This window comes from Parasteatoda tepidariorum, chromosome 8, assembly GCF_043381705.1.
Source record: "Parasteatoda tepidariorum isolate YZ-2023 chromosome 8, CAS_Ptep_4.0, whole genome shotgun sequence".
Taxonomy (NCBI): Eukaryota; Metazoa; Arthropoda; class Arachnida; order Araneae; family Theridiidae; genus Parasteatoda; species Parasteatoda tepidariorum.
The window spans coordinates 22214237-22275508 of NC_092211.1; the positions used below are offsets into that span (position 1 = coordinate 22214237).

Below are 61272 nucleotides of genomic sequence, written 5' to 3' on the forward strand. Positions count from 1 at the left end.
ACAAAAAAACACTGCACGTATTTATAAACTAAGCCATTCAAAAAATTTTTGTAATGTAAACTTAGTATGTGGCATGTAAACTTTTGCTCGCGTTTCAAGATCAATATCAAATTAAGACGAAAAACTTCTAGCTATTCGCTAGTAAGTAAATTAAATGTAAAAACAGAGTCAATATTTGGATAGAATAAAGTTCTATATATAATATTCAATAAATGTTTATTTCATCTTCAATACATAAAAATCATTTGTGTTTGATAAGTTTTCATACAAAGTGTTAGAAAATTTTTCTTGCTCAATTTTTTAGTTAAAAAAGTAATAAACGATTACCTTCAAGGAAACGGAACACCAATAATCTGACTCTCCATCACCTTAGCAGTAAATTCTCAAAATCAATTTACTGCTTCTACGATAAAAAAAAAGAAACGAAAAATCAATTTATAGTGCTCAAGAATCTGATAATAAAACTCCTGTTTCCCAAGAGCTTTAATGATAAAAAATTCCTCTGTTTAGGTCGTGAATTAGAAAAAAAGCATCCACGGGACGTTAGCTTCTAAAATGGGCTTTTAATTTCGGCCACCAGGGAGTAAATGAGGAAATATATTTTCCAAGCTTTAATTTTATTTTTTTCTTCACTTTTTCCTGTCAAGTTGATTCAATACTTTTCTTCATCATATTTTTATCATATCTTAATTTCTTTTAAAATATCGCCTACAATATTGCTCTCAGCATATTTTAATATTTGACTTTTAGATGAGAGAAGATGCAAGATAAAATCAGATATGTGAAGCGAGTAAGAAATTCTTAAAAATTTCAAATAATAGTGTTTTTAAATGTAGTCTCTTCACTAATATTGATTTTTGCAGTAAGATAGACAGAACAAATCGACTTTGCTAAGTTTACAAAAAAAAATGCCATATAGCGTCATCCACCTCCATTATGGTTTAAATTGACCAGTTTTACCTAGTTATTCCAATTTTAGACAAGTTACTTCAGTTTTAATTTAGCTACTTTGATTTTATCAAAGTAGTTTCAATTTTAAACTTTCGTTCGGATTTTAAAAAGGGCACATGAATTTTGACCTTATTTAAACTAAGTTTTATTAATTTTTAACCTAGTTAAACAAATCAAGGTGTCCCGTAGTTGACTAATCGTAAAGATATGGTTTCCAGTAGAACACTAAAATTAAGCCTCACAGGATGCAGTAAACGGGTGGGTGACCACTTTGATTAGCCTTCGTAGGGATCGGGGGTGCGGTTTCAGTCCTCATTCATCTGTTTTACCGTAAAGTGTTTGACTTGATATGCAAGATGTCACGCTACCAAAGCGGAGGAGCCATCCCCTCTGAGGCGGATCGAAATTGTGATGACATGTATTCGGATCATCCTCAGGGATGTTTCCCAGACTGTCGTCAATAGCCCGTGGTGCAAATCTAGTGCGACGTAAATAAAGTACATCTACCTACTGAATCACGGCTCTTGCCTCAAAAATGTCTTTCAGTTACTTTTCTCTACCATGAAGTCATGACCAATTTTAAAGATACTTTATCTAATTTTAAAATTGGTAATTGCATTAGGAAGAATGATTGATAAATTATAAATACTTTTGCAATTTCACAGTAAATTTTGAATTTATAGTAAAATGTACCAATAGTCTTATTTTAGGGCACATTTTATTTTAATATCTAGGAATTTATTTTACAATGTAAAAAATTATGAATTTTTGCCACACAGTGCTAGATTGCTATGGGTCGCATGTTAGGTAATTAATTCAATTGTAGTTTCAGCCATTATATTTTTAAGTATCAACTTCTTCAGATAACTTATAATATCAATCAAAAAAGTATCATTTTCATGTCTTTTAGTTAAAATACTCAGTTGTGCAAGGTCAAATCTTTTTCGCCAAAAATTATCACAGAATGCATTTTTTTGTATATAAATCAATATTAAATCAAACAGCAAAAACACTAATTGAAATCAACAAATTTATTATTTTATCTAAGCAATGGAGTTTAAATCTGTTTAAAATATACGAAATTACAAGCTTCAATAAAAATATCATAATAACCAATTAATATTTAGAGGTAAAATCATTGCGGCTTTAGTAATACAATTTAGCACCTGCGAAGCATTAAGTCAAAATGAAGAAAATATGGATTTTATTCTATACTTCCTTAAGTTGGAGAAATTTTGAGTTGGGTAATTGTTAACAAGATGACACTCCAGCTCAGCCAATAACCTCTCGATATTAATTCTGAGGACTGGCTAAGCCAATTAAAGAAGATGAAACTAGTGATGACGAAGATCGGAGATCGAAGTGAAGTTTTTGATTAGTATTTTGTTGGAAAATGAAACCATGAACAAGAGAAGTGAATACTTCAAACGCATGGTGTATGATGCTTTAATATTGAAGCGCATCCATGATTCTCCGAATCTATTCGGTTATGCTGTTTTAGTATTTGAATATGTGATTTCACGTAGAAAACATCTATTTCTTGACTTTACATTCATCCAGTTCCCTTAAGTTTAAGTCTGTTAGTAAGCACGAAAATAAATTGGTTAAGCTCAAAATGCCTTCTTACAAGGTGAGCATCCCTCCGAGGGTGATAAACACGGGAAAAGCATGTGACACTCCCATCGAAAAGATAAGTACCCGGACGTCTGAAACTATGAACCTGCGTCATTATCGTTAACCTCCACAAAAACTTTGATTCGCTACTTCTCACTACCTCGTCTCGATCTATTCAGATGCTTCCTATCAATTTACAATTGCTTCCTGTTACTGACGGGAACTTCGATTAAGCAGAAATTTCTTTTGATTTAGCAGAAAGTTCATTCGTTAAATAATATCCTTAAATAACAATAATATAAGATGAAAAATAACTTTATTCCAAATTAATTAAATTTCAAATTTAAATTATTTTTAGTTTTATATTGCATTTTTTAATCATTACTGCAATTATCTTCAATAAGATTCTTATAAAAACACAAAATATTCAATGAAATTTATCTTAGAAACACTGAAAAACGAAAATATCTTAAAACAATACAAATTAAACAGTTTTTGAGAGGTTACTTTAAATACGTAATAACATTTGTTTTCGGTCTGTATATTCTTACCACTAAGCCATTAAGTCACTAAGCCAAGTTTCCGCCATTAAGCCAGCTCACCAAGCAATTGGTGAACTTCTGTTCAGATATTCTTGTTATTAATTATTTTTCACTTTTTTTGTCTAATATAAGTTCGATAGGTTTGATATTGTATAAGTATGTTCGATGTAGTATGATGTATGTTTGTATATCTTTCAACATATTTATTCACACTCAAACTTATTTATATTTAATTTTTTCATTTGTAAAATCTTAGACATTCAATACTTACTGATTTACATGAGGTATGATTCAGTTTAGTAAATATAACTAAAAACTTTTGCATTGACAGCATTTTAAATAATCGTATAAATAATTAATAGCACTATAAATTATTTCAAAATTTTTAATTTTTATTTAAACTTTGTTGTCAAAATAGTGCATACACCATTTAAAATTTAAAATTACGTGACTTTTCCTGTCAAATAGAATGTTTCCTTTCGAAATCTAAAGATTTATTTATCGTGCTCAACCGCATCATCCTCTACCTTTCAGGTTTTCAACGACAGTTACACGATTTGGGCATGACCAAATTCCAAGTAAACGTCACCTAAACTATGTGAAGAAGTATTTGTTCTGCATTTATCAGCAAAGATCAATGATTACATATTGATTGATTGAAAGAGCTCAGCTGCGGTAAAATTAATTGTCAGTTAAAATTGGTTTCTAAACAAGACTGATAGAATATACTGATTAAACAATCACTTTTAAATGAACTTTTGGAAATACTTAATCAGGTAGTTGCAAACTGATTTTGTATTATTTTCTTAGAAATATTCAAATTATAATGCCTAATGATCCCTCCTTGCACCATTAAATAAGAATATTGCTTACATTTTATTAATTATTAAATATTGTATTATATAAAAATATTGTTTATTTCTAATAATAAGTAATGTAACTTTGTAGTCTTACACGATAAGGGTATACCAGGACATTAAAACCGTTCCTTGAGAGTTCCTTTGTGAGCAACACTATTGGCCTGAGGGAGAAAGCAACATAATTTAATCAAATTTTGCACAGATATTTTTTTGTTGTATATACATTATTTACACTATGCGTTGCTCAGATATTATATTATTAAATAAGGTAAGATACTATAAGCTCTAATTAAATGGAATGTTTGATTTAAGGGAACTTTCATAAATGCGTTGTTATGAGGATTTGAATACACACTATTTCCTCATAATAAGAAAATATATATTTGTCTTATCTATGATGTCATTCTTTTGCAGAAATGCATTATCTTTCGCATTTATACAGTCTGAGTCTTTGTAAAAGAATTCATTTATTCTAAATCGAAGTTTACATAAGTTTAATGTATGTTCAACACATGAAGAAATAAATTCTGGAATATTTACCACATTGTACGGTAAATATATTTAGGGTAAGAAAATGCTTCTGGTAATGAAGCCAAAATATGAGATATTTAAACTATTCATTTGGTAATTTTCCGTTCATATGGTTTACCAGAAATTCTGGTTTCCAAAATTTTAGTTCTTATTAACACACATTTGAAAAATATACATAACTGAAACTTAAAAATAACAAAATAAAAAGGTTTTACGCAATGCCTTATGGTTTTATATTGAAATTACCACATTACAAACCTTAATAAAGCGTAATCGTATTCGTATTACTGACAAAATTATTACCAAAGCGCTTCCTTACGAATTACCGTGCTTTTTGATGTTCCTACAGAGACTGAAACTTCTAACGGTAAATTCTGTCATATTTGGTAATTTTGAGCATATATTTTTCCTCTGTGTAACTTATTTAAGAAGTGCTTGAATATTTAGTCAAATATTTTTCTAGAAGAATAAGGATCTATACTATTTAGGATCTATACCATTACTTCTTAAACTTAAAAAATTTATTAATTTATTTAGCTAATGACTCATACAATTACATTTATTCTAGACTTTTAAAAGATAAAAAATAGTTAATTGAAATTGGGTTCTTAAAACAAGAAACGTAAAAATCGTTTCAAACAAATTACTTATTTCAAATTTATTTGTTTATGTTTTTATGTAAAATGTAGTAATTTTTAAAATAATGATAATAATTTAAAACGTGCTATTATTTGAATTTAACTTTAGTTATTTTTGAATTTCTGCAAAGCGTAATACATTTCAATTTTTAGCAGTTTTTTGCATATTTTAGCATACATCTATAGAGTGCTTCATACTTTTCCTCTTTCTTACTGTAGTTAATAACTCCTACCAATGGGCGTACAGGAAATTTAATTTTTACCATAGCAATTGCTCTGTAGAAACATACAAAGAGAAAGCATAATATTAAAATAAATAGTGATAAAATTGTTTCAAATGTGGCCAAATATATTTGACACTAGATTTTCTGAGGGTATAGGAAATTTATACATAAAATTCTATATCAAATACTGTAGAATGTTTGGCAGAAAGCTTAAATAAAACATGAGTATCACAATATATTTGCCATTTTTAGTGGAATTAATAATCTTTAAAAGCAGAGCTATATTAATTTATTAATTTTCCCATTAATTTATTAATTTTCCCATTAATTTGCATATTAACATCTTTATGTGCATTATTTTTCTTTCCACAATGCAAAATTTAAATTTCTGGTCTTAAAGCATTAGAATACTTTTAACAGATATAAAAATACATACTGCATCGCTCTATTTGCTTTATATAAATCAAGTATTATTGGAGGCACATAAAAGTGTTGCTAGGATACCAGGATAAGAGCATTCTCTGTAATCTCGTCAGCATAACACGACGTATTTAATCTTCTTAAGTGTTATTTCCGTCGTAGTACTTATCTTATAAACAAGGAATCTATTTTAGATTATTGGGGGTATAAATTTCTCTAATAATATTAAAGTAATATTAATACTTCTTCAAGGATAATTTTTAATTGATTATTTCAAATCATTGGAATCAATATATATATATATANAAAGGACATAGTGCGGAAAGATGTTTCCTGAAGAAGAAAACCACGAAACGGAATTCTAAAACTCAAGATTCCAAGGAAACTTTTTACAGTGATTTGACTACGATAAGAGATGCTGAAATTCGCCAAAGGAAAGACAAGCAGTTTGTTGAATTCCTGATTGACACTGCCAGCACAGCTCACTTCTGTACACAAAGAGACTACTTTAGTAACTTCAAGACTTTGAATCCTAGTCAAGTACTTGTTGGAGATAAAAATAGTAAGTCTGATATTTTTGGTATTGGTGATATACATTTTAATGTTAAAGATAGAGATAAATTTGTTCCCATAAAATTAGAAAATGTATATTTTGCACCCAATATGCGTAGAAATTTAATAAGCGGTTCGAATATGGATTTAGCAGGGATTACTGTAAAATGGGGTAACAACAAAATGACTGTATTTGGTAAAAACCATAATTATTTATTTACTGTACCTAGAATTGATAAGTTGTATATACTTAAAGGCTATGTTGAAAAAGTGGTAGTAACTAAAGAATTAGCATTTAGTACAGGTCTAGATAGGGAATTGGTTCATAGACGATTTTGCCACTTAAATATTGGAATGTTAAATCATATGAGTCAAAACAATGTTGTGAATGGTTTAGATAATTTGTGTGGTAAATTTGATACTTGTAATACTTGTAAAATAACTAAATCGACTAGAACTAGTTTTAAAGTAAATCATGGTATAATGACTAAAAGTGTATTAGAGAAAGTACATATGGATGTTTGGGGTAAAAGTCCAGTAAATTCAGTTGGCGGAGCTGAATATTTCGTATCTGTAATAGATGATTTTTCTCGTTATGTTGAAATTTTTACTACTTATTTTTACAAAGAGAAAGATGCAAAGATATATATATATATATATATATATATATATATATATCAATTATATATGTCAATGTCAATGTAAAATATCACTTTATTGATATTCATTAACATTATTGATTTTTCTAAAATTTTCAGTGAAAAATGCAACTGATTGAATTTAATATAGTTTTAACTTTTTACACTCTGCATAAACTATATTATCTTTACAAAATTATGCCACTTTGCTCAACACTAAATTACTTCAGACTTCTCTTTAAGTTGAAACAGAAATCATCTAACAAAATTACATGATACTTTCTATGGGACTTCATATGTAATATCCGTTTGCTAAAGCGTGTGTGAAGAAGTTCACGGGTTATTATTCAAATGTTCAAGCTTTGATGATTCTTGTTAAGAGTCATTTATCTTTAAAGAAGGTGTAGGTAGTAACATGACTCTTAGTTTGGTACATAAATCTAAAGATTCCCTCATTAGTATTTCCATTGGAATAAATTTTGGAATTTGCTGTGCTCATTCTAACTGCTTTGAAAAGTAACACGTAGTTTTCCGTGACTGAAAAACATTTATAAAGTGTTACGTTGTGTAGCGATATTATGAAACTTTGCATTCCGATATAATTTTCTAAAATACAACAACCCACGTCAAAGTTGACAAGCATGCCGTTATCTTAAGTTTTATTAATTCTTACATCTTTGCATCTTGCATGCTATTTGTTTTTGTAACTGTATGTAACTGTTCTTACCTCATTGATTATTGTTTTTACCTCAGTTATTTCTTTTCGATTTTCATGTCTTACATATAACATTACATTTGTCTTACATCTATGTTATGTATCGTTTAACGAGTTCATATATTTTAGTAAGACAAATTTGAACATATTTAAAGAAGATGTAAATTGCAACATGACTCGTAGTTTTGCACATGAATCTCAAGATTTCCTCATTAGAATTTTTATTTTAATGTAATTTAGATTTTGACATTCACTTTCCAACTACTTTCAAAAGTAACACGTAGTTTTCCGTGATTAAAATACATTGACAAAATGCTACGTTGCTTAAAGATATTATGAAACTTTGCATTCTGACATAATTTTTTAAAATACAATAACCTACTTCAAAGCTAACAAGCATGCCGTTCTCTTTAAACATTATTTTACTATGATTGCAATTTACATGCTATTGGTAGCTTTTATATAACTGTTTTTCCTAAGTTCATTCACTTAGTATTTTATTACACTTTTGCACTTTTATCTGATTTTATTCACTTTCGATTGAATTTTGTGCTATGTATCGTTTTGAAATATTAGATATATTAGTGAGATAGGTTTGAAATGTGTATCTTAACTTCTGATTTGGTTTAAAAACCGTTTGTTTGATTCAGCATGTCCTCTATTGGATGTTATTGTGTCATTAAGCCCTATATTCGTTGGAATATGATTTTTGAATTTAGAACTAATGAATTTTAAATTTTTTTTAAATAAACACACATTTTTCAACTTTGAGACACTTAAATGATCTTTCACCTTTTTGCTTATTTTTTCGTAATACTTATTAAAATAAATAAAACCACACATCATCTTGTTACATTGAGAATGTAATAACGTTTAGATTAGCTGCGTTATAACTATTTAAGGCACTTGTGACGTTACTAAAAAAAATTCCAAAAACACAGATCTCTTTGTTGCATTGGAAATGTAATAACGTTTAAATTAGCTGCGTTAATACTACTTCGAGCACTTGTGACATTATTAAAAAAAATATATAAAAAAAAAACACATATCGTTTTGTTGAATTGTGAAAGTAATAACATTTAGATTCGCTGCTCTGTTTCTACCTCCACGCATGGTGAAAAATTCTGGTAAAGTAACCGAACTGTATAGTAATAACATTTATAAAAAAAAATAATTCGCATTAATAAAACCAAACAATGCGGTAATTAAACCATTCATATTTAAACCGTTAATTTGGTAATTTTTTCATTCATATTTTAACGGTTTTTAAAAATTTTGGTTTTCAGAGTTATAGTTCTTATTTCCACACATTAAGTGAAAAATATTAAACTGAAAAGCAAATTTGAAATGAAGAATTTCGATTCCGTGACTTAAGGTAAATTATATATGATAGAAAATTACCAAAATTTAACAGATTTATGAAGTTTTATCACATATTATAAAAACATATTGAATTGCTAATTTTAACAAAATTATTAGTAAAGAGCTCCGCTTCAAATTACCGTGATTTTTAATACTATCATTGAGCCAGAAACACAGTGAATTTTACCATTTGTTGGTGGTTTTGACCATACTTTCTTCCCCAGTGTGCTTTATTACTTAATATATCGTGTTGATTAGCAAGTATAACTAATCATGTTTTCTATTTATCGAAGAAAAGTCATGCAATGGTGAATACCAAACATTTCGTGCGAAATATTTTCTACACTTTTAAAAATTACTTCTCAAAATATCAATCATTATTCTTTAAAGATTACAAAATATTTACGCAAACACATATTTTTGTATTTTTCAAAGAAATAAAACTACACAATGCTTTATATCATTCACGTTGTTTTTTTTTTCCTTTTTTTAATATTTATAACAAACGTTAAAGGTTATGTTTGAGCTTAAAACTCAGATACCATTTTAAAAAGGTTTCGAACATTAAAATTATCTTTAGAAACTATTTAAGTCAATGAGTGTATATAATGAAATGTTTAAAGCAAAAGATGTGCATTCATTTTTCCTAGAAGCAATGTTTTTGCTGCGTTCCAGATTGAAAAATTTAACATAATTAGAAAGAGATTGATTTTCCCCACGGTTGCTGCCCACGCAAAGAGCTTTCCTTGAGCAATTTTCCAGGAAATGCCGCATATTTTGTAAACAACTTGTTAAATAATTACAGAGGAATTTTATACTTTTTTCTTAAAACATGACTATAACATTTTTTTAAGAAATTCAAAAATGTTTTTTTAAATGTTTTTGACTTTGGAATCTATATTTTTTTCACGAAAACAAGAGAGAATAATCAAACCTTAAATAGTTTAATTAAAAAAGACAGCATATTTTTGCAAGTTAGATAAAAAATTATTTGAAAGAAAAATATTCTTTAAATAACTTGGAATTTTGTTGTTTAACTCATCTGAACTTACGTATGATTTAACTTTACAAAAAATCTAAGATATTTATCTAGTATATGATAAATAAAATTCATTTAGTTAAATTATTATTAAAATTAAATTAATTTATTTTAATTAATTAATTTATGTATAATTAGATAATTAATGTATTTATAAATTAATTTATTAAAATAAAAATGAAATAATAATTAGATTCTAAACAGTTATTTCCTTTGAATACTGTTATTACAATCTTTAAAAACATATTTGAAACAAATAAGATGCTCTTGTAAACCATAGTTCCTTATCTGATTAAAAAAGTATCCCGTAAACAGTGAAAATTTTCCTCAAATAACATTAAAGAAATCATATAAAAGCACAATCATGGCAACACAACAGCTCAGTTAACAATAATTCGACTCACTGGACATTAAATCTTGGTAAATCAAATATGATGTATACTAGATGATAAGTCAAAAATTTTACATTACATGGCACCACCAGATTGACTGACTGAACCACATTTTAGAGCTCTAGATTAGCGGTCGACAGGCGTCAACTATTACATAGAAAATAACTCCCAAAATATCAAGTCATAGTCGCTAAAAAGGCTAATAATGTTACAGGCCTGATATCTTTATAAATAAAGCTAAGGATGGGATAGCCTGGTTGGTAGGGCACTGGGCCCATTTACAGGAGTCCTTTAGCTGACCGAAAACTCCTCGTGTAGTAAATGGTGAGTGACACACGTTAAATCTGTCTAGTAGCAAAGTCCTCTATGTTCCCATAACAAATCAATACCTCTGAGAGTTCCCCTCCACAGAGGATCAAAATTGTGATGGCATGTCTTCGGATCATCTTCAGGGATGTTTCCCAGACCGTCGCCAATAGCCCATTGTGCAGCTCTAGTGCGACGTAAATGAACAACAAAAGCAACAACAACAACCTCTGTGAGTACTGATCCAGGAGTTTCCTTGCCTTATGAATTGGTTTAAAATTGCAAGGCTTCGGAGATGAACATTAGTAGGCGTGAACCCAAAAATTGATTCGCCTGTCCAGCGACGGATACAAAATAAAAAGAGCAGAATGCTTATTGTAATGCTTGTGAGTATGTATCAAATATAAATCTACATTTCTAAACCAATTTGCACCAAAATCGTTGTACAGTGGTAAAGAGTAAACCGATCACTCTCAATAACTTTTGATCTAGCGTTTATTCAGAGTTACGAATGTTACGAGAGAAATGTTATACGTTTCTCCCTTTTTTGACATTGATCATTTTTTTGGTCATTTTTTTCCACATTGTACTTATATTCGAAAAAAACAGCGAGCCTAACTATCTGCATTCAAACTTCTTTTTACGACTTGTACACGTCGGTTTAAACAGGAAGTGCGACAAATAATAATAAAAACTAAAACTAAACTTAGTGGCACAACATATAACAACATTGACCCATAGAGGGCCAAGGTTTACTGTGCCCATCTCAGTTTTCTTGATCTCGGGCTCTGGAGTGCAGGGGCAGATGTTCCGGTTAGGTGGTCAGCAAAACACGAAATCCCCAGTGTTTAGTTCCCAAGCATGCTTGGTACTCATTTATCGATCCACTGAAGGGATGAAAGGCTGAGTCAACCTTTCCCGGCCGAGGATCGAACCCAGGACCTTTGGCACGGGAGCACGAAGAGCTACCACTTAGTCATCGAGCGTTACCAAATAATAATAAATATTTTAAATTTTATGAGTTGTACTGTTGCAAATCTTTCAGTTTTATGCATGTTTCTGATTACTGATCAATCGCGAATGATTTCCAGATCTAAATCCAGAAAATAATTTCAAGGTTAATTTTAAGAAGCGCCCCGAATTTTAATAAGAAGTTTTCTGAATTTTTATAGAGGTTTCCTGAATTTTCAAAGAGGTATTGCTAGCTTAAGGCAAGCATAAAAGCAGTCCATTCTTTTACATCCCTGATTTTTTTAAGGTATAGCACGACATTAAGGTTACCGAACGAAACTATGCTTACATTGTTCTAAAAGCGTAAATTAAATATGTTTTTACTACACTGCTGGCCACTCGAATTGCAATACCAAGAAAGATAAGAGATATCACAACAAAACTTATTTTGTAGATTACATGTTGACCAAGTATCAAATGATTAAATTTATAGACTAATGTGAAGTGTGGTTCCTGCCGAAATCAGTAGCCAGAGTTGCCGCCATTGTTGGAGATCACCGGTGCCACACGCCTCGGCATTGATTCAGAGAGACTTTGGATGTATTCTTGGGGTACAGCAAAACAAATAGCTTCCACACGTTGCCAAAGTTGATCTGGTGTGGCAGCTGGAGATGTAATCTGGGTCAATCGTTGAGCAATCATGGATGACATGTTTTCTATCGGCGAAAGATCCATAGAGCGAGCTGGCCAGGGAAGCAATTCAATCTGGCGATTGACGAAGAACCCTTGAAAAATGCGTGGCACGTGTGGTCGTGCATTATCCTGTTGAAATACAGCTGTAGGCGAGCTCTGAAGGTAAGGAAGGACAACTGGCTCCAGCATCTCGGAGATGTAGCGCTGGTTGTTCAAAGTACCGGCAATGCGTACTGGAGGAGTGCGAGAGTGATATCCAATACCGCCCCATGCCATAATACCCGGTGCAGAACCAGTGTGGAGGTACATAACACAGCTGCTCAGCATCCTCTCTCCACGGTGTCTCCAGACTCAAATGCGACCATCGTAGTGTTGCAGACAGAATCGTGACTCGTCAGTAAAGACAATTTCATTCCATTCTGTCGTCCACATCCTTCTTTCATTGCACCATTGGCAACGGAGACGTCTATGGTTCTGAGTCAAGGGTAGACGAAGAAATGGTCAAGCCGGTCTGCTGTAAACGGCGTCGAATGGTACACGCAGACACTGGATGATGCGTTACAGACTGAATGTGCTGTGCTATGGTTTGTAATGTGACTGAGCGATCAGTCACTGCCATGCTCACAATTCGCCTGTCATCAAGTAAAGTGGTGCACTGAGATGGATGTTATCGAACACGTCAGTCCGTCTTACCCTTCTGCATCCAACGATCACATGTCTGCATTATAGTTGTTTGGTTTCGTCCAACACGACTACTGATTTCTCTGAAAGATCATCCACAATCTCGGTAGGCCACTATCCTCCCTCTGCCGAACTCGGATACTTGTTCAAAAGATGATCGCTGTTTTCTACGAGGCATAATAAATCGTTTTTTGAGGAAAAAAAACACAAGAAAAACACAATTGCCGAACTTGAAATCGTCGAAATCTCAAAGCCTTATATAGCGCTTTGAAGTGGCGCCATAGGCGCGAGTAATGTGTGTCTGCGCTGAAATTCGGATCATTTGCTTACCTCACCTCCGCTAATGCATGTTGTAAATTTCATGTTACTTGCATGCTTACATCCGGGTGTTGCATTTTCGGTGACCAGCAGTGTATTTACAAATTTTTCGTGACATCTCTGTATAAAAAATGCACCAGTAATTATATTAAACACAGTTTAGAAAATTTAAGATGATTACTTGAAAATATATTCTAGTTATACCTGACAAAAAAATTGTTTTTTATTAAGACTAATAAAATTAACTCAAGATTTTTATATTGTTATATCAGTTATTTTAAATTTTTCAGCAACTCTTTTATAGGGAATATTTTCAAACATAACTAAGATATTTACTGAAAATTTCTTCAGATTTAAAATTTTTTCTGATAAAATTTAAATTTCAGCATATTTTTCAATGTTTCTAAAAATTTAATTTTTCTAGATATCTTTCGCAACTAACATGTTCAAGATATGTTTAAGAAAATCTCCTCTTATTTCTCTTTTTTTGGGAGAGGGGGTTAATTTTATTATATATATATATATTTTTTTAATGAAAGTCGTACTAATAACTTTCAAAGTAATATCAGATACCTTTTGAAAAAAAACTATTATAAACTAGTTCTAAAAACTTAGATGTTTTTAAAGTTATAGCTATATAAATATTAGTAAAGTGTTGTCAGAATTCATGGCTCCTGATATTTAACTATTAATCACGATAAGTCTAGGTAACTACTATTATCTAGAACTTGAGAAGTTCATTTACAATGTGATTCAATCTTACTTGAACTGCAAGAAAATGAGTAAAACAAAAAATATATAATTTTAGCACCTATTTAAAAAAATTTGACTTCAGTTTTGTGACTAATATATTATTAAAAAAAGCATATTACAATGGTATATACCTTAAAAATGAAACAAACTCTTAAGTTAATTCAGCGTCTCAAAACTTAAATCAGTTAATTTCTTCTAAAACTTAGATTTTCGTTTTAAACGACAAAATAAAAATTTTCTTTCTTATTTCAACAACAAAAACAAAGAAATGAGGAATTTCTTCGTTCTCTGAAATCCCAAAACAATTTAGTTTCCTCGAAAAAGCTTAAATTCTTTTCACGAGTCTGCAGTAAAACACCTGGAGCACTCCAGTTTTATAAAGGCAACCACTGCTCAAACAAGCTTTATGATATGAGGTAGTAAATGATGTAATAAGTGTCTAAAAAAATAAAAGGAAATTAACAAAAGTTCTAAACAAAAATGACGTTTTCATTACTCACGCGGTTACAAAAACAATCCAAACATTTTAAAGTGCTTCTTTACTAATCTTTATGCATTCTGGTTACTTTTAACACACTTTGTAATTATTGTTTTCGTTTTTTACATGTTTTCTTTAATGTTCTTTTTTAAATGTTATTTTTTAATTTATAAGAAAACTTAAAAGTATTTTAATTTGACATGTATATGGAGTTAAACGTTTTTTTTCTCTCTTTAATTATAAAATCAGAAATAGCTCACGTGATTGCAAAATGAATGCTAACATCTTAAAGACTATTTTTATTCAGTGACCAAAAAATTAATATTTCAATCAAATGGAAATATTTTGTGGATATGTAAATGTGCATATTTTTATTGTTATAAAATATTTGTATAAAACCATCTAATACAATACAAAATAGAAACACATAACAGATAAGAATAAACACGTAAGATCAATTAAAAGAAACACCTTTGAGTCTCTAAGTCCATGACTACAGAAATGAACTTGTATTTTAGGATAAATAATAATAAAAAATGAATAAATATAACTCACTCATGAAGGGAAAAGATTTAAGAAAGAAGATTGAAGATTTAAGAAACTGCAAAAAATGAAATTTGAAGTTTGAGGAGTGGCAAGCAGGATTATCTGGTTTAAAGCAAGTAAAATCTGTCATAAAACCTCAAAAATAAAACCATGGAGAAATATATACATAAACTCGAGAAAGAGTGTATAAAATTACCATAGTAAAATATCTTCACCATTAAGTAGATTTTAATATTATTTGGTTCATTTGCATTTTGAATTTAAGTTAGTGAGTGAAAAAAAGTAAGTAAACTAAAACATTTTCCCAATAAATACTGACAACTTGCTAGACTTGAAAAATGTTCTTGTTAGACTTGAGTATGAAATAAATTCGGCTAGGTTTTCTAATGTTAATTGTACTTTTTTTCTTTCTTAAAGGCGTTTGAGGTTTTGAAAAGACGTAGAGACGTAGAAATAATTTATAAAAAAATATAAATTACGAACTGGTAATACGTTGAAGTCACCGGTTATTAGTTTGGGTTAATTCGTTGATTTTATATAGTTGGAACTTAATGAATTCGTCTAGTCTATTAAGTAACCTAATGCTATAAATAGTTATATAATCTCTAGCCTAAACTAATAAACCAATTTAGATATACGAATCCGTCTACGCTTAATATAAAGTTAGAAAACATTTGTTGTTTACATTTTATTTTAAATACTAAAATCTGCTTAAGATAAATCTTAAGTTTTTACTATGTAATTTACATGCGTTTTCCATATTTAAGTTAAAATGTAACACCCAAGTATTTTATCTTGGACAACGGCGNTTTTGATTTAGCCACACCACAATATTTAAGTAAAAATGTAACACCCAAGTATTTTATCTTGGACAACGGCGCCTAATTCTTCGTATGTGTAGCTTAATTATTTTACAAAAATATTTGACTGATATGTTATATTGAGAACTATATCATTGTTGTTTGTGCATTGAAAACCCACAAATTTAGTTCTTTTTTTAATTTTTTTTCTTCTTCTTTTTCCTTTTTTTCCTTTTTTTTATAACCGTCGTTGAACAGCCGACCCAACTTTATGGGTTTACGACTACAAATGTTCAACTCCGTAGCTTGTTCCGTTCAACTTGTAATTTTGAACCCAATCCAGATGACAAGGGAACTCCTGGGTCAAGTATTGGGAGAAATTTGCTTTCGCGGAGGACTTTTTGATGGAGCTAACCCGCAATTGCGTTACATGGCGCGGAAGATCACGAGAACCTCCCACGGTTAGTCTGACGGCAAGGGAACTCTAACCAATGATGCGTCTACACTTAGGATATTTTTTGACGGCATTGTGGTTGGTACGAGTCGGGTGCAGAATTCGAATCTCAGTCATCACTGANGCTCTATCCCCTGAGCCATCACGGCCAAGCCGGACAGACTGTCGAGCAGTTAACGTGTTTGACTGCGAGGCCAATGGCCGCTGGTTCAAATCCCGCTCAGGGCATGGATGTTTCTCTCTGCGCGTTGTTCTCTATAGTGTGATGTATGAATGTGGCCCACCCTATAAACGGGTATCTGTGGCAGTGTGGCGTGGGTGATATTGCTCGCCTCCGTGAGTTATGTTCACAGGTGCCTACTGGGTACCGTTAAATGAACAATACTTCCGGCATCTTCCTAAGCGAAGGATGTAAACGTTCAATGACTGCCATTAGAAAAAATTTTAAGTTCAAAGAATTATCAATAAGCAAATCTTGTATTTTGTGAAAATTGTTTTTTAATTTAACCTTCTAGATTTTAGTTCTTTTAAAAAGTTAAGATGCTGATTTAGAAGTTTCACTTGTTGTTGACGTATACCTGTTTTAGGCTGAGGGGTTGCGATTGTTCTTGTTTTCCAGTGGCGCCATCTGTGGTCAAGAATTCGATTTCTGCCACACCATTAGTCGCATCCGCCTATAGGACGGATCCATTTATGCATCAATTCATTCATCCCCAGATCGTAATTTTGACCTCAATCAGTGAACGATCGATCTCCAATCCAGTGCCCCCAGAGGTATTGATTTTTTATGTTAGGTTTCAGTTTCACTTAAAACTTAAATATCAATTTTGTCTAAAGTGTGATATAACATGGTATAGTATCTAAGTCTGCAGGTAAGAAAATTTAAAAAAAAATCACTTATAGTGTATTATGTTTGACGGTAATGAAAGTAATTTTGAGGTGACGTATGTACTTGTCACACATATTTTGTTTCAGATGAACATCGTTACTTGTTGTTCACGTAATTCTAAATATAGGTATTAATTCCGTCTTTAATCTTCCATAGTAAATTGTTTAGCGAAGATATTTCTAAGATTATTAATAGATTTATCTAATTCTCAAAATAACTTATTCGGCTTGATATCATTATATTAATCCGGATTACAGACTCATCGGCACCTTAGTAAGTCTCAATACTTTTACTTAATTTGTTTTCTCCTCTTTATAAGGGATTATAGTTTTACATTTAGGTACTTATAGTATAAATTTAATAGTAATGCCGTTTGAATGCATTTCACTTACGGTATCGATATTACCGAACCGTATCCGGAATCTATATAATAAATCATACAACAAACTGTCAGATATATTTAAAAAAAAGAATGCATTTAAAGTATTTGCCGAAATTACTTTTCTTATATTACTTCAACGAGTTTTTCTTTTTTTAAATCTTGTTTGTTTTTCAATATACCATCTTGCCTAATTTGATGGTGTGAAAAATGATTGCAAGTACTTAGAATTTAGCATATTGAAATATATTTATTTTTTCAATAAATTGAAAACTAAAGTTAATTAAAAAATATAATAGTCTCAAAAAAAAACCTTTTAAATTATATCTTTACATTGAAAAATTTTTTTTACTCATGTAATTATGAAATTATTTAAGTATTTTGCATTCGATCAGTTTCAATTAAATATTTTTTCACACAGGAAAATATAATTGAAATTATCTAAGAGTAAAAATTTTGTAAGAGATACATTATTATTTGTTTATGAAGATATTTAAGAATGAATTTTGTGACACATTTCAGAAGTTTATTTATTTATTTTAAGTAAGGAAAGTTGAGCAATGGTACCTACTGTCTTTTTTGTGTTGAATGGTAGTATGGATATATTTAACCTTGAAAAATATTCATTTTGAGTTCTTTGCTTGTCAGTGTAAGTCTTTAAACTTGAGGTATCATCCAGAAAATAACTTATTCGAATGTTTTAAGAAATTAATATGTTTTTAAAAATATTTTTTTGCATATTGAGAATGGCAAAGTCTACATTCATTATTTCATTGTTTTAAAGAACTGTTGCGGGTACCTTGTTCTGGTCGAAGATAAATTATAATGGTTGATTCAAACTACAGCAAGCACAATATTTTTTTATTTTATTAGGCCTAATAAGCATTTTCTTTTGTTTATTTTAAAAAGAAATTGGTATCTAATTCCAGTAATAATTTTTTTCAATATGCTTGAAAATTTGATATATAGCGTTTATTTTGATAAAGTTGATTCAAAAAATTGATAGAACGCTATCGGGGAGAATTCTCTACTTTTAATTTTATTAGGCCTAACGAATATTTGTCTTGTTTTTTTTTTTAAAGTTAAGTACTGTCGGGCTCTATTTCCGAATAAAATTGAATGAAAAATCTTCTAGAATCTGAAGAATCTATCGTATGTCTAGAAAAACTGATTTTTTCACAAGCACAGCTGCTCTAACTTAAAGGTCTTAACCAGATATATTAAAAGCAAAATTCCTGTATTGGGTGCTTCATATATTTACACTGTTCCGAGACAGAGTATTCTCTCCTACAGCAGTTTATCAAAAATTTATTTGCATATCAGAAATTAATACTTTTATACATTGCGGAAAACTTGATTTTGTCCCAAACACAGCAGAGAAATCTCATTTATACAGGTCTTAACTATAGATTTACTAAGCACAAAATTCCTGTACTGGGTGGTGTTAATATTTGTAAGTAGGCTTGGTATTCTCTCTTACAGAAATTTATCAAACGCTCATTTATTTTAACAGAAAAAATAAGTACTTTTAAATATTGTGCAAATATTTAATTCAAAAACAAATTGCAATATAGAACTATCTTCACTGTAAAATTTGGCAATGACTGAGTTGTAAGAAAAAGGGTTAGAATTCGTAATTCTTACAAATGATGATTTCAGAGTAATCATTTAGAAGTAAGATTCTAAAATAGCTTCAACTTGTTTTACATAGTGTAACAAAAAGAGATTTTTTTGCAATATTTTCCTGAAAGCTTTTATTTTTATTTAGTTATTCATGCATTCCAATGTTAATTCATGCATAATGCTTTTCGAAAAATACTTTTGCTGTAAGGAAATCTTTTGTCTTATTTTGTGATAGAATTTAAAGAATTCCATGTTTTTTTCCCAGTTATCACTTGACTGATTCTTTTTAGGTAGTTAAGAGTTGGATAACACAAAAAATATAAACTATTATGTCTAGTCTATTCCAAGCACTTGATTTCCTGAATGTCACCTTCATTCTAGAATATTCTCAGAAAAAAAGTTTCTTTTATTCAAATATTACACGCATTTCAAGACCATGCATAGTTTTGTCAAGTTATTTTTCTGTTGAAACCTTTCATATTTAACTAAAGTTGAAATTTCAAAAATATTTTTTTTCAAGAGTAAAATAAAATGAATAGTTATGAACTTGAAAAATTGGAAACAAAGACAACAATAGTTTAAATAATGAATCGTAAATTCAATGATTCGTTGACTATTTAGATAACTTTTGTAAACTGTTCAATAAAAAACTAAAATTTCTGCGAAGTTACAAGGCAATTCATTTTTGCCAGAATACTATGTCACTATGTCTATATTTTAAAGTCAAGAACTAAGATTATTTTTTATATAAATAAAGCAAAAATTACTACAGCAAAATATTTTTTTCTCTATTTATATTACTTTTTATATTACGGCTCATGCATTTATGGTGTCGAGTTTAACCATATTGCTGGACAATTTATTCTTTTCCTAACGACACGGTGTAGTACGAGAAGAAATGTGGTTTTAATTTAACACCTTTCTATACCATTGAGGAAACGATCTAAGGAAAGGTGTTAAAAAAATTTCTAAAAAAAAATAACTAAATAATAAACTGTTTATCTTACTATATAATAATATAATATTTTAAATTACCCTAAATTATCGAAATATCTGATGCAATAAACAACATACTTGTATAGAGTTATACTCTGAGGTGACAAACACACAGATGGCAGTAGTGTCACGTATAAAATGTATAAATGGGATGTGCACAGGCAGGACTTTTATTTGCGTTCAAGTCATTTATCAAAGAGTGTTCTTTTTATCGCATGATGTAAAGATGGCAGCAAGACTTGAATCAGCAGACCTTTAACGTAGAATGATTGAATTAGAGTTAGGCTCATGAAAATATTCTATTTCAGAAATTTTGAGAGATTTCAACATTTTATTGACTTGGCTGAGTGTACCTAATTTTAGGCATGATTTCAAGCCAGGGACAACGTAGTGGCTAACTGTTTGCACTGAGTGACCGAGATCGCCGACGCTTGCGTAAAATTTATAGTGTATACAGACAAGTAAGATCGCATGAAATAATTGCAAGCATCTATCTTGGACGTGAAATAGAAGCATCAGTTAGGACAGCGCGATGAATTTCGGCTGCTAAGGCATATGGAAGCAGAACACCAACTCTAGTGCCTTTACTAAAACCCCCATTATGAGTCGAGTGTTTTTACTAATAGACTTCATGCCATCAAATAAAGATATATTTCAATGAAAATGTGAAATGCCACGGGGATGAAAATTTTCCCCTTACCTTAATTGTTCTCACGGACCTTAATTGTTCGCGACCAGTTTGAATAAGATTCTGGGCAATGCCAGTAAATGATTTCCCTTCCTAGATCACACGATACGGACCCCATCGAACATTTATGGGTTATAATCAAGAGGACAGTTTGTACACAAAATATTACATCCACAATTTCGCAATTATGAGCATCTATTGAGGCAGTCTGGCTGAATATACGTGCAAGGACTTCCAACTACTTATTAAGTACCTGCCATGTCGAGTTGCTGCACTTCGTAAAGCGAGAAAAATTCCAATACAATGTTAAGAGTTATTCCATGACTTTTGTCATCTCGGTATACATTATAATGGTCAGTTTAAAGTTCCACTTCACTGAAATGCATAAAAAAATAATATTTTTAACACACAGTTACTTTATATGTGCATTTAAAATGACGTCATACATGTGGCTCTCCAACTATATTCTAACAAAAATGGCACTTGAATCTTAAAATCTTTTTGAGGGAGAAAATGACTGAATATGCAATGTTAAAAGTCACAAATTTAGACATCAATTTAATTAATGTGTAGGCCTAAATTGTGTCTCCGTGTGTCGTTTTTTTCATACGGTGTCACATTAAGAGCAATTTTTCAAAAATAACTGTTAAATATATATCTATTTTCATCAAAATATATCTTGTCTTTTAATATCAGTAGGATATTTTATACATTTTATCCAGAAAGTATAGCAAATAAGGGTGTTTCTTAAGAAAAATACTTACCAACGGATTTTTTTTTTTGACCAAAAAAGTATAGTTATACCTGGAAACGCCCCTAATCTCCTCTGTATAGTTCTCCCCCCGTTTTTAAGGATATAGTAAAAATTTTAGGGGTACGATTACATTTCTTCTAAACAGGAAAATGAGAATTCAATTCAACCCCATTTCTCTGAAAAATGGAGGGGGAAGCTTACAAAGGAGAGTAAAAGATTTTTTTAAATTTTACATATAATAACATACAAGAGCTTTCTGTAAAAACAACAAGTTTTGGTTATTAAATTTTCCGAAGAGAAAGTTTAATTTTTTTGGACAGTATAGTAAAATCTAGGAAATTTCATAGAAAGAAAGCAATTTGTTTGTATTGTGAACTGATCTGATTTAAATGAGTTGGAGCATGCAGAATATTCATTTTTTAAATTTTGAAAAGAGCTTTCTTAAATTTTTTTAAAAAAGATTTAAAGTTCTATATAGTTTATTATCAAAATTTGGAGTTAATTACTAAATGATTTTGCTATTAATAATATGTAAGGTAAAATTTTTAGAGGAGACACTTGTTAAAAAAGTCATGCCAGTTTTCCAAATTGCCTGACCATTACCAGAATATATAAAAGCCGCCACTTTAACAAAAATCCAGAAACTTTAATTTTGAATGATTAAGGCTAATAAGTCAAAAATTTCATATTTCTGGATGAATAAATAAACATTATTGCTTTGTAACATTATAAATAAACATTATTGTAACCGATGAGGCATAAGTTTGCGGACTGAGTTAAAATAGATGAAACCTTTAAAGGCTTATATCCTTAAATTGTTCACAATTTTTTCATAACAAGGATGTAAATTTGAGGATTATATATTAAGTAATTGACAATTATATTTACCTCAAGTATAAAATATTCTAATATCATGAAAGTATTTCTTTTCACATGAAAATTTTAAGTTACATAAAGCATTACATGAAGCAGATAAATAATAAAACATTATTTTTGTTTTTTTATTTTTATTTTTTTTCCATTTTTGTTTTAGGAATCAGTTACAACTTATTGAACCTATGGATTTCAAGTTCAAAAACAGAGTCTACCCTTTTCGGGGCCCATATCACACAATAGTTAATAGTCGTTCACATAGTTTCTTTTTACAAAAATATTCTGAGTTTTCAGATACAAATTTTTTTGAAGGCACATTTCTCACAATAGTCTTTTGCAATTTTTGAGATTTTATTAAAATCTCGAAGGAGTTTACAGGTTCAAATTCAGAGTCCATCTTTCTAGAGGCTCATCACACGAACGTCATGAGTTGCTCAAAATTTTTAAGTTTTTATGTTTCGGGGAGTTTTCAAGTTCAACAACAAAGTTCACCCTTCTGGGGCTCATACCACACAACAATTAATAGTCATTCCCATTATTTTTATTTTTAAGAAAATATCGCTGATAAATCAGAGTTCGCCCTTTTCAAGGCACATTTCTCGCAATAATTAATAGTCTTTCACAATTTTTGAGATTTTATTAAATCTCGGGACAATTTTCAGGTTCAAATTCAGAGGCCACCTTTCTAGGGGCTCACATCTCACAAAAGTCACAAATCGTTCAAAATCGTTAAAAGAGTTTACAGGCTCAAAAGTAATAAAGTCCACTCTTTTCAGACTTGATATCTCGCAATAGTCAAACAGTCTTTGAAATGTTACGAAAATGTTGCTCAAGTCTTTGGTTCAATAACAAAGTCCACCTATTTATGGGGTAATACCACACAGTAGTCTTATCATCAGTTGTTCAAAATCTTTGAATATTTACGTAAATGTCTGGATTTTTTTTTATTTTCAAAAATAGAGCCCAGCCGTCAAGGGGCTAATATCACACACATATTACACACCAAATTCTTCTCATTTATCTTGGAAATGTAGAGAAAGTATTGAAGTTCAAAGAAAGGATTATTTAATCCTGACAATCAATTAGATCATTTTTGATCTCAGAATCACCTGTGTCCCTAGGATCACCGGAACATGATGCATCAGGAAATTCTGGCTATAAGAGAACAATGGAAAGTCAATAATACAATAAATTAGCTGAACATATGTTCAGAAATCATATATTAATCATATTATAAAAAAATCGTTTAAATCAAAAGTAAATATTTAAGAAGGTTTAAAAAACAGAACATATCACATATCAATAGCATATCGCAGTTTCGTATTGTCTGAAAACATTGAAAACTTTTTACAATCATTTGAAAAATTTAATATTCAGTATGCAGATCTTTGAATTGAAAAAAAAACTAAATATAGTGAAATTCCAAAATGCTTTCGAAATGATATCAATAGTTTTCGTATTAAGAAATTCAATATATTCCCTTTACTTTTTCTTCGATTTATGGAATGGAAATAGGCACTTATTGCTTTAAAAACTTTATTTCTAATAATATGGAAATTTTAAACAAATAAAACAATCCAACTTATTTTTCTAAAAACAATGTTTGCTAGTAAAAACTACAAACGATTTTTGTGGTAATCACCTTAGACAAAGTTAACATTTATGCTATATTCCGTAAAAAAAGTCTGAGCTAAACTTTTAAATGAGAAATTAATAAAAAAGTAAGCATGTCAAATGTAGCAATTTTAATAATAATATCGTTACATTTTTCTTAGACTTCTGTAAAAGTTAAGACATTTGAATCAACGCTGCATAATTTCCATGCTTAATATTAAGTCCAAAATTTCATAAAATGTCTATTAAGTTTAAAACAATCACTTGTTAGTCTAATACTTACTCAATGAATATTATGAAATTATACCTATGCGGTTTCGGTTTTAAAAACTCTAAAAATCCATCATTATTTCAAGTTAATACCAAATCGAATGTTCAGACAAAATTTAACCCACTGAAGGTTCTTTGCATAAAAAGTTGTATTTTAACATGCAATCATCTCCGCATATCAAACCAGTTATTCCATGTTTTTTTTTGGGGGGGGGGGAAATAGTCTCGGAGAGAAAGATTATCCCAATTCTGCCCATTTTCTAAAGAGCCAGTGGGCTAAAGGGTAGAGTTAAATCTGAACACCAAAAATCTTATACGGAGTCAAGTGTTTTTTTCCATTTATGGTTTGAAAAAAGCCGGATATTCTGTTGGCATTTTTGAATGCTCTGTAAATTTTGGAAAATAAAAGTAAATTGTTCAACTTAAAAAAGTTTAAAAATAAAGACCAACCATATATCCATAGTTGCCCCAATTTTTCTCGTATTCGCAAGAAAAGCTGGATTGGAATATAAATTTATTTAAAACAGTGTTTAAGAGATGAGTAAAAAAGTTATGAAAGTTAAAAAAAAGGTAATAACATAATTATAATAAAAAAGTTATGCTACATGAGAAAGAAAGAAGAAGTCCACCTTCACACTTAAAATTCGAAACTTTAACAGATGTCCAAGATGTTTTTTTTTCTCATTTACAACTTGAATGGTGCTAATGAAAATTCTATATAAGATTTCAGCTTTCCTAAGTATGGTTGGTTACATGCATGCTTATAAGTTAAGTAACAAAAGAATATATTTTTCTCCGTTTGTTTGTATTCATAAAAATAGAATTGTGAAACGAAATTAAATTTAAAATAAAATGAACACTAATCATGCAAGTAAGCGAAATAATTACCTTAGCCAAATTCAGATCTAGATATTCTGAGCCAATTCTTCCTACAAATGGCTTAATCACATCATAGTTGTCCAAAACAACATCTTTGAAATACGATTTATGGTTGAAAGGTTTACCCTTATTTTTCTCAACCACTCCTTCGTCCACCAAATAGCCATACTTTTTCACGCCAGATCTTTTGACGTTGACTCTAAAAGGAAAATTAAAATAATAAAACATGGCCTTATACCTTCATTTTACAACCTCAAAATATGATTTCCCTTTTTGCTATTTTAAATAAATATCTTTCAAAACGTAAAAAAAATAATCATAAAGAAAAACATTTAAGTTGTGAGCCTATAGTGCCACAAAAATAGTGACTGAGTATGGAAAATTACCCAACTCAACTTTTTAGAGCACTTTTTCTGTAGCATTTTTAAATTTCAGTTTAAAGCGTTTTAGCTTCTTTTTTTGGCGCACTTTACGTACCTCCATTTCATTCACTACTCAATGTGATTCTATACATATAAATATGATAATGATAAATGGTGTTAGAGTGATTTGCTATTTAAGTTTTGAATTAATAAAAGCCATCAATTATTCCTTGAATTAATTGGAGCCTCAAAATAATTGGTTTCAAATTTATGTGAACAATATTGTTTCGTATAGTAAGAACGGAATTAAAGCCGTCGTCCTTTTGCACCCGACATTCTTTCCGAGTGCTAAATGCATCAAAAAGATGCCAATTAAAATGCAACAAACATTTTATTTTTATTTAAATTTTACACTATAGTTAATTTCATTCAATACTATGGCAGAAATCAAATGGCATATACTTCCATACTAATTCTGAATTCAATATTATAGACTGATACTTTTACCAAATCTAATAACCTTTTGCACACCAAGTAATGCTTTGCTGAATGGTGAGAATTCAGTAGGCCCTTGCCTTGGCGATAATTTTACGTTAAGTTTTGCTGAAAATCCGTTTCTGGTTACCATAGTATACTTTGCTTTTAATAAGTCATATTCGACTAACCGCAACTATTGTTTACCGTTATGTGATTGGTTCTTGTTTTTTTTTACTTCATATATCTTGGTTTATTCCAAAATTGCGATATCTAAGAAGGGTCTCTCATTGCAAACTGTTGAATTTAAAACATTTTACTGAATATATGTATTGTTATAAATTCTATGGTGGCTAATATTTATTTATAAAAATTCATAGTCTTCATTTCATTGGCTATATTTTTTAAAATAGACTACTCTAAATAAGAATAAGTTTCATTAATATAATTGTACATTGAGTATCTTATTAGAGTTAATTAGACAATCTTCAAGAATGATTTTACAAAAAAAAAAACATAAGTGAATTCCACCAATTTTTATACTTTAGTTTTAGTTGCAAAGTAAAGGTAAGCGTGTATTCAAATCATAGAAATTATAATATAGAACAAATATTGTGAACTATAATCTTTACTTAATACTTGTAAGACTTGTAGAGTTAGAAAAGTAACAGTATTTATGCGGCAATAGTTCAAATTAATATACCAATAATGATTATGGATGCAATAAATTAACTTACATTTGCTTTCTAATCCACTTTTTTACACCAAAAGGCATTTTGAAATATCTCAAGAGCTTAATTAAACCTCTTTTCAAACAGTTTTTCAAGAATGACGCTTTTTTTGGAATATTGCTATTTTAACAATTGATTTTTTTGTTAAATAGAGCAATATTTGAAAAAACCATTACCATTGTTAACAGTTCCATATAGTTATAACCAATGTGTATCATTGTTGATAATTTTTATAATTAATTATTGCGATTGAAATGACTTAGTTTAAGATAAGTATAAATTTTTAGCGGAAAAAAATGATCACTTTAACAGCCGTAGTAGAATAAATAAATTTGTTATATTCATATAAATTAAGCATTGTCTTAAGAGTTTTGAAAATTTTGAAATTAGAATTGCAAATTCAAGAATTAATACAAAATGTTTTTCTTTTCTTTCTACTTTTTTTTTAAGATCATGCTTGCAAATAAACCTTTCAGTAAAGCTGTTGATTAAATCAGGAAAAAAAATATTTGAAATATTTTATTCATTTTAATTGATGTAGTTTAAAATGTCAAATAAGTTAAGAAAAAAGTAGAGAGGACCGCAAATAATTGGAGTTTGCCGACAAACAATTTTTCCATAAAAAGAGAAAAAATTCTGGCCGGTGAAGGTACTGGGAACTAGATGACTTTTCGAGTAGCTAGAATACTGAAAAGCTGGCTGGAGTTTTTAAATTATAGTACTTTAAGATTCTATTTTCCAATGAAAATGAATTGAAGAAACTACTCAGAAACCAAAAATCCAAAGTTCTTTATCAAATGTCTAGAAAACATGAATATCTCGTTAAAACAGCAGATAGAGGTCTTTTTTACAGGTCTCTACTAGATTTACTAAACTCAAAATTCCTCTACTGAGTGGTGTAAATATTCACACTGAGGCACGGCACTCTCCCCTACAGCAGTTTATTAAATGCTTATTTATTTAGACATTAAAAATAAACACATTTCACTACTGTGCAAATATATTTTTCAAAGACGAATAGCTATAGAACTATCTTCAGAGTAAAATTAGGCAATGACTCAGTTTTAAGAAAGATTGTTAGAATTCATAATTTGCAATTCTTAAAAATGATGATTTCTGAGTAACTAAGAACTAAGATTCTGAAAAAAAAGTTTCAACTTGTTTTACATAATGCAACCAAAAGATATTTTTTCTTACCATATTTTCCTGAAAAAATTTCTTTTTATTCTTATTTATGCTAATTCAAGCATAATAATTTCAAAAATACTTCTACTGTTAGGAAATATTTTGTCTTTTTTCGTGTTTTCGTGGTAGAATGTATAGCTTCTTTTCGAAGTTAAATCATAGCTGATTCTTTTTAGATAGTTAAGAGCTAGATAACACAATAAATATAAACTATTATGTCTAGTCTATTCCAAGCGCTTGATTTCATGAGCGTCACTTCATTCTAGAAAATTCTCAGAAATTTCATTTAGTTAAAAAAATTATGCATTTTTAGGCAATATACAGTTTTAGCCAGCTATTTTTTTATTGAAACATTTCACAATTGCCAAAAGTTTTGATTTTTAAAATATTTTTTAAGAGTAAAAAAATAAATATTAATTTTAAAATTTAACCAGAATGAAAACAATGACATCAAATGTCGACGAGTCATAAATTGTTTGAATCACACGTAATTTAGATTACATTGTATTAAAATAGGAAAAATATTTCTAAAATACAAGGAAATTCTCTCCTTTTCGGAATACAATGTCACTATTTATGTGCTTCAGAAACAAAAACTGAGATTATTTTGTACTTGAAATAAAATAATAAAAATATATTAATAAGCTATTTAATTAAAAAATAATAAACAATTTGTCTCCTTATGCAATAATGGCACTTTAAATAACCTTAAATTACCGAAATACTTGATACAAAAACACCATACTTGTTTTGAGTTATAAAAACCCGGTCCGTTTATTGAAAAGAAAAAAAGCAATTCCCCTTTAAATGAATTTTTAAAAAAACTTTATTTCAATCCTGCTTAATAAGAAAAATTTAAGTGATCCTGTGATGTTCAAAAATATTAGACTTCCAACAAACCTTTTAAATTACCCTTTTTAGAAAAATTATTGCATCTATAGTTTTTAGTTTTTACATACTTCTTTAGGACCTCAAAATAAATTATAAATGCTCATTTTTTCGCTCCATACTTGGAACAGGAATATCTAACATTAAGAGAACCTTAGAGTTTTATCGTCAGAAAAATCAAATTTTTCTATTAATTAAAATTAAGTGCTTGAATTATCTAAGAAAAATTTAAAACTATGTGTTGTATATATAATATATATATTATATATAGAATAGAAAGAGAGCGACTTGAACCAATGATATAATTATTTCATTTTTAAAGAGCAAAAAAAAGGATAAAAGGCAGAAGAAGGATGAAAAATCTAGAAAGACATAAAATATATATTTTTATGTAAAAAAAAATAATAGTTGAGTGCTTTTAGTCAATAGTTTTTCTTAACTCTTAGAGAAGCACTAAAAGTCCTGATATGTTACATATGTATGTTCTTTGAACATTACTTTTTAACATAAAAGCCACTACATAAAAATTCTTTGAAAAACTAGAGCCGTTCTATTCCATATGTAAAGTCAGCTCTACTCACTGATAGAAAAAGAACGTTGTTTTTATTTCTCTCGACTTCTTAATATTTGAATTTGAAATGTGTTGTTTTGTATAAAAAAAAATAGAGAGAGAGACACAGAGAGAGAGAGAGAAAATAAACAAAAGAAAAAACATAAATAAAAAAAATAAGATTTTTTGAAGGGAAAAAACATCTTGCATGTTATTTTAGAAAACTCAGAAATTTACATTCCCTTAAAAAGATATTTTTCCCCATTGAGAACAAAATAAAGATATATATATATATTACTTATAATATTGTTATATATTTATACTACTTATAATATACTTATATATTTCTATTATTAGTTATACAGACATATTTATGTTATCAACTATAGCTACATATCTTTTTATTAGAGAAATGATATTTGCAATTCATAAGCAGTAGCATTGCACACTGTAAATAAGTATAAATATTGATTTTATATGTAAAAAAAATGCAAGATGAGCAACTTTAATCAAATTGCTACTAATGTTTTCAAGACTATTAAATAAGACTACATGCTTGATCTCAGCCGGTCAAGCCTGCATGATCAGCCGGTCAGGTTGCCGAGTGGTTAGCATGTTAATTGCGAAGCCCTGCTTGTTTAAATTCCGCTCAGGGCAATAATACATCTTTTTGTGAGTTGTTCTTTGTTGTGTTAATGCTACCCACGCTATGAGCGAGTCTGTAGCAGTGTGGCGTGGATAATATTACTTCGCCTCCAAGTCTTCGGTTCACAAATGCCTACCGGGTAACGTTAAATTAGCAACATTTACGGCATTTTTTGTGGCAAAGAACAAGAGGTTCAGAGACTGCCGTTAGAAAAAAGAAATTGTTTCGAGATAATATTGTGGTTTTGTTAAACTACTTAAAAATACATAAAATCTACAACTGCGATAATTTTCGTTATTTTAATATAACAAGAGGTTCAGTGCCTGCCGTTAGGAAAAAGCGATTATTTCAAGATATCATTGTGGTTTTGTTAAAGCTACTTAAGATTTAATACAATCTGCCACTTCGATTATTTTAATATAGGTTATGGTTTTTTTTTTCAAATTTTAATGTATTGTTTAACAATTTGTCTTACTGCTGCCCCTCTCGATAACTCAAAAGTCCACAAAAGTAAAGTTAAAGTTATAGTAAATTTTTAAATTTAATAAAAATTATTGTTAAACATTTTATCAAGAGGATATTTTTGCAACTGTTTATATAACTTTATTTGAATGTTTTATTATTTATTTCTACCTTTACTTCTAATGCATAAACTGAAGAGTGAACATTCCAAATATATTCCAATCTCATTTCCATAAATATTTTTAAAAGTTCTATTTTTTGAAACCGTATTTTATTTATTTATCTATTTATTTTAACTTTATTAAATATTAACTCAAGCAAAATTTTAATCTGTGATAAAGAACGAGATAGAAAAAAGCTTTTAAGACTTCTAAGGGCCTAATTGCGATTAGAGCTTCAAAATAAATTATTACATTTACATTGTTTTGAACTAAATGAACATTGGAAGTTCAGCAAGTAATTATGCCTTTCTTTTCAATAAAATAGATTTAATTTACTAATGGATTTATTTTTTTTTCTCCAAGAATCTTGAAATGAGTTGTACCAGAAACAAATTAGTGTTCGATTATGCATTTTTTAATTTAATTAATTTTAATTTATATCAACTTATTAGACGGTATCTACATAGTGCCAGATCGCTAGCTATAACATCATTCTTTTTCTGTAAAAAGTAGATTATTGTCTTGGGTTGTTCGGAAAGTAATTTAATCTTTTGCCAACAGAGGACTTAATTATAGTTTCTCAACTTCAACACTTGAGCCACATATTCACTATATGTTTTGACAACAGATAAATCAAGACAAGATTCTGAATATGCTTGACTGATTCTATGCAATAGTTTTTGTTCGTGCCTTTTAATAATGAAAAAAAAGAAAATACATAGTTTCGAATTTTTATTCTTGTTTTTTTACTATCGAGAAAGTAACAATTCTGTTTAAATATCGGCTCATTCTGCCAACGTTGATCACCCAATTCAATGCTCACCTGTGTACCCCGTCGGCATCAGGATTGGATAATAACAACAAAACTATGTGTCAGAGTTAGGGATATATGTCATCTTGATTGTGCCTCGAAGGAAGATAGCCTCTTTGGCGTTATTGATGCATTAACTTTTTTTCATACTGCTATATTAAAAAAGTATTTTATAGAAAAATACTTTTAAAAATTATTCCACATAACAAAATAAACTTACTGCCTCCGTCACCGCTCTCTTAGAGTCCATTAAATGAAATCATTGACTTTTAAGGCTATTAAATGATATGGTATATGAAATTTTGTAAATGAATTCCTTAGAAGTGTTGAGAAACATCTGATATAAAAATGTTACGCATACGGTTCTTTTCATTTTAACATGCAATTCAATTTAGCAGAAATTACGTCAGAGGCATAAGAGCTTTTTACAGCTATCTGCTATTAAAATAAACCACGTGAAAAGTAGTAAGTAGTTTTGCTTTCAAATTAGTTTGGAGTAATTAAATAGTTTATACCGATTAACTTCATCCGATGTAAATGAAAGACTAATAACAAAAAATATTTCTTAGCAACCACGTACTTTTAAGGCTAACGATAAAAATGTATTTTAAAAAATGAATTAGTTAAGGAGCTATTTAAATTTAATATATTTGTGTTTCTATTTTATCTAAAAACTTAACTTAAACAAAAATATTTTTACCTTCCTTTGAACGGGAGTTTACACTATACAACGCGAGTTTATGCGGAAGTTCTTTCAATATTAAAATAAACTATATTAAGTGGGCATTAAACTTGGGTGTAAAACAAGACAAAGAAGAGAAAAGACGAGCAAAAGTGAGCAGAAATTGGCGTTATTACATTTATGAAAAAAAGAAGGTTATTGAAGCAAATTATCCATTTTTTAAAATTTTTTATTCATGATTTTTTGCATTTTATATATAAAGCATAAAGAACATAAATTTATTATCAAACTTGGAAATATTTGCCTGAAGAGAAATTTTATCCAACGTATTTAATTTAAAAGGGAGTTTATAGCAGTAAGAAAAATTCTTTCTCTTCTTCGATGCAAGCACGAAGATAAAAAATCAGATATATTTATTTAGAATCTATATTTAGTGCAAATTCGTTTACAAAGTATACTAAATCTTAAAAGTAAAGAACTCAAATTTCCATTTAATAAGTTTATTTATTAATTAAAGATAAATCTCACTTCAAACTATATGCATTAAGAATTTAATCAACATAAAAATTGCATATTTTTTGATAATAATGGATCTGGAAATAATTCATTCTGCAGTTTTCTCTTCATTCTGTATAAATACTAAATTTAATTATTTAGATTGAAACAGCTTTCAATTAATTTTCCCATCAAATATTTAATCCCTTAATCCATTAATTTTTGTTTGCACCGAAACTTTCAAAGTTTCATATTTAATTATTTTCCCAAAAGATTAGTTCGGTTTATTTTCGGAGAATTTCATTAACACGTTATCTTTAATACCGCTATAATTAGTTGGTATTGTTCTGAGCGTTTATAGAAATAATCTTTATTTCTGCTTTTCTGCCGATAAATAATACATAGGTTATTAAATTGGGACGACATAAATTATTTATATTTTAAAGTGCAAAACATATTGTGGTGAAATACTTATTATTTACTAAACTAGTAATTAAGAGAATTAACTAAGTATTAACTAATTAACTAAAGATAATGGGTGCTTTTATTAATTCAAATAGCATTAAGACTCTTCTGTTCCATAAATTGCATTGCTTAAATCTAAACTAAGAATTGTCAACAGTATCATGTAATAACTTAATAATATTTCGGTGTAAATTACATATTATTTATTAAATTTTCAATTACAAGAATTTATTAAATATTTACTAATTAATTGAAAATAATAACTGTTTTTATGTATAATAAAGTAATTATTACGCTGCATTAGACTTTATTAATGACAACTAATAATGTCATTTTGCTAATACTAAATTAGTCGTTTATATCTAAGGTAAGAATTTTCAACAGCTTGCGATAAAAAATTAAAAACTTACATAATATTTTATGTAAGTTACATATTATTTATTAAACTATAAATTGCAAGAATTTACAAGATATTTACTAATTAATTTAAAATATTAATTACTTTTGTCAATTTGGCCATTAAAACTCATCCTAATGTTACACTACAAGACATTATTATTGACATCTGTAATTAATAATACAATTTTAATAATACAATTTTAATAATACTAAATTAATTGCTTACAATTATACCAAGAATTTTCTACATCATCTTATAGACATTATAATATCTACATAATCCTTCGATCCATATAAAACTGTTAAGGCATGCAGTTTCTAAATTAACTTAATTTGTCAACAATATTGAAATTGGTATAAAAGTTATCAGTAATTTATGTATGTGGATAAATTAATGGACTTACCAAAGTTAAGACCAGAAAATGCTCTTATTTCTAACATTAAGAAATAGTAAATCTAACGTTTTTAAAAGTTAAAAAACTAAATATATTTCGCGTGTTTTATATAGTCTCCAAGGTCTTAAGAACTAATAAAAATCACGTAAGAAGTTGTAAACAAAATGCAAGATGCAAATGAAGAAGTGGTATTCTTCGTGCTACGTGGATAAAGCTGAATAGTGCAACTATAGTGAAGAGCTACTATAGCTTCAATATTCAAAAACATTTTTTTGGTATTGCAAAACAGAATGAGATAAGAAAACACATAGATGCTGAAAGAAATTAATGTGTTAGCAATTTCTGCTATTGAGGGCGTTCCACATACAAAATACGTCCTTGAACTTCGGCAGAATATTACAAAAATTTTGAAAATCTTAACGATCATCAGTAGTAGTTGTGATTTAAGAATGCACTTCCAGAGATAAGAGGGATCCTCGGTGATATATTACTGAACGGAAGTGGAGATGACTCATAACATGTGACAGCTCTAATATACCTGAAGGGTTATTTTTCAATTTCATTAATTTCTTAGGGGAGATTTTCTTAACTAATTATTTTTTAAAATGACAAATTTGATTTTTTAATCCAATAATTAATTATCGCTTTCTTTAATTGAAATATAATTCTATCATTTTAGAATTTAAAGAACTTATTAGCTTCACATATCAGAGCAGGAAAAAGAAAGCAGGAAATTTTTTTGCTGACGCTTTCTCAGGCGAACAGCTTACAACAATAAATCTTGTTACCTTTTGCTTACTATCAACTTTACTGATTAATTATATATTTACGGTTGTTCATTCAAGGTCAATAATCAAGTTAAATACTGCGTACGTTGAAAAGATTTTCTTATCGCTAGAAAGGCTTTATTTTTCTAGTTTCTGAGTATACCGCTAGATGGTCTATGATCATGTATTTTGAACCAATCAGGAATAAGTTTACCTTGCAATGCATTCTGGGTTGTCATCTATTTTATAGAAGTTGAAGCTTTTGCTCAAATCATTCAAAGCAGCTTTTTTTTTCCTGGTGGTCTTTTTAATTTTAAGTTACAAAATGTGTGGTATTATTCGAAAAGCTGGTGAAATAAGTATTCTTCTGTTCATTTTGATGGATTTGGTTTAATCTTTAATATTTTATAGCCCAATAAGTTTTATTTAATTTTAGTGTTACCAAGGCTCATTTTTTTCGCAACTAGCATTCCATCCGCAAAGTATCCTCGAGGAGAAGATGTTTTTACTTTCAATGCACTTACTTATTACTTTTACAACAAAAGAATTTAGATAAATATGAGACGATACAAGAAATATCGAGAAATGTACTATCCATCAAAGGAAGGAATTACTCTAATACCTTACCACTTTATTCATTTGGATACAGTTCATTACTCAGAGAAAAAAATCGACTGACAAAAGAGAGGTCACCCTCTCTACGAATACTTCATTCACTTACCATATAATATCAACCAGTGGATGTTTATTATGATATAATCATAGGCAAAAATACGTAGCAAAATGTAGTTATAACTGACATTGGCGAAATCACCTTTCTCAAAAAAATTGGTACTTGTCGAAATGGGAATACGATTACGACGAATTTAACTCTAAGTGATTCCCAACTGGAAAAACTCTTTTCATTCTGTAAATATCAGCTATACAATTTGTGTTGTTAAAATATAAATATTAATGGAGTTTAAAAAGATGTTTCGGAACATCTTAACGCATCCTGTGTTAGGGAAAGCTCCTAGAGACGATGAAACTATCACAGAAACTTTGAGACATCTCTTACGGGCTGAAATATACGAGCAGTTAGCTCATAACAAAGACAGTTTTCTTAATATGGTTAATATGGAATTAAGTCATTTAGAACTTTCATTCCATACACTTGTAATGTTCTCTAAATCTGCTATAAACATCAAACCTTATGAAATTGATAAAAATATAGATAATACTGGTAAAAACAAAATCGCCTCATCCTATTTCCAATAAAATTTTATTTACTTTCGTAACTGCTTAGTTCCCAGATTTCATCCCTTTTTAGATATGCTTCAAATTGTTAATATATGAAAACAAATGGCTTTTAGTTTCATAGTAATTAAAATACACTGAAAGACACTGGTTGTGACAGCAAATTGCTATTTCAAACATAGCACAGATCTGGATGTGGTGTTCTTCTTGTAATTGAATATTAGTCTTGTAAATTTTTTTGCAGTGCATACATCTAGTAAAATTATTTCCTCAGACTTACTTCCATTTAATTCCTAAATTCTTAAATTGAAAGTATAAGAGATTTCGATTTAACAAGTGAAAAGAAAAAAAAATATTACAAAATCTTTACTTTACCACTATTAAAAATCCTGCCATAAGTATGAGATGCACTTAAATAAAATATATCAGATTAATCTTTACTCAACAGTTTTTTTTATCTAGTACTTATAGATATTCTTTTTTCGTATGTGAAATAAACACGGGGAATGATATTGCTTTACAACATTTTCTGCCTCTTATATCCACGTATATAGCTTTTCTTGAAATTCTTTCCATCTTACAAAACCATCTCGTGAAATGCTGCGTAAATATATATGACAACAAGTCAAAATTCCAAGAAAGCCATATCCAAAAAGCATGGCTTTCACAATGCAACACTTACAGTTGATAGAATTCCTTTTATTGCTCAGATCGTATTAAAAGCAAATGTCTACTTTGTTTCAGACATTTATACAAGCTTTTATATCAATAAAATACTAAAAAACTCACGAAAGTTTCCAGCTGTCTCCGTATAAGGAAATGGTTATACTTTCTTATAAAAGTCACTTTGGGTGGCTGACGTTCCATGCGTTATTCATTATTTCAAGTGTTTATTGCTTGTGATAAGTATACACGATATAACATAAGTTATTTTTTAGGAGCTCGCATTTCCTTCTGTGAACTCTCTACAAAAGCAGAAACAAAATATATATTTGAAAAGGAAATATTTGGAAAGAGATATTTTACAAAAAGCACCTTTCGCGTATTTTTTACTGTTGATATATTTTAAAAAATTAAAAATATTTTTGATAATTCGTATAATTCTGTAACTGAAACTATATATGAAGACGTATAAAAGAGTTATAAAGGAAGACTTTTATGCCAAACAAAAACTTTCATTAAAATCTGCCTCCTTAAAATCGTATGACTTGTTTCATATATACATCTCTAAGTATTTCATTTTTTGAGTTTTTTTTTGGTTACAACAATTAGTAAGATTCGCGAAAGCACTGATGGACAAATTTACCCTAATGTAGATTAACTATAATATCACTAGAACTCAAAGATGCTCATTCACTCTTTTTTTTTTACGTTTTTTTTAATTTTAGGAAATATGCTTATTTGGTAAACTTGATCTCACGGCCATGTGTTGCGTATCCTTCTCCACATTTCTGATTTTATTTTCTTTAGTCTGACTTCTTTTATAACTCTATTTGATTTCAATTACAAAAATAAATGTTAGCTTTTTTTTCAGCACTTTCCCTTGCGTTATTTTTGCTCAAACTCAGAAACGCGTTTTTTTTCGAGTTTTTGCGCAGAACAGATCTTACTTGCGAGAGTGCAAAATCTTTCTATTGAAGAAACTGTACACGACAGTACACCTGAGTGGCTTAACTCTCAAATGCAAACAAAATATCAAGAATGATTATATAATTTATCTAATTATTACAACAATAATTTATATAATTATAACACCTATTGTCAGTGAAGTTAAACGTAAGATCTTTGAGCTTAATCTCGGGGTGAGTTCCTTCACTTTTACAGTCCAGGTTGTCCCGTAACAGCAATCTAATAAGATAAATAAGATTATCATCAATAATAAGATAAATGATAAGATTATAGCAATCTAATAATAAGATTATCATAATATCACATCTTATGAGTAGTTTTCTTAAAAAAATCTGTTAATTTCAAATTCTTATGGCCCGAACATTCTGTATTTTAAATGAAATAGTCGAACATTTTAATTAAGGACTTTCCTAGTAAAACTTTAAAAAATGTGCAACTCTATTGCATATGACTTTAATAAATAAATTCCATTCCTGGCATTATTTTACTCAAAGAAAAATAATGGCTGTAAACTGTAAAACTTAAGCTTATCTTTGCATATATTTTATTCACGTGTTACTATTTGTTTCGCATACTTTCTATTTGCTTTTAAGAATTATTATATTCATCTTTTCTGAACATTCTTTAAATACTTTTGTCTTATTATTTGCGCATTTGTAAGGCACTGAGATTGAAAAATTCCATTTATTTCAAAGCAAATAATTTAGCTGGACTAAGTTTAGATAACCCTCGAAATATTGGTTTCAAACTTTCACTGCATTTTGTAGATAAGACTTCAAAAATGCCTGAGAATTTTTAAAAATGTGATGTAAGCTTTCTTAAAGTTGTAAATATTTTAACTATTTACTTTGATAAATGGAAATCATTCAAACAAAGAAATAATTGGTTTATTTCTAAATATTTTATCTGAAATTTTACATGTTCATTTCTTTTTTACGTTGTCTTATGAATATTAATGGATATAGATAAAGTGGATTAAAATTAGCAAAATGGGTAGAAAATAAAGTCGATATCCTCATATGTAAATAAATTTTTAAGCATATCTTGAAATATACCGACTGCCTTTTTGTCATTAACAAATGATTTTTTTTGCCCCTTGTAGCATAATTGAGTATATATTCATATTTTATTTAACAGTTAGGTCTAATACCAATATATTACATGTACAATTTGTTACTTGCATTTGTTACTTGCTTGCAGCCTCTAAAAACTTATATTAATAAATGGTGCATTGAGTGTAGGATTCCGTTCATTTTTTGCCTTCTAGAATACGTTGTCAGAAATAGAAATCTCTTTTTTGATAATTTAGCAATAAATGGGAAGTGTTTCGTTAATTTCGTTACGTAATTTGTGACGAAACGTGAAGTCTCAAATATGTGATGAAAATGCTTCCTCGACTCCAAACCTCATAGTAAGTGCATTGTGGGATATTGTTAACTAGAATGACGAAACCAGAAATAAGACCAGATAATCAAAAATAAAGTGTCAAGTTTATTTTTTATTGCCGACTGGTGTTTGGGGGCTAGGGAGTTGTACTCATACCGGGAAGATCCGGAGTTCGAATCTCGCTTTGGGTATGGGTATAATTTATCTCTCTGATCTATCTGTCCTTATTGTGCTATCTATACGGTGCCTACGTTAAATTGATTATAAGAAAAGTCAGAATATTAGACATTTGACACTAGGAGGGGATTTCTAATGGAAAAAAATAAAACTAGGAAATATTCCGATAATTTAGATGAAATTTGTTTCCTTAAAGAAATGACGATTTATAATTTGTCACTTTGACAAAATGTGTGTTATTTCATCACTTTGGCGAAATGTGCACTCGGAACATATACCAAGAAATGGTTTCGTAAAAAACGAAGAAAGATTCATGACATTTAAGAATCTATTTCTTACAGTGTATAGTAGAATGCTTTATAATATCTCAGCAAAAGAAAATATTGACCAAATAACAATGTTTAAACTAAAACGTTAAAAAAAGAACTTTTCAATCATTTTTATGGATAAATATGAACTTAAGAAATAAAAGGTATTTTACTTCCTAAGAATATTTGACGTGCAAGATTAAATTTGCTCGGGTTTTCTTTTCGATTTTTTTAATAATAGAAATAATAAAAGATTCGCAAACTCTGGGAAAGACTTATAATACTAATTCACATAAGAGTAATACATGTGAATATTCCTTAATTATTTTCTCAAGTTTGAGAGGTAAATTTGAAAGAAAAAAAATGGAGGATTTAGAAGTAATATTTATATTTCAATACATAATTCCTCGTGAAACATCTTATTTTTTATGTGTAATCATTATACTAGTTAATTTCCCAAATTAATTAAATACTTTGACACAAAGATTAATGTCTTCACTTGAATTAATTACTATAAAGATTTTTAAAAAAATGAATGAAAAATTATTCTAGCTTTACTTGTCTTTTTAAAATTTATCACCATCTGTATTTAGTAATTCTAATTTTTTACGCGAGGCGAGAAATAAAAACCATAAAATCTTTTTTTGGAGCAATCATTTTTCAGTATAAAGTTAATGAAGCTGAATGGATAAAAAAGTAGAAAATATTTTTGCAACTAATAGCATTTTCTAGTTCAATTTTTTATTTAGAAGATAATTAATTGTATACTGTTATAAAATCAAAGTTTAAATGAATTATCGTAAGTTACGATGTTAAGTATTTCACGAGTAATTAAAGTTTAAGATAAAGCTTAATATTTGGTTGATTAATATGAACTTCTTTAAAATGTATTATTTTTTTTTGTGAGTTACTATGGGAAAAATTACAGTTTTCATATTTTAATAATATTTAGTGGAACACAGAAATGTCAACCGTAGTAAAACAGTAACGAAGCACATTTTCTTTAAATTAGTTTATTTCAGCAAAAATAAATTGCTACACGTTATATTAAGAATAGAAAACTGGAAAAAAAGTAATGTTAGTAGATAAAATAATAAAATATATTATTATAATTGCGATTTATTATTTATTTCATTTAACTATTTTCTTTTCATGAACTTAACCTGACAGTGTTGAAATAAAAAATGTATATAATGTTACGTCAAGAAAATATAGTTTTCAAATTTTTCGCAATTGCTGTCGGAAATATTCATTAAGGAATAATAATGAATGCCAAATTATTTCTTTTACAATTTCATCCTGCCATTAACCTAAGGATTTAATTATAATTTTATTGCATTATTATTATAATTTTATTGCATTATTATTATAATTTTATTGCATTATTTTATACCAATAATTAATTTAAATTTTCATAATCAGCTTGATATTACAAAAGCAAAATGATATAACAAAAGAAATCTCCAGAAGTTTATATTTTACAGATGAAAACTGCTTAAGATGACCGTAATCATATCATGGTTATCATTATTTTCTTATGGAATTAGCATTATTTCATAATTAGCATCCTTTTATTCTTACAAAAAATATATTGAATAATCATTTAAAATAAAAAGAAGAATTAGTTTTTGTTAGGAATTATTAATAATTAAAAGTAAAAAGAAATATATTTTTAAGTTCAAAGTTAAGGATATTTATCTTTAAATTGAATGAAATTTAATTTCTTGCATTAGTTTCAAGGCTAATTTGAAAATTATAATAGCTGTATCTGTTTCAATGTTTCATAATCGCTAATGAAAGCCAATTTAATTAAATTAAATAGGTCCAAAATATTTTTAACAAAATAGGGCGAGAAACAGAATTATAGAATGCGATGGTATAGAATTGATAATACAGTTTTAATTTAAAAAAAATATGCTATTAATCGCAATCTTATGACTGACTAAATTAAACTGAATTTTTTCAGAAAACTGGTTTACAATTTTGTATTATACTTCACACACCCTCATTTCAACAGTTTGCAATTTTTGCCAGTTTTCATTTACTTCCAAGGAAACTTCATTCTTCCTTTTTACAGTTAAACTGTGTTGTTTAAAATTGATTATCAGTCAAGTTAAAATCATTAATCATTTCAAATAACTTTTTTCTTACACTGAAAAATCCTAGTTCGAATTACAATAAAAAGTACCAGCACTAAGGGAGGGGGTCCGGTATTGTTTTACTGGAAAATTCATTTTATGAGATTACGTTACGTTACAAAAACTCTGATACCATAATTTTTACAGTAATAATAACCATAATAACTGAATCACGCTAATTAACTAAATATTACTGTAAAAAATTACGATAAAATATTTTGCTGTTAAAATGGATTTTATGATAAAATGGTTTTATCGGATGGTGCTCCGAAATTGCCGGTTCTTCATACTATAAAATTATCGGGATTTTTCTTTGCAATGCAGTTAAGACAGGCAAAATTCTTTAATAGTTAAATATATTTCAATCAGTGTATATTCCGCAGCAACGAAATATTCAAGTTTTGAATATTTTGATGCAGTGAAGTTTTTGTGCATTGATTAAAGTAATTCCTAATTTGACATAATTGCTCCAAGCAGTCAAAATGTTTTGATTTTTTCTAGTTGTGGATTTCCATGCAATGGACGTTTTTCTTCGAAACATATATGAACAACATGTCATCTAATTTTGTTATTACTAGTTTTATAACTTAAGCAATCAAATGCAAAGGCCAGCACAATTTCTGTACTGTTATTACTAAATCAGTTGGAGCGACGGGAAACTTGAAAAGAAGTTGCTACTCGATAAAGTCAATTACTAAATTGTTAAAATCGTAAAAGCTACACATAGTACCATTGTCCACACTGTAAAAATTACGGTAAAAAATCTTAGGTTTCTCACTTTCTCTCCATCAGATCCATTTTTAGCGGTACACGTTACTGAACATATCACGTATAGCAAACTTTTTACTGTAATCAATTACCGTAAAATCACTAAATCACTCGAAGCAAATAAAAATTTTGTAATAGTTTCGATAAAGTATTTTATGGTAAAAATTTATTTTACGGTAAAATGAATTTTACGATTTAACGGATGATGCGTCCAAAGTGCTGGTACTTAATACCGTGATATCATCTGCAACTTTTTACAAGACAGTTACAGGTAGATATTGTAGTTTTCAGCAAAATCCAAAGTTGTGTGACAATGATTACTTCTTAATTAAATCAAATCTGAGGGAAATAAAGCCCTTATTTCAAAGGTTCAAAAATTCTTAGCATGGCTAAGCCCAGACCAATGCTTGATTTAAAACAATTTGTGGCAATGCCATAATTTTTATCAATCTTCGCATCTGAACATAAATAAATTTACAGTCGGTTGGTAGATTATATTGAGGAATCTATATCTGCCAACAAAAATATGCAAGACATTACTAATGCACCCATTTTAAATTATTTGCTTAAAACTCAATAAATTAAAGACCAGTTAATCAATAAATAGCAGTTAATGAATACACACGACTGGTTGTGCACGACATATTATTTTATCTTATAAAACTCAACTTTAACCAAACGAAATTAAAAGAACAGTGCGTATGATAAAGAATTATCAGCCCCGAGCCATACTTTCGAAATGCTATTTAAAATTCTTGCAATCTTGATTTTTTCGATAAGATTAGATGAAACCGCTATTAACTACAGGGTAACAAAAAAATATAGGGATCATTTTTGAATGTTTATATTTCCAACATTTATTACATAAATTCAGCGATGCTTCTCAATGTGTCGACCTCCGGCATAATAGATTTGTCTACAACGCTTCGGCCAGGATTTTAAAGCCCGCAAAACGATTTCCTGGGGGATTTTCTTCACCTCTTCTCTAATAGCTCTTTGAAGGCCTCTCAATGAAGAAATTCTTCGCTTATTCAGTTTGTTTTTCAGATGTCCCATAGGAAATAGTCGCATGGTGCAGCATCAGGACTGTTTGGAATTCATTGTTCTGGTCTCAGGAATTGCACTTGCTGATCTGTTAGGAATTTCTGGGTGACCTTAGATGCATGCAATGGGACAGAGTCCTGATGGATCACAGCATCACCATTAGGGTACAATCTGCAGTAATCATCCTTAAAAAAGGGCTATAATATCTTCTGTATAGAATACTCAGAATTTATTTTGGCCCCAGGTTTCACAAACCGAGGTTTGGTCACACCATGGGCGGATATGCCCATCCAAACCATTACGTCTTTGGGATGAGGCACCGTGGTTGATTGTGTCAAGTCTCGCCTGTTCTACCCGCGACTAAGATATAGAACTTTAGATTTAGCATTGGTATCAGATAGATAGATCCAAGCTTCACGTTCATGAACGTTCGCCATCTGTCCTTACGGAGAAGCCTGTAGAGGGGCCATGAACGTTGCCTCCTAATGCACCGATCTCTCACTTAAATGATGACATTTAGGTTTTTTATGGCATTTTTCCTTCAACTTTTGTTTTAGTTGATAGCTTACAACTTGCTGACTCACGTTAAGAGCCTTAGCCATACTAGCCTGTGTTGGTGGATCCGGTTTTGATGTCATCTGATCAAGCTTCTGCAAATCTGATTTCTTCAATTTGCTTGGCCGTCCACTTTTTTTTGGTTTTGCATTATTTTGCATCGATCCGAGTTTTGAATTCTTGATGCGACTGATATGGCTGAGTGAAATCGCAATACCTTTCTTTTTAAAATGGGTTTGTATAATCCTGTGGCTCCAGCATAACATCTCACATTTTATAGAGCAAGATCCATTGTAAATCTTTTACATTCAGCTTTTTTCAAGTCCTTTTTTGTCAGGAATTCTTTAACAAAATATGAAACTCTAAAACTTTTGTTTATAATAAGTGATTAACATTTAGAATTAAGAGTTTTAATTCGAATTTCTAGTACAGTGGTAAGGATAATTAATGTACGAAGATTTACATGCGTCGGTTATCGAAATATCTACATAGAGTAAATTTTGAAATTTGCATCTAAAATATTACTTTTCTTAGAATCAAAAAAATATTACTTTTACATTTATATCTAAACTCATAGAATAAATTTGCTTCTGAATGTTGAAACCAGTACGAAGAGAAATTTTGTCAATCGGGAGGAAAAGTATATTTTTAATAAAATGCCATATTTTCTTTTCATCAGAGAAAAAAGTTTTATTTAACTTCGAAGTTTTCCTTCCTAAACAAACTCTAGATGAGCACTCAGAACGAGGAAAAAGTATTTGCTGAAAAAAGTTTGAAATGCTGAAGTAGATGCAAAAAATACAACTTTGTGGAAGCATTTGAAATGTAGAATCTCTTTCTCTGTTCTTCTCCTCCCTTTTTTTTCTTTTAAAACAAAATAAAACACGAATTGACAATCTTTTAAAAAAATTATATAGTTTATTCATAAATTATAATCTGTCGTTAATTTAAAATTCAAAATGCATCAATATGAGAAAAGTAAAAGCAAAAAAAATTTCATTCATGATGTGAAAAAAAATGGTTTTGGGAAATTTCATGGTATTACAAAATTGTTTCTTTTAAATATTCCTAACTTATTCATTTAAAAAAAAAAACATGAGTTTGAAAAGGCAAAAAAAAATGAGACAAAAAATTAATCCAAATGCGAACATTTGGTCGCTGTAAAAGTGTTAAAAAAATATCGACGCTTAAGAAATTGCTGCCCCTGTCGTAGTTTCCACTTTGAGTTCAAACGATTTATTCAATGAAAGCTTTTTCTCTAAGCTATCACCATGAAAACGTAGAAAAAAAATATTCAAAGCATACATATGCTTTGCTTAATATATATGTATATATATATATATCAAATATCATAAAATATAAGATAAACCTTGTTTTATAATTATTTTTTCTTACCATTTCATGGTTGCAGCAAAACACTTATCTATAGGAAACAAGGGTGAGGCTGTTAACTTACCCCGATTTTAGAAGATTTGATACCCTTATTTTGTCAAGTGACATTCCATCTCAATATAAAAGGGTTGTTTATGAAAGCCTTGGGCGAGCTTCATTGGGCATAAACTAGTGCAGTTAAATTTAATATTGTTTCAAGCTTATGTGGTTTATTTGCTAACCATTTGCAAACTTTGCTGTGGCTTTGCGATAAAGGTTACTGCTGACATTTTATGAGCTTCTTATATTACCCGTGATTTGTGGCGAAATCTCAAAAACGTGAACTCGAAAATGTCCCCTGCACTCAAAACCTCATTATAATCAATTGTTGGTGATAATTAACAAGAATATCAAAACTATGATGAAGTCTAGACGATCGAAAATAAAGTGACGAAATAAACCGAACGAGATGTATGCGGGTTAAGCAGTTCACCTCGTACTAGGAAGATCCATGGGTGAGAATCCTGTTTCAGGTGACACTGATCCACCTTTATGATGTTTACGATAAAGTGATTATTCGAAAGGTTTGTTACATTAAGCAATACGATATTTTTTGTAAGCGATGGAATTGTAAAATAAAGCATTCCCGCAATAATTTTTTGTAATTTTGACGAAATTTGTTTTCTCGAAGAAGTAACAATGGTTATTTCGTAACTTTCATAAAACTTTTCCTTGGAGTATATACTAGGAAACGGTTTCATCAAAAAAGACAAAAGTTTCGTAATATTGCCACAGAAAATGAGACGACATATAGGGACACACAGCGACAAATCGAATGATAAAGGTATGAGTAACGTAACATTTTTCAATGTAATGCCTATTACTACCTTAACTGTAAATGATGTATAGTGCTGGTATATATCAGTTTGGCATCTTTTCAACACGTTTATATTTAATTTCATTTCAGAGCTTGCATCACTTAACATCATGGAATATCGCATATCATACACTCAGAAACTCGAAAAAGAGTAAGTAATCTCATGTGGTTGATTAATGTATTGCACGCACCAAACATCGTTTATCAGTGCCTGTATAACAATTACTGCCACCCAGCGAGTGAAAAGCGCCAGAATCTTTTTTGTCAGGTTATAATCCACTTTTTTATTAACGTTATTTTTGATTAATTGCAACTGCCTCATTGCTTATTGAGAACCTAATAAAATTTTTCAAGAGAAAAAATAATAAAAAAATAATTGGCTAAAAAAACTCGATTAATGTGTAGCTTTTAATGAGGCATATCGTGCTAATTTTAATAAAACATATCTAGGAAGTTAAATTAGTTGCTTGTTACTCCACTTTCAAAATAATCTCAATAACCCAGATTACACCTTCGGGCCTGGCGTTCGGTATACAGGACATATTTTTTTTCCGTATTAACTTAATTAATAATTATCAGAATCACAGGAGTTTAGTTTTTACTGATGGTGAAGGCGCTAAGACATTCTAAAGGGTTTATCTTGAAGGTATAGTGTATATTCCGACAGAAAGAGTTATCTTGAAGTTTCCATTACAGCAAAAAAAATTGACCCTCATTGGACTAATATTCATTAATCTTGACTCAATAACAGTAAAAAGGGCAGATATTTTTCAGACATTGGCCCTTTATAGAATTGTTCATTTTACCGGATATTTAACACACACTTTTCAACCAACAGCTGCCCTATATAGAATTGTTATTGCCCAATATTAAAAGTCATTTTAAGCTCAATATTAAAAAATCTAGACATCACAATGTTGGAGCTTCGGTGGTGCATAATTTTACAATACCTATACTAAGCCTATTTTGAGATCAACTGGGGCCGAGGTAAAATTGTTGCTGGTTTATAAAGCATATTCCGACTGAAGAAGATATCTTAAAGCTATAGAGATAATTCCGACTGAAAGGAATATCTTGAAGCTATAAGAATAATCCGAAAGAAGGGGTTAAAATGCGTTAGTCATTATCAAAAATGCAGCATATGACGTGTCTTGATCCAGAAAATAAATTGTTCCAGAAAATGAAATAAATCGAAACTGTATCTTAGGTCCTCTTAAATCATTAAAATGAATAGAAATGCAGTCAATGAAAATTTCTTTTTATGATTTTATTTTTAACACACACACACACATATATATATATATATATATTTATAAAGTCTAAACCAATTCAAAATTAAAACTGAGATGAAAAACATGAGTATTTTCAGAGAAATCTTCTAAATAATATTTTAGTTTAATAAAAGCATAATTCTTCAGAAAATTGTTTCAAAGAAATATTTATTTGCATAATATCAACATTTTTAAATATTTTGGAAAGAAAATTGCAAAACATGCTAAAATATTATCGTTAAAATTCGATGTCTTACTTTAAATTTAGATTTGTTTAGTAAAAATTTTAAGCTTAAACTCTTATTTCCGATCGGAATTTTAATTAAAGTTGAGAAAAATAAAACTTCAACATTGACGAGCTAAACTCTACTTCAAAAAAGAGTACAGTTTCAAGAAAATCTATTAAAGTTTACAGAGTGATTAATTTTCCGAGATAATGCATCACTTCTCGAGGGGCTTATTAATGTAGTTGAGAAAAAAAAATTTCACGCATCTTGTAAACAGCTAATTACGCATTTACAAAGAAATTATATTCTTTCCACAAGACAAATAGCGTGACAAAAGATAATTTAACGAGATTTAAAACTTCTTCTGAATATTAACTTTTACTGGATGATTTTAGTATGTGAAGAATAAAAAAAATTTTGAATCTTATAATAATTTACATTCGGTTCTTAAATAAAATTTGCTGCTTTAAGAAATACATCAAATTAAAATAAGTATAAATTTAATCAGAGAGTAATTTTAAATTTATATGCTGCACACTTTCTTGTTTGTTAAAATACGAAGAAAATTACCTTAAAGATATACTTTGTTTATATGTGCAAATTTCTATGTTTTTTCTATTTTACTGAACGTGAAAAAGTATTAGATTATTTAATAAATATTATGTAAGAATATATTATTCTTATTATATTATTCATTTATTTTTATATTATAATAATTTTAAGAAAATTAATATTTTATTTTTAGCCGAAATGACATTTTTCATTCAATTAAGTCCCATGAAAGTTCAACCAGCTTTAATACAGCACGTATTGTCGAATATGCTTGAGGCTGCGTAATCAATTCTGGTTATTTTGCAATAATATTCAAAGTTAAATTAATCCATTCTAAGTAGTTTTATGATGTATACATTATATATTACATAGTAACATAATATAGTATATAGTAACATATTATACTATATAGTCACATAATATAGTATATAGTAACATATTATACTATATAGTCATATAATATAGTATATAGTAACATATTATACTATATAGTCACATAATATAGTACTTAGTAACATAAACATAGTGTGCATTTGACTTAATCAATTCAGATCATCTTGAGAGCGAAAGTTACATTCCAATAATACATTTTGTATTAAGACATGTTATTCAGTTATTAATTAATTTCTCTACTCAAACCACTCAGTATGCAATTGTTCCGGAAAATATCGTTTTCAGAATCTAAAAGTGCCCTTGTTGCCATACTTTATTTAAATTTTTTATTTCTTTTCTTCTCTCCATTTTAAACTCTCAACCCTCAGCTTAATAACAAACTCATATTTTTTAATTAAAATTTTGCTGAAACGTTTCAAGATATTATTAGGAGAAGTAAATTGACTTTATTAGAATATTTTCATATTAATATGAAATACTTTTCAATAATAGTAACAATTTAATAATATAAGTATGAAAGATCTTAATTTTAAATGCAAAGTTGCAAGCATTATATATTATTTTTAAACATTGCATAGCCTTTACTTTCTACTGTTACCAGCAAACATCGTTTGGAAATAAATAACTTCGAAGTTAATCAATGTGTATGCTCTGTTTAAAATAAAACAATTTATATTTTTCAAGAATAAATTCTATCCTCATATAGCAAATTAAACGAGAATTTGAAGTAAGATTTGTATACCTACGTAAAATTCTTTTCGTCCTCTTTTCAACCTAAAACTTTTAAAATTAATTTAACTCAAAAATGCGTTGTTTCTTTGAGAAATAAAACCTTATCTAAAGCTAAAATCATCTGTAACATTTTTGAAAAATGTTTGAAGTTTGGAGTGTTTTACTACTGTTTTATATTCCGGGTGATAAAACCGCAATTTCATTTCTCATTTTGGCTAACATAAAATTAAAGGGAAAATAATTCTTCTTACTTTGAAATCCCAAGACAATTTCCTTTTGTTTAAGTTGGAATTCTTTTCACGATTCTTCTTCATGAACACCTGGATCACATCGCTTTCATAAACTCACATTTTTTCAACGAGTTTTAAAAGTTCGTTCGTTAATGATGTATGCTTTTACGAACAGTTACATCTATTTGCACAAAAATGACTTATTCATTACTCAAAGGATTTCAAAAGAAATGTTCACATTTAAAACATCTTTCTCTACTCAGAAGTTTATTTTTTTTTTCGATTTTCTAGTCTTAAATTCTTTGTGAAATTTTTTAATTCAATTAGGAGTTTTCGCTTTCAAGTGTTTGGTAATTATAAAACTTGGAAAGTATAGTATTTACAGAATTATTACCTTTTACAAAGGAATTGTCTCGAACAGAAAATATTTTGTAGCAAAGCAAAGTATAATTTTCTTATAGTTAGCAAACATCTTTTGAGTAAATAAAAAAATTTAATTAAATTTTACAAAAAGTGTTGATTTTAAAGTCTATATTTTATTAATTAATAATGTGTGGTACTTCACCAAGCAATTATGTAAGCAATTGAGATAAATTATTATTGATTTATTAATCGATCTAAATTGCATAATTAGATATTTGTGGCCCAGGCTTAGTTGTGTTGTATGACTTATTAGAGGAAAAATGAGGAAACAGGTGGTAAAGTTAATTTGGATTCGACTCCTTTTTGACTTATTATTAAATTAGATAAACATCACAGCATCAAAAAATTTAACAGATTATTATATTTATCAGATATTTCTTTATTTGATAAATATGCTGTTCTTTTTTTCTTTCATTTTCTTTCTTGCGATATTCGACTTATAAATGTAAATTATTTTTGATTTGCTGATATTGAATTTCATTCGGAATGTGCCAGTTAGACACGCAATTTGAAATAACGAATTCTGAAACTTAAAAAATTAGCTTTAAAAGCCTTGGTATGAATTCACGAACAGCTTAAAGCCTTTCAACTTAATCAAATATGTTATATCAATTCATTTCAATATATTTCCACATTCATTAGATTTGATAAATGGAATGGATATTTCATTTAAATTAATCATGTCTAGACAACTAAATAAATAGAATATATAAATTGAATAACTAGTTCTGAAACTGTCTTCCTCATAACTTTATTTCTCAGATAGCTTTATAAAAATTGAATGCATTACACTTATCGAAACGTTTAGGACTTTAGACTAAAATGTAAGCGGTTAAATGTTTCAAGGGCGAGCATAAGTATGACTTGTTGCAACGCGTGTAAATATTGCTTCGGAATAATTATGTTTTTATATCTTGTTTGGATTCGAATACGATTAAATAAAGATATATTTAAAATATACGTTAAATATCTCTTTCAGAAATTACATAAGTTTCATATTTTTATGCTTAAATTTCATTCCTGTTTTACGCGTGCTTAAAAGTATCGTAATTATGTACCTTAAAAACAATTCATTTAATTGTCGATCACGTGACTTTAATTGTCGTGTGACCATTATGATTTTAATTTGTCTGTTTTTCTTACCTCTTTTTTGCTTCTACGTCTTATATAATTTACAGCAGCATTTTATTTAGTTGCTTAAAATCCGTAATCACAGTTTCTTTTAAAAATGTATTTTGTTCAAATGTTTGGCTCAAGTGACGTTATAATTGCATCAATTCCAAATATTTGGAAACTGTTGTGTACTTTTCTAAAGGAGTGTATGAGCACAACTTCACATTTTTCATGACACATTTACTCTGAGAAATTAACTATGGTAAAATTGGTAGCGCGGGCGCGATTGTAATAAATAAGAGATAATTGATATATCGTATTTTCTGGCTCTGCGGAAAAAACAAGAAGTAAGGAAATTTTTACCGTTGCGATTTGTTAATAACTTTGGATAAAATTTGATTTTTATTATCATGCTAATACGAAGTAATCGTGGTAAAATTTGGTAATTTCATCAATGAGTTGGTATTGAGAAATTCGTTCATATGATGTTAGATAATACAAAATATGTTAAGTTGGATAATCTCAGTTTAATTTAGTAAACATTTGTTAAGTTTGGATTTGGTCAGTTGAAGTTATAATTTAACATTTATCAACTTTCAATACGAAAGAAATGTGTATTTGCAATTATACAAAATCCTGGACTAAATCAGTAATCTAATTGCTTCACATCAATATACAATATATATTGTAAAATGTAAGAGTTAAGATATCCTGCCAATATGCATAGTTTTCTAATTTTAAATGGAATCTAAAATTGCATTTTTAGAAGTTTGTTTGTCGAACACTTCTTTGTAGAATTTGAGATAAATTATCACTATCCAGATATATATTTCTTTTACACACCGAGAAAAAGTAGTGATTTCTTTGCGTTTGCGACAAATAAATAAAATAATTACTACTGTCATGATTACGAATTAGTCAGTCATAAGATGTGCTTTGACTTAAGAGTTTTAACTGCCTGATGATAAACTTGTTTTCGTGAGTACCGTTTTTACCGTTTTATTCCTTTTATTTGTACACGGGTCAATGAGGATAAACTTTTGGGAAACATAGTGAAGAAAAAATTCGATTCAGACATTAATGTAGAAATTTGCTTCTCTGTTGATGTAGTTCATTATCAGTGGGACTAAGTAATGAGACCATAAAAATGATGCCTTATCAGATTCTGATTCTGAAGCTCTTCTTTATCAAACAGATATTTGAAATTCTGTGGGGCTGTTTCATCGTCACTCGCCTCTCCGATGCTTTTCCCTGACCTTTCCTCTGAAAGAAAACTAGCCATCCTTAGTTCGTTATCAGAGTAAATTATTATTCGACTCATTATTGAAAAAAAAGGAAGAAAATGAAATGAAAAAAAAATAACAAATTTGATGTAAAATATAAGTGGTACGTGTTGGAATGGAATGAGGAATAAATTGAAAATGAAGAAAAAGGTTAAACCAATTCTATGTAAAATACAATTGGTACGCGTTGGAATGGAATGAGGAATAAATTGAAAATGAAGAAAAAGGTTAAACCAATTCTATGTAAAATATAATTGGTACGCGTTGGAATGGAATGAGGAATAAATTGAAAATGAAGAAAAAGGTTAAACCAATTCTATGTACAATACAAGTGGTACGCGTTAGAATGGAATGAGGAATAAATTGAAAACGAAAGAAAAGGTTAAACCAATTCTATGTAAAATACAAGTGGTACGCGTTGGAATGGAATGATGAATAAATTGAAAATGAAAGAAAAGGTTAAACCAATTCTATGTAAAATACAAGTGGTACGCGTTGGAATGGAATGATAAATAAATTGGCTTAAGGAAGTCAACAGCTGAGCATTATAGCCCGTTATTACTTGTTTGATCACCTGTGAACATTTGAGCAATCAGTCCTTGCGCTAATGACGTGTTTAGTTTCACAACTTGGCTTATTTTTCTGTTCCTAGATATTTTCGAGTAAATGGGACATTTTTTTAAAACTTTTTCTAGACTGAGACATCATATGTCCTGTCCAACGTGAAAGTGTTAGATATATATATTACTCAAACGTAGCTTGCACAACAATATACTCAGTAGTGTTTATAATGTTGCTGAGACTACAGAGAATATTCTATTAAGTATTTTTCTATGCTACAGAAGCATCGCAGTTACATTGAATTCGTTAGATGCCGTTAAAATGAAGGTCTATTAGCTATAATTATAATTTTATTAAATTAAAATGATTTTATTATATAAAGGAAGGTCCCATGCACGAGATAATAATAATATTTATAACAATTAAAGTCTGAAAAGATATGATCTTATCATTTCATAAAATTATAAAGATTCAGTTATTTTGTGTAATTTTTCAACATTTTAAACTTGTAGCAAGTTTATTTTTGTGCTCATGATCATAAATTAGTTCTAAAATAAAACCAAAATAAGTTTGAACATCCTATTTTTTACCTCGTTATGTATGAACAAACTTAATTTTTAAAGGCACGATGAAAGTTTAGAATTCTTTAACATTTGGATTTAAATTTCTTTTCCAAACTTCGCGTGGCTCACAAATGTCTTTTAAATGTCGCTGTCTCCGTGTAGCTTTAAGGCTTTTGTCTTTATTCCCAGGCACAAAAGTTCTTTTCTTTGATTGAAATAGAAGCATGATTACTTTTTGGAGCCAATGCTAAGACAAAATACTTTTGAAAAGAAGAGTTTAGATACTTTCAGTTACACAAAGAGAATGCTTGAAATAATTTGAAGTTAAACAACATGAAAAAGAAAATATATTTGCGCTAGTTTTAGTCTGTTTAAGAGATACATAATACTTGGACATTTTTCAGTCAGAATTGAGATAGAATTATTATTTTTGCTCAGATTAAACATATAGTCATTAGGTACTAATTGTTAAGTTTTAAAACTATGCTATAACTCCATTAATACTCATTAACTCAGTACTAATAGTCCATTATGCTTCTTTTTTACGTTTGCGTTTTGCTGATTTGGAAAACATTGACATCCCTGATTGGATTATTGTGCCATTTTCTGCTAAAATTGAAAACGTGGACATCAACCTGCAAGATGAGTTTTCTGAATTATTATAGGAATTTGAAGCAAAGACGCTTTTTAAAAATTTAACAATAAGCAAATTTGGACAAATATAAATATAATGCAAAAATATGTAAGACTTTACGAAATAGCTCAGCCATTTATGATAGCATTTCCAAGTTCCTATATGGTTGAAGTCGGTTTCAGTCACGTAAATTCAATCTTAACTAAGAACAGAAATAAATTAAATGTGGAGTTTCGAGGGGATTTAAGATTAAAATTGACCAATTTTGAACCCAATATAACGAACCTTGCAGAAAAAAAAACACCAGGCACACCCATGTCATTGATTAAGAAGCAATAAATCCGTAGTTACTTTACTTATTATTTCTACTTACTTATAATTACTTATTATTTCATGAATATTAAGGTATTTATGTTCAAACATTAATATATTTTTCATAAAACTATTGTTACACTATGTACTATTACTTTAATAAATGTTCAAAATCGTAAAATAAAAATAAAAAACGCAGTATCTAATAGAGTTTTATTTTAATTAACAGAAAATTACTTTTATGGGGGTCGATGGAGATTTTTAAAAATTATGTAGGGGTCGATGATCAAAAAAGTTTAGCAACCACTGGTCTATGCTTTGTATATTAATAATATCTGTAAGATGCCCTGAAGCCCATAAGGGGCTTACACCCTAGTTATCTTTCCCAATAATTTCATATTAATATTTTCTTAAATTTACCCATTTTCTTCCTTATTTTGATTTTTTTACAATTATTGTGCATTTTTTCTGCAATTTAAGTCAATGGAACCATAAGTAAAATATCTTAGGAAACATTCATATTCAACTGATGTTTCATGCAAATTACTTTTGTTCAAATTAAAATACATATTTGATTTGTGTCATCTTATACCAATAAAAAACGGTCATAAAAAATATGCTTAGTTCTTCAAATATTGCCCAATGAATCGTACTTTTTATCTACTTATTTTTCTTTCGTTCCTTCATTCCTTTTTATGATTAAAAAAAAGTGTCTTACTTTTTGCCGCATAACAAAGAGTCTGCTAATGCACACTTTCTTTTAAAAAGAGAATTTCTAGAACAATTAATGGAAATGTTCTGCGTATGATTTGGCAAAATGCATTGCTAAAGCTTAATCACTGCAGTGACTTTAATGCAATTCTTTATTTGGCAAAAAAGTTCAGATAGAATATTTATTTTGTACGTACATTTGTAAAAAAGAAATCCCGATGTTTTGACTTTATATGCCTGATTATAAATTATTGATCTAAATAAAATCATCTATTCATTTCTTGAGCTTAATTCTTTTCTATTTATTCATTTAATTATTTTTTATTTCTATTATTTACACGTGATAAATTATCTTTACTCTTCTGAAATTTCACATCTTTTTTTTCCTCTTTTTTTTCGTGTATCATGGGACCTACTGCAAATGATATTAATCCTTAGTTTCCATGATTTTTTATTCATTTAAGTCTGAAATTGTGGTTATGTTGATATATATATATATATATATATTGCTTTACCTCCACTTTTCAAAACTTAACAGCATAGCATTTCTTATAGCCAATTGTTGCGTTTAATTAAAAGATAAAACAAATAAATAAATAATGAACAAAAAATATTATTTGTTTTTGTAGTAAATTTTTTTCTATAATTACAAAGTTTTTCTAATGGTTCAATATTTCAATTTATTTGCAATGCTTTTTTTATTTCTGCAATTGTGATTTTTTTATTATTATTTTACATGGATCATTCTACATTTGTGGTCAAGTAAGCAGTAATATTTACTTTGTTTTTACCTTTTGTCTATTTTATTATTAATATTTTAAATTGAAAGATCTTTTTATGGATTTATTGCAAGTGTTAGTAGTATTCGTATTTTAAAATTAAATTTTTTTGCTTAGTGATTTTTTAAAAAAAAAATTATTATCCCTTTTGTAAAAAGTGCACGAATAAAATTATACATTCGACTTTTCGCCATCTTTTTTTTATTTAACTTTAATAATGTTAAAATAAATTACTTTTTATGTTTGTTATTAGACATTTAACAGAGCTTTTTTGCTGCTTACATACGATTTAACAATAATGTTTTCTTTAATTTTATGTTAATTATTTGAAGCATCACTTACTATTAAAAAAAATAGATGATTGTAACCATGCGTAAAAAATTGTCATTAAGTATTTTTTCTGAATAAGATTTAATATCCGTATTTCACTTATTTTAAGTTATTATTACAGTAAAAAAAATCATATCTTCAGGAAACTAATAGTAATCTCCAACTAGCAGAAATACACTAAGAAAAAGAGCATGGACAAAACAACCAGTATTACCACGTTTCTAACTTTATAGGAACAACAAAAGCCTCGGTGATTTTTTTCTTTTTACTGATGCTCTTTGTTAAGAATTTTTGTACATACAGTTTTGTAATGTGCGATAAAATTTGGTGAGTTTAATAAAATTTTATAATTTTATCATGAAATGTTAAAGCATTGCATATAAACCTGGTTAAATTTACTTTTCAATTTTGTATTTTTTACTAAATGCGCGCTAATAAGAACTATAATTTTGATAACCATAGTTCTTAGTAAGCCATTCTCATATGAACGAAAAAACTACAAAATAATGGTTTAAATACCATATGTTTATATTACACAACCAAAATTATGTTGTTGTTTTTTTAAAAATAAGATTAAAAATAGAAAAGTCATTACTATACAGCGTAGTAAATTTACCAGAATTTTTTTCTTCTAATATGATAAAAAGAAAATATATAAAATTATTCATTTTAATAGCTAAGCATTTCCAGAATCAGATTTTTCGTTTAAGTTTTGCTAGAAAACATTTTACATCATTTGAGATTGAGTACATAAAAAAATAATATTTTTAAGTTGTTATTATTTTCTTGTCCTTTGTTATTTGTTTTGGATTTTCTAATGCTTAAATAAAGAAAACTCCATAATCGATAAAAATATGAACATCAGCTCAGCAATATTCATTCATTACTCTCATTTTACTTTAAAGAAAAACTTTATTCCACGAAATTTTATATGTATAAGAATCATCATAATATGTCATAGGGAAAAGAATCCGTGTCATGATCGTTACGATAACGTGAATAGTTGATAAAACCCCACCATGAAGAAATATGTAACACTTCTCTGTTATTTCTCACTTTTGATATGTACATACAATTGCTTACAAGGCAATGTCGGAAATACAATCTCATGAAAATGCTGATGGGATATCATTTACATTTATATGTGTCTTTCAGTTTACACAGCCTAGAGAATGTCTTTTGAAAAGGGAAATGACCGTTAACTGCTTCGTCGTTTGCTAACACCTTCTTTAGATCGTTTGCATAATACCCACTATAACCCCCGTGATGTAACAAAATACGCATATGGTAGAAATGAGTTTTGGTACAATAATTTGTTTGACGATTCCTGCCATGGTCGTAAATTAAGTTTTGATATTTGCAGAAATTTAAATTTCTTTTATATAAAAAGATGATAACATAATATTATTTTGATTGACAGATAAAAACATTTAAGAGTTTTTTGAATTAGACATTCAAACAGAAAATAAAATAGTTTTATTCAATTAAGAGCATAACTTTTTGTAATAAATTATGCATATTTGTGTAAAGTGGTTTTTCGACGCACTTTCGCAAATGGAAATGAAAAAAAAAATTTTTTGCTTTCGATAGCTTAAAAGAGCAACAATTTAACTTTTTTTTATAACACTTGATTTTTTTCTGAAGAGTATCAAACAGTATTTTAAATTGAAAAATATGATTAGTATTCTAAAATTATTAATATTATTATTTAAAATAAAACTTTTTTTTCACCGGATAAAAACTGGATATTTTTGAGCTTTAAAAACATATTAATGAAGTAGCTTTTTTCAAATGTTACAAAAATGAACTTCAAATGCTTTTCATTTCTAGAAAATCAGAATTTTTTTTGTCATCAGCGTAGAATGCATCAATGGCTAATAATCGAAAAACTAAGAATCCCACAGCATGCTTAAAAATATCATATTATTTGCCAAATATTTTTTTGAAAAACATTTTAAGTACTCAATTATATATCAAAAAATAATATTAGAAATTGAGTATTCTTATGACATTGTTGATGGTTTTGATCTGCTTAGATTTAATTATCTATTTTGTTATTTTTCCCTATTTCTTTTCCTTATTTCTACACAGAGCAAAATTTCTGATAAAAGTACCGTACGGTTGGGTAATGACATTCTTGATAAAAAAAACCACAATTCTGCTAATAAAACTAAAATATGCGGTATTCAAACCACTCTTTTTGGTATTTTCCCCAGTTTATATGATAACTGGTTTTCAAAATTATAGTTTTCATCAAAAGCATTTAGTAAAAATACTGGACTGACAAGTAAATTTTGCAGAAGAAATATTTTTTTTAAAGTGCATGAATATTGTTTTGAATACTCATATTCAAAAATTTTGCTTACTCTTTCTTGTATATTTGAAATCTACATTCGAAGAAATTTTGAGAATGATAAAAAAGGAAAATTTTTCAGGACATCATGAATGTATATGAGGATTATATAAAATGTATACCTTTATCGAATTTTTCCGCTAGAAGGCTTCAGATTTTCCATGTTAAGAATATGCGATGCTTAGAATAATATTATTTCGTTATTATAAAACAGTGAACTATCACTATGCTTTTAAGTAAATGGTATGCACTCCTTTAATAATATTTTATTGACAGGGGGCGGTCTCATACGTCATAAAACTTACTAAACGTCTCATACGTCATAGAAGTCTCATACATTTTGCCTTCATAATTACTGTTTTTAAAAAGTACTTCGTATATTTTTTATCACTTCCAATTCTCAATGTCCTTATTACAATCTTAACATAAGTTTTTTTTTATCATCGTCGTTGAACATTCGACCCTAATTTGGGTTTACAACTGAAAATGTTTAACTCCGTAGCCTTGTAATTTTGAACCCAATCCAAAAGATAAAGAAACACCTGGATGGAGTATTAGGAGCAATTTGCCTTAGGAGAGAACTTTTTGGAGGACCTCAAGGAGAACCAGCATTTGCGTTACATAGAGAGGTAAAATTGGGAAAAACTATCACTGTTGGCTTTATGGCATAGGGACTCTAAGGATCTGTCTACCACTGAGGATATTTTAAATCAGCTCTGTAGTCGGTGAGAGCCGGGTGCAGAATTTGTATCAATCAGTCATAGCTGAGATTGAAAACCGGATCACATGATTGGGAGGTGAGAGCTCTATCACTTTTTGCCCCAGTGTTCTTATAAAATTTTGGTCTTATTGAAAAGAAGAGAACAGTAAACCATTATTTTAGGAACAACTTTCATCACATTCTTTATCTAGGGGTTTTACATTTCTCACTTATATAACACTCAATGTTACCTAAATTTTAAAATAACATTTAGTGAAATCGGTCTTTCCCTTGTTTATAAGGATCAGGCAAAAAATTTCCTCAATGGATTTAGTTGCTTCAGAAAAAATATCAACAAATTAACGTATGGTTTTGTCTTTAGTTAAAATCAGAACGCCAGTTAGGTTTTTTTCCTTTTTTAATTGAGTAAGTTATAACAGTTATTTTTGACAAAACAACACTGTCAGTTTTCGTGCTATAAAATTCTAGATTCATCCAAACAATCAAATTAACTTTGAAGCGACAGAGAGAATTCGATTTCGCAAAATTGCTAAAAAAGCAATCCACAACAAAGATTGAAGCGAATTACATCATTTATATTTTAATTAATAAAGAAAAGAATAATGCATTGGGTATAAATAATTTTCATTCTTTATGTTCATACAGTATGTTCATTCATTTATTTATTTACACTTTTTAAATGGGTTTGTAAATTCGTTCATGTATTTACACTTTTTAAATGGGTTTTCAAGTATGTGCATTAACTTATTTACACTTTTCATCTGAGCTTCCAAGTTTTCAAGTAAAAGGTGCTGTGCATAATATAATTTTGTCATTGTTGACAAAATATAAAAATACTCTTTTATTTTATTAATTATTTTATTTTGCTTATTGTTTTTAAACTTTTCCTCCAAAATATTTTTTCCTTCACACTAACAAATGTTTAGTTATACGCAAACTATTACTTAAAATGTAATATTTCACTATAATAAAGAGGCAATATTTGCGCTGGTTATATACACTAAAAATGTTAAACTTAAATAATGTTATTTATTCTTGCATGATTTTCATATTTTGTATACAAAATACCTTTATATTTTTCTTTTAAAATTCTTAAATTTCCCTAAGGATACAAAATATAACTCACATATTTCTTTTACTTTGCAGCAACTCTCAGTGCAAGATTATTTTTTTTAATGTTGGAAAAAAGAAGAATTTTACAATTCAAATAACTTGAGAAAGTTTTTTTTCTCCAAAAGGTTTCGCTTTTTGCATTTCCTCTCATTTTTTGTCCAGCATAGACTATATTCAGAGTTGTATTAGAAACGCAAACTTTGAAGTTAAATAAGAAAACTTTTTCTCAAAGAAGGAAAAGATATCGTTTTATTAAAAAAGATCTGCCTTTTTTAGTGGAGCAAAAGTGTTTTTCGCTTGGGGGATACTATTCAAGGATATCATTCCGGAATATTTTGACGAGAAATAAGTTTGCGACAAGTAGAACAGTTTTGAGAAAGTTTTAATTCTTTGTATACTTGTTCATGTATAATACTTTATATTTTAACAACTCCTTTAAAATCTTTATGAAACGTATTATTGTATACATAGTAAGTTTTAAAGATTTATTTGCGCTGTCATAAGCAAGTTTATATATTTGTATATATGTATTATTTGTGATTAAATACATACATACATACATAAAATATATTTATATATATATATA

The 61272-nt window shown here is 28.8% G+C and overlaps 1 long non-coding RNA gene across 1 annotated transcript; it reads right to left on the reverse strand.

Annotated features, from left to right (window-relative positions):
* Positions 1 to 22824: 22824 nt before the first annotated feature.
* On the reverse strand, positions 22825 to 36649 carry LOC139426300 (uncharacterized). The gene is made up of 3 exons (XR_011637523.1): positions 36508 to 36649; positions 25433 to 25622; positions 22825 to 23815 (listed from the first exon to the last, which is right to left on the reverse strand). It is a non-coding gene; the product is annotated as an uncharacterized lncRNA (long non-coding RNA).
* Positions 36650 to 61272: the final 24623 nt, after the last annotated feature.